Genomic DNA, 66,329 nt, shown 5'->3' with positions numbered 1-66,329 from the left:
CCCCTCTCTGTGCTTGTCTTCAGTAGTGTAGCAGTTAGTCAGCTAGCTGTTGGAGAAATATTTTGATTTCTGAAAGGACAGAAATTTTTTTTTACAGTCAGTCTTTTTTTAAATTAGGATTTATTTTTCTTTGAGTCCTTGCTGTAATTTATTGTGGCATTTCTTAATTTTTCACAAACCTAAGATGATGATAAGAGAATTTTTATGATTTCACTACGTTCCGGTTTTTATTAACCGACGGTGAGAATTGAAAGAAATATCTGTAAAATGTTTTTAATGTGATCTATTTTTTTTCTTCTTCTGTTGAGCGCCATTCGTTTCACGTGTAAGCTACTGCTTCCACAACTCGCCATATCCGTGTAGATTGAGTTTGTACAGATTTCATGGTAGATGTAGATTTACCTTCAATACAAGTTTGCAGTGAGCCATTGAAACATAATTAAATTGATAAATGTATGGTCTTAGTACTCCCCTTATCTGTTCTATCTCACATAATGGGGATATTGTTTTAAGTGCATATGACATATCCATCAATATCAACTGAGATCATTTCGATTTGCTTGTAAAAACAAATGTATTTCTTGAGTCATGACTACTTCCTACATTGTAACATTTAATGAAAGCTTTATAATTGACTTCCTGTTCAGACATGATAGGATTTAAACATGTTCACTGGCCATAGGATTGATTTTACTCTCTGCATTTGAACTAAGGGATTGAGAATAGCACGGTTAGGTCCCGCAATAATAACTGGGAGCTTTTGTTCTGATGAGCGTCTTCTGTAATTGAAGGGCTTTAAAGGCCCTCTTCTTGTCTACTGCAGGCGCTTTCACATTCTCCACTGGCATTGCTTTGACAGCGAGGTACCGCTAACGGTCCAGAATGTGTTTTTTTTGGGAGGTTTATCGAGACGTAGTGTGAGGTTGAGCAGTTGGTGACGGCGTAAGTAGAATGAGCTTCGGTCAAGTAGGGAGTTGTGATGTTGAGAAGGCAAGTGAACGTGTCGACGCTGGGATTAGTGATTGTGCAGCCTTATGGAGCAGTGTGAAAACATGGCCGCCTCCTGCTGCCACATCCTGTTATTAGCAATGTGCTTTTACAGATTTGGAAATTTGAGTGATTTTATTTTTAAGTTGGCCAAACACTACAAGTGAACCAGACTTGCCTGCAATTGTGGAGAAGAAAAAAAAAAGAACCTAAAACTTAGCAGCACAAACCACCAGTGAAAGGAAACGGATTATTCTCACGTTATGCAATAATTATGCCCGTTTTGAGTGTTTTTTTTTTTGTTGTTTTGGCGTCGAAAGGAAAAGTGCCTGTTGTCGTGTCATTCATTCCTGAGTTCGTGGGAGGAAGTGTTTTTCATTTTCTGTAGGTTTTTAATGGCATCTGGTTAACAATAGTCGTTTCCATATCAAATCAATAATGTATGATGGGGGTTGTAGTTCTCACAAATGTATTGTATATTTTTCTACTTGTTTGGATTTTTGGCCCTCGAGCAGGAGACTCTGGTGTCTTGCAGGGTAAGAAGGCGATGACGTGTGCGTTTGAGTCATTTCAGAGGAAAAGGCAGTTTTATCAAGGTCCTTCATCAAAGTGCAGAGAAGCAACCGGAATCTAGGTTTTTCTTTTATTTAGTGGCTTTTCGTCGTACTAATTTAATGTGATGATCGTAAGAGAGGAGAATGAACTGGTTTTGGAGTCTCCGATCGATGCTTCGGTTCCCAACACGTATGTGAGAGGCTGACCCAAACGCACTGTGGGGTTTCTCACTAATGAGTTCGCGGTACTAACTGAATAAGAAATGCTCTAACCGTAGTTACTCAAGTTTGAATAAGCCATATTAGCTGAACGCTCTCTAGGTTGTGTTCTGGTTTGTTGACCTTTTAAGATGGTGAATATCATGGTCATAGATTAATAAAACAAAGGAGCTCGTGCTATTTTCCACTTTTTGCTCAACTTCCATGCAGCCATTGTGTTTGCATAGCTACTCCTGCTGTCTGCGAGGAGCAGAGCTGGGACGTGTCGTGCTGTCATGGATCACGAGCAGGCCTTGTCTAGAGCCCGCCCTGCTCTTCCATAAGTGTGTTCTGCTCAAAGCTAATTTGCGATACGAGGCTGAACACAGACGTCAATTACTGTCGCGGCTCCTTCTCTTTTTCAAGTTCTGGACTTGCATGGGCTATTGGTAAATCCATGACTGTGTGTGTGTCCGTCCGTCCTTCCTAACTAATCATTTTGTTGATGGGGTTGCACCATTCAAACTTAAGGAGCATCTTAAACAGTGAACCCTTAGCAGTGAGATGACTGGTTGGTAGAAGCCATCGGATCAGTTCTTAGTGTAAACAGTTACCATAGCGTCCTGCGCTGTAACACAACTTCTACATATATCAGTAGATATGTTAAATGTATCTGCCTTTTGTAAATGTAAGTGTGACTCTGATGATTATATATATATATATATATATATATATATATATATATATATATATATGGAAGTTTGTGTGTCTCAGAATTAGTAATATCCTTATATTTTAGAATAAGAAGTCTACACACATTTATTTGGTCATTCAGTCGAACATTATTCGCACGTTTTGTAATCGATGTATTTTTTTGTTAATTTTGTAGAATTTATTTCACATTATAAAAACAGTTTACATTATTATCAAACAGCATTTTATCGATCACATAACCTTTTCCCACTCTTACATTTGAACGGGTAATGTATTAGCACGCATTAGCGCTTTCAAAAATGTAATCAATTAGCAGGCACACGTTAAAGATAGCTTTGACAGTTAACGGTTAACATTTCATATATTAGCGGGCTAATTGGTTCTTTGTAAGAATTAGTTTAAGTGGTGCAACCCATTTTCATTTGGTGATGTGTAAACCTCCACTTTGTTTGACCGAGTGCCACCGACTCGTGCGCCGTTTTTCAGTCACCAGAGTTCTAAAAGGAAATGTTTGGCTGATAAAGTGCAGCAACCGCAGAGCCTGATTAGTACACAACTACATTCAGTCTGCAGTCAGCTGTTGCAGTAAGTGCGCAGTAGTATTTTGACAAACAAAACTTAAAAACCAGCGTCACATCTGTGAGAAGGCAACAACAGCAGGGTGAACATCAGTGGTATTATTGAGCCCATTTGTCATATTTGCTAAAAATAATCAATTTGAAAATGAATCTTTTGTTGGCTAAAGTGCTCTTAATTTCCTCAACCTAACATCGGGGGCTTCAATTGGGACTCTTTAGTTCCGCTTTCTTCTTCTTAGGTTGTTGTTGCTTTTTTAAAATTATAATTAGCGCATCTCTCCAAACCTTATAATTCTGATCCGAGTCGGCTTTGATGAACTACCTCACGCTGAATTTCTGCCCGTTCTTGCATTTACTTAGTCGCCTGCAGAATTGGCTCTCGAAGACGTGTGAATAACAGATTCCATTATTTATTTATTTGAAAGTGTACTATTTGTCGGTTTCAACAGACTTCTAGTTTTGTACATTATGTATACTTCACCTAGAAGTAAGAGAATTGTTATATGTATTTTTTGGGGGGGGGGGGGTGTTTTCTTTTCTTTTGAAACTAAATGTGCAATACCTTCAGCAAACTGTGCTCGTAGTGTGTGATGGGCCTAGCCTTTGTTAGCTGTCTCCTGAAGGTAAAGAAAATGTTTGGTACTGTCAATCCATGTTTTCCTTTTTTTTATTTTTATGAATAAGATCAATTTTAGTTCTGTGACTTGGTTATAGTCATGATGTTGCGTAATCAGTCTCGCCCACCAAACGGATCCGTCGGCCGGAGCTTTGACTCTTGAGACCAGAACGTTCTTTTGAGTCACGACGCGGCCGGCAGGTGTTCGTTTTGGGACGTGGCGAGGACAATAATGTTAATAAACACAAAAAAAGACGAGTGAATACCTACAATAAATCATATGTATGGTGCTGGTCTGTTATGTTTGCTAGTGAATCCAGCCATGCAAGTAGTTTTAAGAATTCCTGGATCTGCGCGTCCCAAAATACCGCAACCAACGAAGAAGTGCACCTCTAGAATACATGCACTGGGATCTGATGATGCCACCTCTTAAAAGAAACAAAAAAAAAAATCATGTACTGCAAATAAAATAAAAAATACACTTTGATCTCTGGTGGTATGTGGTTTCTTTTCGCTCTTTCCTGTAGGGACAATAGGCAGACATGCATACAGCATAACCCAGTACGGCTGAGTGGCATTTTGATGGCACCGGTAACAACAGGAGATTATTAAAAAGCTCCATGAAATTGGATTATTGGGTTATTTAATGGGATTTAAATCTTGTAGGAAATTGGAATAAAATGTGTATATACTGTAAAATGTAAATATACTCCTGTTGGTGTAACCTTTGCTAAAAAAAAAAAAAACCAACCACAGTGCCCAGCTTTTTCGACGGGCATTATGTTTACGTCCAAATCAACTCGAGGACAAACTGATTACATTTTGTTGGTCACTGTGAATTCATGTCCGTCCCATTGTCAAGAATCCATATGCTAATTATGACAATTTCACACAAATGTCTAATAGGCTAAAAATAATGGAAGTGATGACATTTAGCAAATTGACTGATTGGCGGCGCGATACAACCACAAGGCAGCTATTGTAGATTAAGAAAATTGTATATTTGTGACCCAGTTTAAATGATTTTTGTCTTCAGTTTGAACAAACCACAGACCGAATAAGGGAGGTTGGTGGATGCAAATGCCTGGTAAATACGTATTTACACATGAAACAATTGACCATTGCACAGTGTATTTTGAGATATCATGGGCTGTACTGTAGTGCCCAGTATTTGGGCAAGGTAGTGCTGCATATGATGGACCCCTTGTAAAAGAAAAGGTCAGTTCATTTCAAATTCAGTCTCCAAATGTAGAATCAACAGAATTTCTCAGAAGTGTGAGATTCTGTCATCTGCATCTTTAAGCAATTAGATAATCGCTCATGTCATAGATTACCGATATCTATTAAAACAACTACCTCTTTTTGTCTCTTTGTCACCTTTATTTATGTCCATTCATTACAATAATGGGAATCCATAATAAATAAGCACCATAGATAATCAGTAGAGCAGTAGGGAACATTGAGCCTTAAAAAATGTCCCGTTGGAATCAAAGATTTCGACCATCATATTGTGAACTGGAGGATAACTACATTGTAAACCTGTGCAATCAAATATGGTAATGTGTTAACATTGCCTTTGTCTCTTTATAAAATATAAAAAAAAAAGAAAAAATACAGTCACATTGTCTAACCAAAAGCACACTTTCACTTGTAATTATACCGTTTGTCCGGCCCTTTAAGAAATGCGCATCACTTGAACCACTTGTGGACATTCTTCTGATTGGTGAACACACATTTTCAACAAATGTAACCACATGCAATCCTCACAAAAGAGATATCTGCAACTCTTCATTTTGCAAACATGTAATTAAGTCGTGTAATATTAAGACGAGGAAGTAAGACCGTTGGAGTCAGGGATGTGGGTTGAAGAGCTGAAAGCCATCGGTGATTAAAATGTCTTTCCCCGCTCTGGTAGTCGTTTACGTTTTTTTTCATTTTTTCTTTCCGTAGCTGGTTTCATCAACAACATTACATTCACAACAAGAACATTCTTAATTCAGAACTTCCATTCAATTCACAATTCACTTTCACGAGAATTGGCACCTTCTAGGGACAGTCTGTTGCCATATAAACCAAAAATAAAGTGTGTGTTTGTGGGGGGGGGGGGGGACAATGCAGCTACTGTGTGCACTATGGGTGATTATATTCACTACATCTCTGGACAAGCAAGCAACACATACATTTTTCCTTTTTTTTGAAAACACTTCCCTGAAGGCACAACCAGGAAACTCCATTGTTTCTTTGAGGGCAGTGCTCAGCTTCATGTGCCAAAATCAACATGGCGTCGGGGCCGGGCCATTCCGATCGTTAGTGAGCGAACAGCTGAGGCGGTCCAGCTTTGGTATTTACTGTGTACTGTAAATGGCCTTCACCTACTGAGCCACGTGTCCTGTGTCCCAGGCAACATGCACAAATGCTTGAATAATCGTTGTCCCTGTTGTAGTATCTGTACATTAATAAAAAGGTACATTGACATCTGTGTGGATCGGACCGAACCGAAGACCGAGGCTTTGCCATCGAATGGACGTGGAGACCATGCAGATGGTGACGAGGTGTAGAGGCACTGGAAGGGCCTGAGGAGACAGGAGGTACAGAGGCAGCTGTCGCAGAGGTTCCGCCTATCAAAGGAATGGTTTGGAAACTCTAGCTTTTCTAAACCTGCTTTTGTGTTACGATATACACATTTGATTCTACAGTAAAACATCCAGGAAAAAAGAAAACTTCTGCAGCACGCATACAGGAGGGATATATGCAAGTGGAGGAACTTCTGCCTAAGCTACCACTGTACAGTGTACCGGTCAGTTCACTCAGATTACAAAGAAAGGGGTTTTATATACACGGGTTTTGAGATAGCTGAGAAAAACCTAAAAACAACAAATGCAGGGGATTTAAATGCCGTTACTGGTGCTCGCAGTGTTACAAACTACAGTTCATTCCATTTCAGCAACATTGTCCTTCCAGAAAAAGTAAACCTGTTGGTCTGGGTACTTCACAAAACTCCTTTGCAACTTCAACACCTGGCCAACAAACAAAGCAATTTGCATGAGCTAGCAGCCCCTACAGGCTAGTGAGAAAATGTTGTTTTTCTGAATTTGGCTGAACTGACCTTCCGGTTACAGGAATAGCATGACATTTTGGGAAATACACTCATTTGCTCTCTTAGCTTGGATGAGACGTTTGATAGTGCTCTGATGTCTGTAGGATACATATGGATAGGTGACCAGATGTCCCGGTTTCAAGCAGGGTGTCCCGCGTCCCGACAAATATCTGTACTACACTGGTTTTCAACAGTCACTACCAAATTAAAATAAATAAATCCAAAAGTAAAACAAAAAATCTGCTAAATATAAAGCTATGTACTTAAACAGACAAGATACAACATGTTAATTAGTTAGCTTTACAAATATTAGTCAGCAGAATTTTATTTTTATTTTGCTAGGCTACTTGGCTGCTGGCTGTAGCTTCATACAGATCCTACAGACATGAGAGTGGTATCAAACTTTTCACCTAACTCTCGTCAAGAAATCATGTCTATTTCCCAAAATGTAGCACTGGTCCTCAAAAGGTCAATTTCAGTCCGCTGTCTGCATTAACACCTTCTCTCGTGAGTCATACAGTGGGACATACACTCATGTAGTGTCCTTGTGCAGAAGTCAGTGCTCTCCGGTCTAGAGAATTTTCCGAATTTACCGGTCGCATACAGGAACCTGAAGCCTTCACAAGACAAACCCTGGACACACCAAGGAGCGTAACCACAAGAGCCGTCGTCTTCTCTTCACGGTCCATTTCAAGCATGCGTGAGAAACTCAAAAAAAACCACCCGGGTGCTCAATGAAGATGATTCTGACAAGGACCACGCAGTTCATTGCAATTTGATATTTGAGCCCTCATCTTCGTCATCTACGAGTTCCCTTTGAGTTTGTCCTGAATGTACACAAATTTGGCGGGGTTCCTTTTGTTTTCTTGTTTTTAATTTTTCTTTGAGAGGAACGCCCTGATACAACGAGGAGGAAGTGAGCCCTTGAAAGACACCACCCCCCTCCTCCCTAAAATACAAACCCTGACAGTTTTAGCCACAAACGGATGGCGCATCAAATATCACTAGTCCTCGCGCCCAGGGCCAGATCTCCCAGTGTGGAGAAGAAATCCTCCATCTCCTTCTCCAGGAGCCGGTTGCGGTTTTCCGCATCCTCCCGCGCCCGCTCCGAGTTCCGTAGTTTGATCTCCAGCATGCGTTGCTTCTTCCTTTCCTGCTCCATCTCTTGTTCCAAGTGCTCCATCTGCGCACACAGAGCAGCGCTGGACTCCTCCAGCCTGAGGAGACGCAGCGTGGCATAGACAGAGAGCAGAGGTCATTGACGGTCACCTTTACTGTTGGGCTACACGACAAAATGTGTTAAATTTAAAGCGGCACCACGTATGTTTGTTTTTTTGTCACATAGAAATGACATCTTAAATAATAATCACCTCTATTTGCAGCTAACCATTGAGGTAGTTTTGATTATGATTGATTGAAATTGTTTTAGGAAAGCTTACAGGATTGAAAAAATGAAAAAAAGGAACCCCCAGACTTACTTTTGGATCCTGGTCTCGTATGTAGTCTTCTGCTTCCTCAACTCGTCCTTCAGTCCCTCCACCAGGCTGCTCAGTGTTACTGTCCCGTCTCCGTCCTCCGACGTGACAATGGACGGCACCCCGGCCGCCGCTGCCACCGCCGCGTTTCCATTCTCGCTGCAGGCCGCGCTGCTGCTGCACAGCTCCATGGCCTCGCAGCTGTCCTGCTCAGAGCTCGGGTCTGTCGTGGCCCCTCCGTCCCGTCCCCTGTCAACCTCCCTCTGGCTCTCCATCCACTCCCCTTTCCCCCCGCTTTCGCCCCCTGCTCCGCAGTTCTGGTTGGCCGAGGGCTCGCTCCCCGAGTCGGGGACGGAGATCTCGCAGGAGGAAGTGGACCACGGTGTGCTGGCGACGCTTGGGACGCTCCCCATGCTCGAGGAGGAGGTGACGTTGTCGTAGGTGGACAGTCTCTGTGAGGAGCCCGTGGAGTCGCGGTCACGGGCGGACCGCTCGCCTGACGACGTGCGGCGGTGTCCCCTCAAAGAGGACAGGCCGTTCATGAGCCAGTTACCTCCACCTCCTCCCCCACCAGAAGATACACTAGCAACATCTGCCACAGAGCTGCCGCCGCCGCCGCCGCTGCTGCTGCTGCTTGGCTTGCCCGAGGAGCTTTTGAAAGAGTATTTCCAGGAGGGTATGGTCTTGGCTTGTTTGCTCGGGCTGACCACAGTCTCTCCTTTCCCCGATGGAGACCCCAGCTTTGGTCCAGGGTTCAGGTTCGGGGTCTGGGTGGGAGTGAGGGCTGCACACAGTTTGGCATCCAGAGATGAGGCACTGCTGTGCAGCTCTTGGTCGGGGTTGGACACCGGGCAGCTCTGGAGGTCTTCCTCCGAGATCCAGGCTCCCAGGCTGCGATGCTGGAGCTGATGCCCCTGGACAGGGAGCTCTGATTGGGGAACGGCGGATCCCTCCTGGTCCCTCCCTGAGTACAAACGGTTGTGTTCCCTAATAAGGATTGTCATCAGGTGCTGGACCAGGGAGGTGCCTATGGATCACAGTCAGACAGGATATAGTACAGCGTTATTATTTCTGTTTTCATCCCGCACATACAGCTAGCTAAAGATATATTTGCTAATACTACAAGGTGTAGTGTGATGTCAAAGCAGCATTGTGGTGTGGAGTACACTTTCAGGGTTAGTTTGCAGAGACTTTAACCATTATTTCAGTCAGTGAACGTCGCCCATTACCTTCCATGATGGTGACCGGGTCCTCCATCTTGGGTCGGAGGATATTTGGTCCAAATACTGTGGCGAGGTTCTGGACGCTCATTTTGTTCTCAATGCAGTGGGACTGGACCTCATCGAGGAATCTGAGCAGATAGATATAAGTCAAAAGTTCTTAGAAACTCGATGACACCACGAGATAAAATACTTACTTGCATATGTACGTGAGGAGATTGTAGTTGGGGAGAGGTAGAGTGTTGACCTGCTTCTCCAGCTCCTGGACCCCCTGATGAGAGATAAAACAGCTGTTAGACACACACACACACACACACACACACACACACTCACACACTCACACACACACACACACACACACACACACACACACACACACACACACACACACACACACACACACACACACACACACACACACACACACACACACACACACACACACACACACACACACACATTGTCTATCGCACATACCTCCTCCTCATCTTTGGCCAAAAGCTGTGCACAGCTCAGGAAGTCTTCATATTTGGAGAAGGGAATGACTGGTTCAGGCAGCTCTCGCAGGTACAACTTCAGCAAGGATGCCACCGTGTGGACGTCTGTATTACTGCAGGCGAGTACAGAGAGAAATTTGTCAACGTGCATGTTCTATGATTATCTTCTCAAAAAAAAAGCCGGTGTGCTCTTGTAACGCTCCGCTCTGTCTACCTGTCGAACAGAGGCTTGTCGCCGCAGTCGAAGGCCTCCTGCAGCTCTTTCACCAGGTTGGCCTGTCCCGGCATCCGAAAGAGGCCCTCCTCATCCAAACCCCTCTCCCTGATGAAGTCCACGCACTGCTCCACCAGCAAGGGGGCCAGCCGGGGGCCAAACTTCTTCTCATACTGCACGGTGTCCTCCAAACGCTGACCGAATATCCCTATGGACAGATGGAGGACACACCACATTGGCACTTCAGCTCCATCAGATTCATGCATCCACTGATGGCACTGGGTTATATCGGGCTGGTATGAAGTCTGGAGCGACTGGTTATTTTAAAGAAGCAGGCCCATTGTAGCTATATGTATACAATGTGATGTAATAGGAACACGTGAGCCAATGTGTCCACGTGAAATGATATTGTTGAGACATGGAAGCTAAATGCAACTTGAAGAACCCAATAATAGCAAGGAGTGCAACCAAATTTTAACTTGAATATTGAATGTAACGGTGTGTTAGAAAGCTGGAACAATTGGCCCTACTGTACTGCACGCTGTTGCCCGTTTTACATTACACTAACATGAACACTAGATTTAATGCTTTAGACTGTAGATATGGAGACCTTTGCATGATGCATGTCTTGGTGTAAATACTCTCTAACCGTCAGTATGTGAGGAGAGTGCACCATGAAAACCTGTGACTGAATCAGCATACTTTTATTCCTCATGTTAAGTATGTTGCCCCCCCAAAAAAAAAAAAAATTAAAAATAAATAAATAAACCTCTATTTAGTAATCTCTCAACTATACAAACGTAAACAAAAGTAATAATAAAAATAGCATTACAAGTACTGGAAAATGACCGCTTAGCTAAATGGTGGCACGCTTAATAGCTAAACGTGTTTGATTGGCTAATGAAATAATTGTTACCTGTTGATTGGCTGCAGCGGTCGCAGCTGTCGGTCAGCTCGCTGTAATCGTAGTGATTCACCGAACAGGAGCTGCACGGCAGCAGAGCGCGTTTCTCGTACATCCCAAACCCACACTTGACCAAGTTCAGCCATTCCGGTTCAGGCATTTCACCCCACCGGCGGATTAATCCCGCATTTACAAACTCCTGCGCGGCGGTAACGAGCAACGGTTTAGAAAAGCGGCAGCAGGCTGACGGGTGGTCGGGTCAGCGCGCCGGTGTCCGCGGTGCTGCGGTTTAACGACGGGCCTGCGAGTTGGCGACACATCTATTCTGGACCGAGAACCGAGAGACGGACACACCTACCGTCTAAATATGAGAGGGAGGCTGTAGATATTACCGGTGTGAGGAGGGCCTACACCAGCGAGCAGGGGTGTAGCTATAGGATTTAGACACCCCCCCTCTACGACAGCTGGATTTTGTGTGTTTTTTTTAAAGCAAATTTAAAATAAGTAGCATGTAATAATACTATAAGTATTTACAAAATGTAAGCTGCAACAACCAAATTGAAGAAGATAACAGACACACATCCCTGAAAAAAGATTTTCATTTAAAGTTGACATGCAGCTATACAGCTCCAGTTTGTACTGCTCATGTATACCAATACAGCTACTAGAACTAGCACCCATTACAGATATTTAATATATCTATATATGTATATGTAATATTTAAATATATATATTTAAAATTTTATATTTTAATATATATATATATATATATAAACAGTTTTGCAGCGTTAGAAAAAGGTTAAAAAAAGTTTTATTGTGCAGCGGAGGCCAAATACCAAATTGTTTGTAACTGCTAATTTCAAGTAAAACTACCTAATATTTACAGATATACAGTTTTTTTCTGTGTTCTGTAATTGTCAGACAGTACTTTGGTCTAGCAAAACTTGAAATTGGCATAATTCAATACATTTATTGGTCAAAACTAATGATGAAATACAAATCCTCATTGATTGAAGCTCTAGTAGTTGGCACCGTGTTCCCTCTCTGCCAACAGAGCTCAAACCTTAAAAATGAAGTGTCAAATGAGACCAGTGATGTTAAACACTACTGTATATGACTGGTGTGTTATTCCACATTTATCCCCCTATTAATATACCTCTAACGTAACACCATGCTGTTCAGCTGCTCCTTAAGTCCCCGTTCACACCCAGACAGACAGGCCTGCTTATATTTCTGGCCTCCCGTCAAGTACATCAGTTAGACAGCCAGACAGAGCACAGACAGGGTGAGAATTAACCACAGGCTCCCTGTTACATGGGGGGGGGGGGGGGGACACACCAGAACCTGCTGTCTTTGCAGCCTCGTGTTGCGCGATCGCTGGAGCCTACACGGGTAGAAGGGAAATGAAAACTCCCTGTCTTAGGATGGCACTTCTTCCAATGATTATTGGCTATATAAAACATTTGAATAAGTAATATTCTGATCTTTCTGTAGCTGGAATTTGGTATGTGTTGTTAATTTAGGCTTCCCGCAACCCACATGTTGCATCAGAACAGCCTTGAGTTTTAATTGTTGCCCATTCCCATGAGATCAAGCGGCCTCAAGGATGAAGATCTTTCGCCGTGCTGATTGTGTTTCTCGCGTTTCAGTTCAAAGGGTTCGGCTTTACCTCCTCCGAAAGGCGCCCAGATGACCCGCCGTATGGCCTTGACCCAGTCATCCATGTCCGTCTGGGAATTTGCCATCAGCAGGAAGGACTCATGGCTGATCGGTGCCCGGTCCTTCTCTCCTGTTCCACCTGGAGGAAGGACACAACCCAGTATGTTGAATAGTGTAGTTTTTACATCATGTTTCAACCGCTTGAACCATTTCCCAAATTCCCTAGTTCCTAATTTTTCTTTATTACAGATGCTTTAATGTCAATCACATATACTGGTTACCTTTCTTTCAGTAACCTTATTGGATGTCGGTGTATTTGCGGCACATCAGGTATTATTTACAGGAAAAGAATCATAAAATACTCTCAGTACGGCATTGTAAAACTCTGGTGTGTATGTTTTAACATACCGTACTAACTAGTCCCTCAGGTTTCAGCTTTTAAACAAAACAAAACCAAAAAATGGGGTTGACTTCAAATCTTAACCCAATGTGCTGTAACGGTTTCCCACCACTAGATGGCACAACTGTCCTGTTATGCACTCTGCACTCTGTGTTTCTCCTCTCACCCTCTCTTCCTATGATTGCACCATTTCATTTCAGGCATTCAGCCGGTGATCCGGAGCAGATTTTCGTGAGTGCAGAAGTTGAACGAGCTAAATTATTTTGACCTCATAAACATCAGTGAGGCGGCGCCTCAACACACGAAACAAAAACGGTGTGAAACATGACCGGCTGCTACATACAAACTACATTAACACCAGAGGCCGCACGTATATATCTTATCTTGACCCCACCGCCTTCGTCTCCAGCCACACTTTGAAATAACCCGGAGAATGTGTCATCTGTTTCCCGTTTGTCCGAGCCATTAGTGTTGCATGGTGTTGTTGTCACAGTCATTAAGCTGTGAGGAGGGAATCCAAATACAAACAGCGGTGCCGTAAAGCTAAGTGCCATTGTCACCCAGCTTCGCAAACTCACACTGTCCTGATGAACAACAGGATGAACCGTCTTCAGATGGAAATAGTCAACTGAGGATTTGGCATTATTTTACATTTTGCCTTGATTAATGTGTGTGTGTGTGTGTGTGTGTGTGTGTGTGTGTGTGTGTGTGAGTGTACACTGTGCATAATATCCTCTAAATTAATTTGCCCTGAAGAAAAGAGGCCAATCAAAAGGGTGATTGAAGATACAGAGAGGACGCTCAGACATTAAGGAGCCTTTGCATATCAAATACTTCCACTTCAATGAATCAGGCGCTGATAAGACACACACACACACACACACACATGCAGAGCCACTTGAAATCAATCCCAACATAGCCGACAGACACCAATAAGTATTGGAACATCCAAGTCTGTGTGGATGAGGAGTACAAAGAATCCATTTGGAGCCAATTGAGATAACACTGACTGCAGGCACACCTCAAACAGTCTCAGGCACACCTCTCACAGTCTCAGGATCCAATTAGATTTCCACGGTGCGATCATCAGACAGACGGTGACATTTGTGCCACAGAGAAGGTAGACTGTCTGCAGCATGTGTGCCTTTTTGAGTGTCTGACATTTAAGAACTGAAGACATCATAGCTTCCGTTGGTAAATGTCAGCCTGCGTCGCGGACGCTGTTGAATGGGAGATGAGGACAAGGAGAGACGAACAGGAAATAGAACAGGTAACTCTTATTGTGCTGAAATCCTTTCTGGTGTCATGGTGCGAGCTGGTTCAACTGTCAAGATGGAGAGAGAGAGAGAGAGAGAGAGAGAGAGAGAGAGAGAGAGAGAGAGTCAGGTGATGTAATGCACCTTTGAATACGTTAGATTGTCAATCGTCTCACGAGATCAGACATTTTGCTCTTACGCACTGTGCAGTGAGCTGAGAAGCATTTCTTTTTATACTACCTTTTGAACTAGTGAGCTTTAGTAGAACTGTTGTTTTTTTATTTACCTCTGGAGGAGCCAGGCTGGCTGCAAAGTCACATGCTAGAGACGTGTTTTATCCCCTTCACAGTTTAGCATTTAGCTGCTTTATCAAATCAACCAAACAGTAACCACTGCTCTTCAGCCTTTGGTGTGGTTTATGTCCCTCAGGTCACACCCCCCATTGTGACTGATGATTGGGCGCTGTGAATCGCTTGGGGATTAACTATATATGACCTCCGTGCTGCTTATTATTGGTATTATGTATGAGAGAGAGAGAAACAATAAGAAATGGTATGAAATCACAAAAAACCAAAGAGAGACGCTTTTCATATCTGACCTCTTGTTTTACTGCTGTGGACACAACAAGCTCCCAGCTCAACATACTGTATCTACTGCAACGTGTGACACAAAGTACAGCAATCATGCAGCTACAGTAACTGCTAATAAAAGTAATTATAAGCCGCTTGGGTACATCATATCAGGATATGAAAGTGAGTAATACTTCACTTTGCATTTTGCATAAGTAGGTGGGCTACCGCAAAACTTTGCACATAAAGATTTTTTTGTGCAATAATCTCGACTAATGATTTTTCTTGCAAAAAAAACGAAGCATTAACTATAGGAGCCATTACCTTTTACTGCCACGCACAACAACAAACACAAGCCATAGAAGAAGAGGTTGTATATCAGGTGCTTGCATCAATCTCAGAGCTACTTACGCGCTGCAGCTTCAGCCTCTACAGCGCTTGTAAAAAAAAAAACCTCCAGCATCTGTTTCCTGTTACCTTGGAGACGTTGTTTCTTCAGTCTGTCCGGCTTGCAGCACACCGGCCCCATGTCTGAGTGAGCGGAGCAGGCTGGAGCTGCAGCTGGAGCTGGAGCTGGAGCTGGAGCTGGAGCTGGAGCTGGAGCTGGAGCTGGAGCTGGAGCTGGAGCTGGCCTACAGCTGCAGCATGGAGCGGCTTCTCCGTCACCACTATGCCCGTTTGGAAGCAATTCAGTACGCAGGTAGCACTGACGGCCAGAACCTGCCAGTGAGGCATGCTCGATGCCAGCTGGAAACCAACGAGTCCCACTTCTTGCCCTTCACTCATTTATTCTGTCCATTCATTCACTCTTTTCTTCCTGTTTTCTCTCATTCAGCAGTGTGGGCAGCAGGTCCGTTCCCTCAGCCCCCCTGGGGAGAAGCAAATCCCCGAGGAGGAATGTAACAAGGATCTTCTCTCTCTGTGTCCTTCTCTCTCTCTCTCTATTTCTCCCCCCCCCCCCCCCCGAGTGTGTGTGTGTGGCAGGGAGATGGGCTGTCCTCCAATCTTTGCCAAACAAACTTGTATGCACACACACGCACACACACACAGAGGGGAAACAGACAATGCTAATCAATCTCTGTGCGATACAGGCAGTGCAGACTTTGCTTTCTTAACACTTGTTGCAGACACACACATGTCTGTAGACATGGAATATTGTGTGAAAAAAAATCTGTTTTTTCCACTTTCTATCACTGATTGTCATAACCCGAAAGTGAGCAAGTGCTCCGTCTCTTTCTTCAAAATGCCACGAGAGCGATATAGAGTACAAGCATGGCGTTGATGCGTGCTTCCATAAAAGTTTCATTTCAACAGTTTTCTACGAAAATACAAGATGTACAAAATACTCTCCAGGCTCCATAGCTTCATCTAAACTAATGAACAGGCATACTTTCTAAATATGAACCAAACTGAGGCAGGATCAGCCAGAGGTCGTGTTAGGTTCTTGTTGAATAATCTACAGTGACAATATACTGTAGATCTAGTTTATTCTTAGCAAATATTGTGGCCACCATACCTGAACAGACAAAGAACATACGGCATGTTCCATCTTTAAAAAATGTATCAATCCAAAGTTCAAGAGAAAAAAAAAACCATGACAGTCCTGCATCCTCAAGTTGGAGGATGGAGGTGGAGGCTCTACACAGAACAGCAATCTCACACAATATGACCTTTAATACATTTTGAGAAATATTAAGCATTTCTTTAGTTAGTTATCTGCATTCCTCTTCACACTGTAAATGCCAAGAATACTATTGTGTCCGAGATGTGGAATTATTTGGTTTGGCACTGCAAAAGAAATCTTGAGACATGTGGTCTAATCAACCAGGAGAAACTAGTTTATTCACGTATAGTTACAGAAACATGAGCATAAAGTATGTAAGAGTCTTTGCCCCCCCCCCAAGAATAACTATTCACCATCTTAATTGTTAATTCCTCCTCTGCTCAGAACATCACCACCTGAGAACCTGTCTGCTCTGAGCACATCCAGACATCTTTCCCTAACCGTAGCTACTGTGTGACCTACGTTTTTTCTGTGTCAGCCCTTTTACAGACAGAGGATAAGGAAAGCACCTGGCCCCCGACAGTGTGTCACCCTCCTGTCTGAAAGTCTGTGCTGACCGGCACACTGATCTTCAATAGATCACTGAAGCTGTGTGAAGTCCCCTCCTGCTTCAAACACTCCACTATCATACCGGTCCCCAAGAAACCCTCCATCAAAGCATCAGATGACCACATGCCTGTTGCCCTCATATAGGTGGTGATGAAATCCTTCGTGCGACTGATGTTGGACCACCTGCTGGCCGCCCTTCAGTTAGCCTACCAGGCAAACAGGTCAGTGGATGATGCAGTAGATGATAGTATAGTATGTCAAAAAAAAGGTCGTAAAAAGTCATAGTATAATATACCCAAGAGTCATAGTATAGTATGTTGATAAAAGTCATGGTATAGTATGTAAAACAAAAATCATAAAAGCAATTGTATAGTATGTATACCATTCTTGCCTATATATTTAAAAAACATTAAAGATCCCACTTCTCAGTATGTTTCTATTTTATTCACTTAATGCTGTGTGTGGTTGTATATTCTGTTTTTGATGTACACATTTACACACATATCTTGTATATTTCATTGCATTTTCTTGTTTTTGTTATTTACTTGTATTAACACTACATATTCTGATTCATATTGTAGCATTATGTGTACGATTTGTATTTCACATTTATTTACATGTCACATATGTATTTAGTTATTTTTTCATATTTCTTTATGCTTATGTATAAGAGCAACTGTAATGTACCAATTTCCTCTGGTGATCAATAAAGTGTTTCTGATTATGTTGTCAAAAAGTTAATAAAATGTATAGAATAGCAAGAAGTAATGTAAAGTAAAGTACGCGGAAAATAGTCCTAAAAAAGCCATATTACAGTTTGTCATTGTATAGTATGTAGAGAAAGTCACAAAGTATTGAATGGTATGTCGAAAAAACTATAAGAGTCAAAGTATAGTCTGTCGAAAAAATCCATAAAAAAGTCATAGTATGGCGAATAAAGTCATAGTACATCAAAAACAAAGTCATAGTATAGTGTGTTGAATAAAGTGATGAATACTGTTGAATATGTCATAGTATGTCACAAAAAGTAATCATATAGCATGTCGGAAAAAGTCATAACTAAGTCACAGTATAGTATGTAGAAAAATGTCATAGTATAGTTTGTCGGAAACATTCATAAAAAAGTCATGAATAAGTCATAGTATAGTAATATACTTACTTACTCTGGTAATATGGTATGTAAAAAAAGAAAAAGAAAGTCATAGTATAGTATTTCGAAAAAAATCATAGGATAGTATGTTGAAAAAAGTAATAGTATATGTCAAAAAAGTCATAATAAAGTCAAGTATAGCATATCGAAAAAAGTCTTAGTATGTCATTAAAGTCATAGTATAGTATGTCGATAAAGTCATAAAAAGTCATATTGTCGTATGACAAAAAAGCAACTCATCCTGAATTTATTTCAGCCTTCCCTTAAAATGAATACACTTAAACCCTTTGGATTTGCTTCTAGCCTGCGTGCTTGTCTAAACATAAATGAGTCCTTATTCAAAATTACAGACCTCGAGGGAGAAGTATCCAAAAGTCCTGAAACAGCCGTTTTATCTTTAAACAATGCAGAATACATGCCGACACGCCTTAAACCTTTCTAGTAGAGCAATTTGTTTCTCAGACCTTCTTGCAAGAAATGACAATTTCACCTAAAATGATGCTCGACAGCATTATTAACAAAAATAACCAAAATGTCTTGCCCAAGAACAGCCGGGGATCAAATTACAAAACCCGAGAAATCCCGTCTTCATTAAACCATGAAGAGTTCAGGACTCAAGGACTCATCAAGAACGACAATTAAGAGTCACTCTTCTCTTCTTCTTCCTCCTCATTGATGGCTGAGAGATCTCTGTCCTTGCCAACAGTAAAGACTCACTCTGGCCTTTCCTTTCCCTCTGGAGAGAATAGAAGCACATGAGAGCGGAAGGTGTAAAAGAGCACCGGTGCTTGTTGAGCTTGTTGCTGATTAGTGTTGGCTGAGAGTTTCCAATAAGCTGCTGCCGCTCTGTTTGAAGCTGTGCTGTTCAGTAAAAAATTGGCTGCGGATGTGAGGAAAAAGCTGCAAGACATGACTGGACACCATAATGACTGTTTAAAAAAATAGGGAGGAAGCACCATCCTCCGTGAAGCGGTGCTTTTAACACAATGTGAAGCCCAAAGTCTTATTCATTTCGTACAACAAGGGTGGGTAAAGCCTCCATCACTGTAAGCCGATTACATCGTGGAGAAAGAGCAGAGGAACTCATGTGCTTCTCCCCGAGGAGCCTGCAAATCTAATATGGTGTGAACAGAAAGATGGAGTCAGCATCATGTTGTCATGCATGGAGAGAGAGCCGCCATTTAAAACCCTAAAGTCTTCATCAGGTTACAATGAAATGCATTAAATAAGTCTTTAACCCTTCGACCTGCCTCCTTATCTTCATATACCTGTCTCTGTGCATCTTTTCCCCCACCAGACTACTTTCCTCTCCGGCTGATTGCATTTTGTATCTGCCCCTCCCTTCCCCTCCCTTCCCTTCCCTTCCCTCCCACCTCGTCTCTCAGCGTCTGCCGGCCCCTTCCGTAGAAACTCACTGGGGGTTCTCACCGCTCTGCTATGTTGACTGGCCATAAACAGAACACACAGAGACTCACCACTCGGTCGGCCATTCTAAACACAGGCGGGAGACCTCCGAGCAAACACTCCCGTAATGACAGAGTGATATACAGAGAGCCAACCGAGCTCAGCTGCTGTCTTGCAGTTTCAATTGCAGGACTTGATTTTGAGATTAAACGTTTAGTTCTTTGGTTGTTGAACAGAGGTGTCATAGTACAAAAAGCCCCTTAAAGGCTTCCACCCAGCTCTCTGCTATATCCCTTAACAACACTTCAAAACACATCTACGCACATACTATCACACTTCAAGACACAACAAAGTGCTGTATTGATTGAGTAGAAAGTACGAGGTCAATCTAATCAGACTGTTCAGCCGCAGGCAAAGCCTCAGTGTGTTAGCTGTGAGTGCACCACGGGAAGCTGGACGGCTCACCAGCAGTCCTGAGATCTGCAGGCACGGAGCAGCTCGGGATGATGGAGCGGCTGCTTTATTTCCTCTTTATTTTATGGCACTACTCGCAGGAATTTTCTTTCACAGCTAGAAATGTGATACTTGTACTTGACCTGTCACCAGCTCTAAGGTCACGCAGCGTAAGATTGACCAGCACACACTCTAATCCTTGGCTAACAGTGCTCTCTGCTGTCTGAATGCAGAATAGCAACTGTCTGTTTAAAACAGATTTCTTTAATAATATAGCACAGACAAAAGAACACACAATATATCGTTTAGTTTCTCAATGTTTGCTTCAGTTTTATCTTAGCTTTGATGTGTTTTTGGACTCTTTCAATAAGTAAATATCTGTATAGTGTTGTTGTGGTGTGTCTCACTTAAAAGGCACATTATTTCCCCACATTCTATACCAGCTATAGGGTTCCTCCACATAGATGCACTCCTACTGTCTCTGGACCAAACGTGATGTCACCCATGCCGTGTCCATTATCAGGCACACACCCAGGAACATTTCTCAACTTCTACTTTAGGAATGGGATTGGCCTGAAACCACGTGACCGCAGATATGTAAGTGTATGTATATGACTGGCTTTCTTTCTTTTACTTACTAAAGTAAAACTAACTGAACTAATGAACCTAAACTGCTGCTAACTTAAAATTCTGTCTTTTTCGTGTGAAGTGCCGTATGATGACCGTTGACGATGTTGGATTTGACTTACATTTGACCTATTTATGACCAACACTGCCATATTGATATTTCAAAACAAAGTTATCAAGTTTACAACTTGCCGAGAGTGTTCATATTACACCAACTAGAGTAGCATAAACGTGATTTATAGTGAACGATTTATAGATGTGGAGTAACTGGGACCAGCTGGTGGAGGAGGAGGCATGGGAGCAGCTGGGGGATCTCACCTGGTACAATCTCAAAAAGGTGTCTTCCTGGTTCGTCCAGATTAGCTGTGAGTTCGTTGACCTGGCATCCCTGCAGAGGTATACAGCCCTGAAACAGAGAAAGGGAGAGAGAGAGAGAGAGAGAGAGATTAAGAAGATTTCTTAGTATCCAGTGAGTTTGTACGTTCATTCTATCTGAAACAAATTTTATGAGTGAATCTGTGACTGATAGGTCGAAGCTCCAGATCTCACATATAGACACGTTCGTAGGACTGTCCCATACCTTCTGCTCTCTTCTTCTTCATTTCTCTCCTCCCCCCTTCCTTACGTCCGTCCTTCCTATCCCTCCACTCTTAACCCCTCTCACATTTTAAGCAGCTACTCCTGTGATTGAACAGGGACCCACACAGATTATCAGAATACATTATCCAGATCAATACCCATTTAGCCCTGAGAACTGAGGCCAAGTGAGCTGTGAAGGGATGCCAGCGTCTGTGGGTCTGCCCCGTTAAATCTGCAGGCTGGCATCCTCCATCAAACAGGGAGGGGAGTCTTCCAAAGCGCCTCAACCGGAGGGCCGGGCTGTCGCCAACATTAGTCGCCATGGCAACAAATGGAAGGGGTGGGAGTTGTAGATGGATGGAGCACAGGGGCAGGGCAGGAACCAGGGTAGGGGGGGGGGGGGAGCTCCCAAGGGTGCTATGTGCTCGGAATAACAGGAGGAGCTGGCCGGGGATGAAAGAATAAGGAGGCAACACGTCAGCCGAGAACACAAATCACACAGTGAAGCAGTGCAAGCTGAAGACGTGAGATGGATGGCATACTTTGTCCTTTTATACGTCTCAGCCTGGTGACAGAGGGACTTTGAGGGAGAGCTCACGTTTTGTTGCAATCAATATGAACCTGCGCCTGCATGACTGAGCCTTTAACAAGCCCCCCAAACAGATGTGGACACGCCCGCTTTAACCTGGTTTGCGCATAAGTGCCAATCAGCATCCTGGACCAGAAACCCCGGAAGACTCGTTCTCACTTTTGGCAACGTCCCCACACGTATGACGGCGCTGCTATTGATTGGTACCATGTGCCGTCAGTAGAGACTCATAAACAACTCAGGCTCCCCTTGTTCAACACATGCCGTGAAGCTTTCTTTCAGGCTTTCAACCGCTGTCTCCTCACAAACCTGAGCCGACGCTGGCTCCCAGTCAAAGCAGTAGCAGTAAACTACTGACAAAACCCGACCACACCAGACTCAGATCCCAAGAGACAGCTTACTGCAATGATAATACTTTTAAATGAATCAAGTTTTCCAAAAAATACACAGTTCAGTACATCAGCAATGAATTCTGATGGAAATGACCTAAAATCTGAAGTCTAAATCTAAGGGACAGAGTTGGAAATGTGCTTTGATCCGTTAATAAACTCTCCTCTGGTATACAGGAAGTGATGTGCTTTGTGTGTCTGGCCCTACCCGCCCTGTTTGATTGACAGGTGGCCTTTACATCAATCATCACACTAACATGCATTCAGCAGTAACGATGGAAGCAAAACAACACGTCTCACCACTCTGAAACATACAGCTTCTTCATCTTTAATGAAGAGACTCATTTTGTATTCAGAGTACTAACGATCCACCACCAGCCATGTGTTCGTCTATTGTCCAAAATAGAAATCTATTGTCCGATAAGTGAAGTCCATTTGTTCTGCAGTGGATTTATCCCCACATGATGAAAAGGAAAAGAAACCCTCTATAGATCCTGCGTCAGTATTGCTCCACCTTCAACCAATTATCACATCTTTTCATCTCGGTAGGGGGGTCTTGTTCTGTTGCAGCGATTTGCCGACATAACCCCCTCCCTCCTCACCATTAAACCCCCCCCCACCACTCCACTCGGTCTCGCATTGTCTATCGATTAGAAGATGAGAGGGAGAAAAAAGGCCAGAGTGACACTTCCTCACACATCCTGCTCTCTGATGGGGGTGGATCTGTGTGTGTGTATGCACATATGTGCATTCTTCTGAGTGTATATGTGTGTGTGTGTGTGTGCATTCAACCATGTGTGTGATTTGAATCCACTGAGAGTTGCAAATCAATATAGGCTGGATATTGGCAAGCTCTGATTAAAGACAGTCTGTCACAGCCTTCACTCAGTTGTTCCCCACAGAAAGGAGACTGCGAGGAGGAGAACACGTCATTCTGTGTACGTAGAGTGTATGCGCGCGTGTGTGTGTCTGTGTGTGTGTGTGTGTGTGATGGACTAAAAGACAGTGACGGCTGCTGCCTACATTAAATGAACAGCAGTCATGCAGCGCGAAGACTGAAGAAATCAATAAAAGTGTCGGGATTTCAGCCAGAAATGTAAAGAGATGATTATTAAGCTCTAAAGGCTGTGTGTGTGTGTGTGTGTGTGTGCGTGTGTGTGTGTGTGTGCCCCCGCTGTCTTTTGTTGTTGGATTACTATCATCGCCTCATGTTTACGACTATGTAAGCCTGTCAGCTACGGTGACTGTCCATCCCAACATGGTTTTTCATGAATGTGAGGTCAGTCTAGGCCAGCTCCCTTTATGCTTGTGAACTTCATTCAGAATGGGAAAATGTGAGTCAGCACCTGGCCACAAGAGACATGCCTCATCACAGAGGAGCAATGGGATCGATTAGAGGTTTTGCTCTGGAAATATCTTTATGACTGTGTACTAATGGAGGAGGAAACCAGGCGTCACACGCTGCGGGGCTGTTTGTTCTAATGCACTATAGACGGTATTTTCAAGTTAATAACACGGCAACACTGTGTATCTTTCGATGGTAAAAACGTGTATTTGTACAGCAAAAATAAATGAGCAATTCGTATCTACATAGGGAGCATGCCAGCGTTAATGTTAGTAACACCTGTGCTTTTCCTACTGTGACAGGCTGTGACTTCAAAACTTTTGACTTAGGAGTGTTCAGTGAGAACGTGGCATTTAAAGCATGCAGATAGTGTTATGGAGTAAAATAACAAAAACGTAGCAATCTAGTTGAACCTGTTATTCTGGAGACAGTGCTCATGAAACACAATCTAAATATTGAGTCATATGTATAAAACCAAAGATAGTATAAAAACTGCTGCATACTTTGAGAGTAGTGTGAATACAAATGTTATATTCTCTGCTGGAACATTTCTTAAAGGAGCACTCCACCGATTTAGCACCGTTCTTTTTGTTGGACTCGAGAAAAAAAAAAGATAAAGTCTCTTTTATTCCATGTATTTTTCGTCCTAGTCAAAGCCTACATTACCATCAGTGCGGTTAAACTGCTGACAGTTCAGTCAGAGGGTGTATTGTATAGCTTCCAGCCGCTAGCCTCAAGCAGAGCAGCAGCAACAGGCTCCAGAGGTCTGTAAGATCACTTCTTTCTAACGCCACACCCACAGATCCATTTTCAAATTTATAATCTTCAGACCCGACTGCTGACTCAAGTGACATCACTGTGACATCACCGTGACACTGCCCAAGACCTGTAAACAAACTTGGATGTGTAAAACCGGTGGGATTCCCCTTTCATTATACATTTAGACTGCTCCTCTATCTTGCTGCCTTGCATTGAACAGTCTGACTCGTCATTTTATTACTTGTGTAAATGTAATCACACAAGCCAAAGAACAGTGACTGAGCCTGGTTTGACTTTGTCTGACGGCAGTGTTACCTGTGGTTTGGTTTCATCCTCGTCTTTGTAGAAGAAGAGCTGATCCGAGCGCAGCACAAACCAGCGTAGCTGCCAGTTCTTCATGATGCTGCGCTGCTTCTTCAGCCAGCCAGCTTTCAGTGCTCCTTCCTGGAGGCTGGGGGAGGCCGGCCGGCACGGGCCCCGGGACACCTCGCCCATCACCATGCTCTTGGACCTGGCTGCAAACACACACACACACACACACACACACACACACACACACACACACACACACACAAACACACACATAAAGCATTGATTTACTCTGTGTATACACACGCAGGGTTAAAGGTGATTGATTTGGTGGTTCTGCTAGATTTCTTCCATTTTGTTGGCTCGTGTCTTTTCATTTTACTCCCTAATAGAAGCTTGTGTTATCCCTCATTGTGTATGCTGTGTGCACACACACACACACACATGCTCTGCCAGGCACTTCAGTCATGAACACACACAACCTTCTGCCCCAGGCTGGGACATCTCTAGATGAAGGGGGGAGTGGGACTGCAGAGAGGCAGCAGGCACAAATAATAACAGAAAGCAGATCAAAAAAAAAGAGATTGCGCTGGGGGAACACACACACACACACACACACACACACACACACACACACACAGACATAGCCTCAGGTGACAGTGATCCCCTCCCTCTATTCCAGAGGTCCTTGGGAGAGACTCATTGTGTGTTGCCACAACCCGATAGAATAGCGGGGGGACGTTTGAGCTGGGTATAATAGGACCACATGGGACCGACTGACTGGCTGAGTGACTGGCTGGCTGCCTGAATCATTCTCAACAAATGTGTGTAACCTGAGCTCAGTCAAGGACAGCTTTCAAAGGGAGGGGATGGCAGCTACAGAGCCGTGTTTCAGTGTGGCATCAGCTCTGTCCCTGCGGGGCTACTGTCCTTGTATGACATCGGCTGTGGAAAAAGATTTAAGAGTGCGGCGTGTATCATTTTTGACAACATTTGATCATGATATTTTATCAGTCAAAGATCACACATCCTGTAAAATATCCAGCTTTCTAAAAAGTTAAAAGAGCCTAAGGCTGATGACTTAGTAGTCCTGTCTCTAGTGCTGGCTTACAGCAACCGCTCAGAGTCTGTATGATGTGCAGTATGACATTAAATTCAACACTAAAAAGAGTGTTATCACTATTGCTTCACCAAAGGAGCTAAATTTCTTCTTCATTTTTATAGCAGACCAAGTGCTAAATGTGGTGAACAAAGTATGATACTTGGATGACGTCTGTCAGCTATGATCTATGTGATCAAGCCAATGCGCTGGCACGGACATTTCATACGTGTTCAGATGATGTTAAAGCAGCCCTCTATGGAGCCCACTCCACTCTATACAGCCCACTTGTGGTGCAATTGAGAGTAAAGGAAAAAGGAAAAAAGATTCAGGTGGCGTTTAATGATGCATTCAGAGTCTCGCTCGAGCTCCCAAGATGGAAAAGGTTCAAGTCACATGTTTGTGCCGAGTAATGTTCCCGCCTTTTATGCTGCGTTGAGGAATTTTATACACAACATTTATGTGTTAATTGATTCAAAAAATGTAATTGTAATGGCCTTAACTAAACAAACATGCAGTGACAAGGTTTTCCTTGTTTTTGAAACATTGCAACAAATCTCTATGTCTTTTATTAATCACTGTCGATTTGTGAACTGCAACGATTGTTACCTTTGTGCTGTTGTCCACATATTGTATTGCATGTCTTATGTTTTATTTGTTATGCACCTACAGTTTGCGTCTGAAATAAAGTTGAGAAACTAAAGAATAATGTGTGTATGATGCATCAATGTAAAGCACTTGTCCTTTTAAAAAACAATGTGTCATCACTTGAGGATAATTTATGTTACTTACGAAACTGGCTGAAGATATTTAAGTTTCCTATAAATGAGAAAAGGCCACAGAGCTGAGACGAGAGCTATATTCTGGTGAGGCAAACAAGGAGATGCTATTTGATGGTAATGTATAATTTATAGAAATCAATTGTGCAGACATCCTCCCTGCTGCTGTGCATTATACACACACACACCCACACACAGATAATCAATGTTCTGATGGACCACAGGGAAGAAGGGGATGTATGAATGGGGCGGGGGAAGAAAAATCAATGTTTATTTTTTATTGTTTCATCTCTTTCTCCAGCCTACAGATAGCCTGAAGCAAAGGGCTCAAGTCATCTTTATTTCATTTCACAGCCTTTCCTGGTAGTTTGTAAAAGCCTGTTGATCCTCACAGACGTGTTGAATGAAGGACGATTGGGTGATTATTTGTAAAGAAAAGGAGTAGACTTTCTGATTTTAGGTTACCAAAGAGACAAGTTTTTGGTGTAACGATTTTCATATGAGAAACATTTGTTTTATGCTTTTGATATGTAAAAATAAAAATCATCATACACATTGAAGTACGCTAAGTGGAAACTGTCACCTGGCATTTCATAAAACAAAGGACGATGGGAAAAATAAAACTCAAAATGTGTTTTTCTGCAGGTTTTCAATTTCTACTAACGTCAGATATCAAATAAACGTACAACTACAGCGGCAGCTTTAATTAAACAGATGTTAGCCAATTTGTTAGCCAATGGCTAATATTGGGGTCCAATATTTGCTCTCCTTTTAGCTCTGTTTTGGTCTCCATCAACCCCTGAGGAAAACTTCTGTCTCTTTCGCTGCTAAATGCTCCATTATGTTAACCAAACGCTATGTTGGTTCATCACTCAGATCTATACCTTCCACCTAACATACAGTCATTTTACAAAGTGAGGATATAAAAACATTGATTAGTGCAGCTTTAAAGTGTCTCCTGAAATCTTCACAGGTCCAGTAGTCTCTCATATGCTCACTGAGAAACCTAAAGAATGATACTTTTTTAAAATCAGATTTACCAGTCATAATGTGACTTTATGTAATATCTGGTCATTTGCTTTCATGATGATCAATGTGGTTCTATAAGAACATGGCTTGTTTAATTCAATTTAAATATAATGTGCAAGGTGACTTATCCAGTGTTTCATCCAGTTTCCTCCTTTCCTTCCTTCCTGTATCCATAACTTTTAATTTTAATAGACATTCGTTCCTTTTATTTTGCTCCCCTCTTTTGCTCTCTTTCTCCGTTCAGCCTGTCTCCTCTTGGCTTTCCTCATTTATCCATCTTGTGTTAATTCCAGTGTTTTCCAGCTCTGTTGTTTTCACTGCTTTTTCTCCCTCCATTTGTCTTACTTTGACTCGCTCTAATTCTTCTAACCCTCCTTACGTTCAGCACCGCTGGTCCTGTTGAATCAAAGCTCTGTTATTACTGAGAGCACAAAGGGCACATGCGCACACAAAACAGGATCCTTGTTCTCATCTCTGGCACCACATCTGAGCACTTTCTGTAGAATAAATTAGTTCTTGCATTAGAGGCACATTTCCATTAGCTGTTTTTAAAATACAATTATTTCCATTCATTTTGCAAATGGTGGTGATAATTCATGCATTGTAAAGTCGTCTTAATTGCTTTTCGCAAATAGGGGTAATGTGTTACAGGGGTTTTATTTCTGCCTGTAAGCCTTAAGCACTGAACGTTTGAATTAAAAACAGCATCAGAGCTCTACGTGTTACATCTTCAAACAACAACAAGCTAATGTTGTGGTTGTTTGTCTCTTACAAACGCAGCTCTCTTACCTGCAACCAAGCTAAACTGACCATATATGAACTAATCAAGAGTATTACAAGCGTACATACCGTATATGGACACTGTAAGATGCTGTATCATGCCTTTGCTAATGCCTGGTTTCAAAGAACGGTCACGATACAATTTTGGGGTTTTCCAATGGCTTCCGAACTTTTGCATCTTTGGTTATCTCTTTGATGAATTTAGAATTTAAAGATCGTACGTGTGCGATGACCATCAAGATCTTACTCCCGCTGCCACCCTCTCCCTTTCTCCCCGGAGTGAGGACACCAACCAGGCCCAGATTATTTGCTAGTGTCTCACAGCAGTGTGAACTGAACCTTCAAACCCTCTTTCTATTATACTGCCAGCTAAAAGTGGCACTCACCTTCCCCATCCCCACTTTGACCCCTCTTTCTTTCCTCATCACATCACGTCATGTCTTAAAATCCATCCTCACTCTGCCAGTGTTAGCGTAAAAGAGCACCACTGTTTAACGATTCAGCTGTCCCCAATCACAGACTGAATGGAACATACACTGGCCGATGAGTCATGCTTGAGTCACAACAACTGATTTTTGAGTGTGTGTGTGTGTGTGTGTGTGTGTGTGTGTGTGTGTGTCTACCCACAGCGCCAATTTGGACCTTTTTGCTCGGAGTGATTCAGACGTTCCTTAGCTTGGGTGGAGCTGCTCTGTGGTCTCTTCTACTATCAACTACAAGGCTGAAAAGAGGCTGTTTCACTGTAAAAGCCCGCTTCATGCATAATCACTCCGACTCACCAAAACAGAGAGCGCATTTGTGGCTCATTTATTTACAGTATGGGTCTGAGTCCAATAATAGGTGCTCAACATCATGCCTGAGTCTGTGTGCAGATGTACAGTATTCCCACATTTCTTTCTCATGACGTACCCCAATGACGATTAATGTCAATTGGTCATGGAAGAATACTGACGGGCATGGAGCTGATGTATTCAACAACACCAGATGGATTGGCGACTCATTCAGTCATGATATCAACATGATATAATGAACGTGTGTCTTGGTGGGTGGTGCTGCTGAGTAGACACTTTGACTTCACCTACAATTTACAGCAAAAAGCTTGAAATTGAACACAAGAACCCGGACAGATTGAAGGCCTGGTCACCTCAGCATTTAAAAATGGCATTTTCTGAAATGGAATTAACATAATTAGTGGATTCGCTCACCAAATAAGTCTGAGTGATTGTTTTTTGTCATTATTTTAGTTTACTTTGGTTAATTTCGGCATGCACTGCTGACTATTAGAAAGTCATTCTGGCAGTGCTTATGTGTGCGGGAACAGAGAGCCGCAGAGCCCAAAATGGAAGAAGCTATCGTAGCTTATTAGCTTTGTTGATTTAATCTCAGTTGCCGCCTACTCCACAAACGGAGCATGTTTTTTAAACAGTTAAGAGACAGGAGTCTGTGTTCCGAATATGTCCTTTGAATGACTTAATTGACGTTTCATGACTTTTTAATGACATACTACAAAGACTTTTATTTACACTTTAGTTGTGACTGACTAGCTTTGGCATGTTTCCAGCTTGCGAGCGTGTTAGCGGTTAGCTTGCCAACTACATTTGTGCACCAACTAGCCCAGTAGCCACTACATCATCATCACCTTGGGCGAATACAGCCTAAACAGTTAGCATGGCTAGATTCTAAGTTCGCATTAAGCAAAGCTTCTCGGAATCAACACTACCTGAGGTTCTGTAGAGTCTTTCAATTTGCCCAAATACAATATGTTTATGCTTGATCTGTCACAGGAAGTGACCAATCAAATGAGAAATGCAAATGTTGTAATTAAGACAGTCTCCTAAAGCTCTCTGTCCATACATGCAAGTTATGATACCATGTGAACAAATGGTAGTCTGCAGACCAATGTTTAAAACAAACAGTGAAGCACATGAAGGGAATTTATGCTACCATTTCTCTCTCTCTATCACACACACACACACACACACACACACGCACACGCACACACACACACTAGCCCCAGTTGATGTCACTTAATGCAGTTTGGAGTTGTACATTTATCATCAGCAGGAAATGGATGTATGGCTCTCATGCACATCGCAGAGGAGCCCATCCATTAGCAAGGCGAGGCAGGTGCTCCACAATAGCTACAATGCTACACTGATGGCTAAATCACATACACACACAACAATGACCGCAGGCATGTTGGAGGAATTCAATTTCATTAATCTGGTTGTTGTGTGGTGATTTATGGCTCTTTGAAAATGGCAAAGAGAGTTACAGGTGCATCAGTGCATGGCTTCCAGTCAGCCTATCACTGTTGATTAATGTGCTAACCATTGTGTGTGTGTGCGCGTGTGTGTGTGTGGGTGTGTGTGGCAGCCCTCCTTGACTAGCTGGAGGTATGGCCAATAATATATATAGTATGTGAAGACTGCAGTGGAGCAGAACTGATCCGCAGCCGTGCGTGTGCGCATATCTGTGCATTTCTGTGCATGTTATCATCTCCGCATGCTCATTACCCGAGTGTGTCAGTGTGTGAATGTTTCATCCATGCGGCACGCTCTTCTTACTCACAGTATCTAGTCGTGAGGGTGCTCATTCGTATGCCATGGAAAGGCAGGATGTCAGGGTGTTGCTATATGTGCAGGACTTTGATCATAAAAACCATGGAAACGCAGATCAAAAAAGGCACAGCAAGAGTACGAAGCAACTGATATGTGGGCAATTAAAGCTGCTATTTATGGTGTCGGCCAAAGAAAAGTACAACCAAAACCATATTACAGCTTTTGATATGTTGTCTGTCGTATAGCAGTTACTGAAGCACAGATGTCAGATCTTTCCTTGGAGCAGATATTGATGATGAATTCATTCCTAGTTAGAGAACTGCTTCTACTGGCATCCTAGATTAGAGGCCAATTGGGTTTTTACTTACACAAGCATTTCCAATTATGAGTTGCTCTGAAAGGATGGCATAATCTCATAATAATTGAATTACCCCTCAGGGGCAAATCCATATAATCAGTTGGGAAATGATGTTTATGCAATAGTTCCACATTTTGGGATACACACTTATTTGCTTTCTTGGTTAGATGAGAACATTGATACCACCCTCCTTTAGAGACTAAACAAACAAGATACAAAGTGGTGATTAGGGAGCTTAAGAGGTGCCACCAGCTTCCAGTCTTTATGCTAAGCTAAGCTAACTGTCTCCTGGCTCAGGCATCGTGTGTAGAGCACAGACACGACAGTGTCAATCTTCTCATCCGACTCTCGCCAAAATGTCGAACTCAGTGAAAAAAGAGGCAAGAGAGAGCCAGTTAGCTTATCACTGGCCTTCCAAAGTCAAAGACGAGCTTATAAAAACTATATGTAAACTAGTTAGCTTTTCCACTGACCTTCTAGGATCATGAATGTCGCAGCCATGCTTGATCAATAAAACAAAAACAAATTCAATGACATTTATATTATTGATTCATCGTTCATTTTGAGTGTCCTCTGAGTGTCAGACGGGCGTTGAGTCATCTAAAATGTCGCTCACTGGTTAGCGTTGTGTCCCTTTCTTGACCTGCTGTAACCTCAGCCGAGCATCTACTACACTACCACATCTGCCACATACCCGTTTATGCATGGGCTTCATGCAACAAATGCGATGCCGTCAGCAGTGAAGCGGCAGTTTGCAGAAGGCATGCTTGGGAATGCTTCTCGCGCAGATTCAGAGAGACGCTTTAATCGCTTCAATTTTCACCGTTTTGACAGAAATGCATGTGAGGCCGAGCTGTATTTCCAAAACCTTAAATGTATCAAGACAATTACGTTTCGGATTGTTGGCATGTTTCGCATATATGGTCTTCTGTAAATGCATACCAAACACTTAACTCACCGAATGAACCAAAACAAATGTACCAAATGCAACTGATGTTTGTTATAGTTATTTTACGCCGTGTCACGTGACAATCAATTAAGAGCTAATTTAAAAGATGTACACAGTGGATCACACTTACTCATCGAGCCAGATGAGTCTGTTCTTAATACATGCAAATACTGATTTAATCCACTTTGCTGCCAATTTCATGCCGCTCCAGCGAGGAGGATTTACACATCGCCCTCCCATTCTTGGGAACTATTCATTTCATCCTAATCAGATCCAGCTTTATAATTGCAGTCATGGATATTAGTGCCGAGGAAGGACACACACACACACACACACATACACACACACACACACTCATACACATGGACTTATTAGTACATCCATCCAATGCAGATACACACAAACACACACACACACTGTGCATATACGAGTGTGAGCGCACACACACACAGCAGCAGCTGACGGCAGCCTGATAGTGCTGAGCGTTACAGTGATGAAACTAGAGATGCTGCACGCTCCTCTTAATAGAAGTCACACTGGCAGGCATCGGCCAGCTGTAGTATAATGCTAATGTACACTGGTGCTTTCCTGCGTGGGCAGACCTGCAGCTTCATTCAGAAATATGTGAAGAATAGATGGGGGGGGGGAGTGTTTCTGCACACATGTTCTTGAGTAAATTCAGAATTCTAAAAGAAAGAAAAAAGCACTTTTATTAAATCACAATGTAATTGTAAAAGTGCAGGTAAAGCATCACGAACACATCCTCTGATCAGATGAGCCAGATGCAGTCTCACTACAGAGTTACGGACGAATAAGCAGCAAATGCAGGTGCTGTGGATGTGAAAGGCAAACAAACAAGAATCCTACCTCTCCTGGTCTGTCTGATCTTTGGGCTCAGCATGGCTGTCATCGCTCGTCCACGCGCTCTCCTCTCGGCATGTTCGTGTACATCCAAGCACCCCACCCCTGTCTCTCCCTCTGCCTCTCTGTGCCTTTGCCTTTCGGTCCTCCTGTTCTCCCTCTGACCTTCTCCAGTGCGTCCGGCAGCTAGGGGGTTGGGTGAGCAAGGGGAGGGGAGGAGAATGGAAAGAGAAGCCGGTGGTGAAGGAGAGGCAGGAGGAGGGGGAGCTATACCCCTTTTTATTTTTCCTGCGCACACGCCCAGTGGCCTCCACCCCTCCCTGTTACATTATTCATAGTGGTACATCCGCTTGGGGTTGCTGATGGAGGAGGAGGAGGAGGTTTTTTTGGGGGGGCGGGACTCCCAACGGGCAGAGCATGGACCTCACCGGCTAACAGATGCCTGTTTTTTAAGTGTTGTTATTTTCAGATTTTTTTCAGAAAGATCTGCATGTTTGTAAAGGGGAGAGAAAGAGAAGGGGAGGGGGGGTGTTCATCTGGCAGGTGTCTCCTCCTTCTGCACCTAATTAAGCTGTAGAGGCCTTCAGCTCGTCTCCACCTCCTTCCCTTAATAACTCATTTTCCCCCATCCTTCCTCTGATTTCCCTCATTTTCTTCTTGCTCTACCGACTCTCTTTTTCTATCTCCCTTTTCCCTTCTCCACCCACCTCTCTTGCCACAATTCCTTTTCTAATTCCATATACGTCAGTCTCTACTCTCTTTTCTTTCACTCTTAATTACTTCCCTTCGCCATTTCTGTCCCTGCCACTCTCGGCTGTCCAAGGAAGATGCTGCCTTCAGTTCAAAGTCTGATGTGGCAAATTCCCCGCTCGTACATTAGCTCGTAATTACATCCTCCAGGCATTCTGTGGCACTACTCAGAAAAACCAAGGGAGAAAAAAAATACTGGTTCTTTTCTCTAACGGACAATGTCATGTCGCCTTGAGCTACAGTGGCCTATAATTGACACAAGAAAGTGTGTAGGAGTGTGGCAGTATGGCAGCAAGGGAAATTGTAGCTAAGATCCAAGGCTCCAAGGCCCTAGCTGTCACCATTTTTGTTGCGTAGTGTAGGCCATCTCATTGAATCGATTGGTTTTAATGTTTCATCTGTTGTACCGTTTTATCAGTGTTTACATTTAGTTTGTGTTACTTTTGTTGGGCCTTGCGTTTGCTTTACTTTGTCTGTCAAAAGACTTTGTAAACTCTGTTTCTAAAGGTGCTGTATGAATAAAGTTACTATCATGGTAGGCCTAATCCTTAAAGATAGAAACATGGATGATAGCCAACTGAAAGCAAAGTTAGCATTACATCCACAACCTTTGTTGTGTTAGCATTAGCTTACTTTTTTTATGAAACTTTGCATGTTGGGATGTATTGGTTGTCCCAACTGTTTTGTTGCCACTTGTATCTTTCATTAGGTCTGCACATTTTAACATATCAAAATGCCATAGAAGCAATTGATAAAGAAACAAACCACAGCCAGTGTACTGCAGCTAGTTGAGGCTAGCTAGCCTTACGGCTAATTTACTAAATTATATTTTCTCCAGGCGGGGAAGTACACAAGAAGCTTTTATTCAGTTTTTTTTTAGAAGTTTCGTGCAAGAAATTCTGCTTTCAAGGGTTGTTTCTGTATCTGATGTTGAAATGCCCTGCTCTCAATCAGACCTGTCAGTGCTGTTTGCAGCTGTGCGACAGCAGCCGGGCTTCCCTCCTCCTCCAGTGTGCAAGAGATAATAGCCTTAAGTCCTGCACTGCAATTGAATCAGACTTGGCCTCACGGCAACCACAGCTGCTCTTATTACAGAGCAAAGAGGGAGAGAGACACAGAGGGGTGGGAGGAGTGTGTATGTGTGTGTGTTTTTGTGAGCGTGTGCGTGTCCTCACAACATACTTGCAGATGTACACACAAGCTAACAAGCTGTTAAAATGAATCAGCAAATGCAAAGATAGACATACCGCGTGCACACAAACACACACACAAAATAGAGCCAAAATGAGGCTGACTGAAACAGAGATGGGGTCACAAGAGGGCACACGCACACAGTGGACACAGATACACACACACACACACACACAAGAAAACCAAGAAGCCCTGCCAGTGTTTTGTTCAAGACCGAGGTTTGGTGAAAGCAATGTGGCCACACCATGATGGGTGTGGCTCTGGGTGTTGTTTCCCTCTAAATTTATCACCCAAATCATCCTCACAATGTTCTGTGGTCACAAAACGTGAAGTTGCACAAAAGAAGAAGAGACGGGAAGGTGAGAAGAGGACAAAACATGGACATTTGAAGCCACACTCAGAGACGAGTAGCAGAGTTGCAAACCACCCAGTGCTCAACCATAGATTTCCTGTTTTGGTTTGGCCACTGGGCTGCTCTCTATGTACACATCATTGGCACCACCCCTCTTGTATACAAGCATCCACGCCTATTTCAGAGTGCCACAGTTGCAGATTGCAGGCGCGGCAGTGTCAGGGACCATATGAGCAAAAACTAAAGTATTTTGTAAAAAATACTTTGCAATTATATCAATCGCATCTTTGAAATAGGATTTAAATGACTAATTCAATTAAAATTTCAGTGTGAATATAGAAATTATAAAAGGAAACCAGCTAATTCTAGCAACAGAGGACAAGTAAGCAGCTTTGGAGACTCAAGGTACCATCACATGTATCCATCCAGCCACTCATCCTGTATTTTGGCTAAATTGCTTAGCCCCTGTAAGAACGGGGTTAACTACCGCTCATCGAATGTTCACTCCACGTGAAGAAGAATTTGGTTATACTGTTAGTATATCCATCATCCAGGAGCAAAAGTGAGTGCAGTCAATGAGCCGGGGACTGTAAAGGCCAGCTGTGGACGACATGCTCGACTTGGTCCTCAGAACCTTGAAGCCCCGCCTCCGCTGCTGCACAGAGCACTGTTTGCATGTTTATTCAAACTGTATTGATATTAAACTTGTTGCGTGTGCAAATTCACAACAACTGCACCTCCCAATGCTCTTTAACACCATTGGAATTAACTGTATGAGAGACTGTAACCCATTTCCTCCTCGGTAACCTACCCATCTACCTTGTAGTCAGTCACACCCAAGCTGTCAGGTACTGACCGACAGATAACGCTAGCAAGTTAGCAAATAATAGTCAGAATCCTTCCATTATATTTTGGAAAACATCACATCAGTGTCTTCCTTGAACTGGATCTTTGGACATTCAGGGCTGAGGAGCTTGTGTCAGTCTGTGAAATCACATTAGCCCCGCAGCCAAAGTGAGAGCTTTTAATAGGATCACTTCAAATGATATGTGATATCTTTAGCCTTAATTGTCAGATGTGACATCTGTATCATTATCATTAATACAATAATTAGACAAATACATAGCAATCCCCACGAAATACAATTCCTCTTTTTTAAGGTAATAATAATAATGAAAAGTTAAGTTTCAAAGCTATTATCACGAAATGTAAGATACGTTTAATTAGTTGTATAAAATACATTTTTAGATTCTACCATTTGTCTGTGGGAAAAGTAGAGGAAGTCAAAAATGTTTTTGCTGATCTGACAGATAGAAACATGTTAGCGTCAATATACAGTATAGACCTATTTAGGAACCAATACTAAAATATAAAACAAATTAAAGCCATTCGGGAGAGCAAGAGCTCATCGTGTTGCTGTGACGTCAGTGACATAATTGATTTAAAGAAATGCGCACAAGTCAGTGCGTTTTTCCCGTACACACAGAAAAATAAAGGTGCCATCTGGAACCGAAAATGGTTCTTCGGAGTGATGCCATAGAAGAACCATTTTTGGTTCCACAAAGAACCTTTCCGAACAGGGTTCTTTAAAGAACCATTTCCTTAAACGGTTCTTTAAAGAACCCACAAAGGTGCCTCAAAGAACCTTCAAAAAATGGTTCTTTGAAGCACCATTTCTGGTTCTTTGAAGAACCTAAAGACAAAAGGTTCTTTAAAGAACCATTTTCAAAAAGGTTCTTTATGGACCCAAATGGTTCCATAAAGAACCCTTTTCAAATGGTTCTTTAGCTAAAAATGGTTCTTCCAAGGAATAAATGGTTCTTTAAAGAACGTGATTTTTTTTTTACATTTAAACAGCATAACAATGGAATCAGGGTTCCCACTCTTTTTTAGAGATCATATTCCAGGATCCTTTCTGTGATGTGATCTATAAAATCATCTTTTACATGCACGGAAATGATGGCAAATTGATTTGTGGATAAAAGAAATACCTGTAGATGTACTGCACTTCACTTTATTGTCAGAAATCAACTCTATACAATGTAATCCATGTGCTACATGCAGTGTCCTATCTAAGAAATGTTCAGAGCATTTGCCACTCTCTGCACAGCTACAGGTACCCGTGTGTCCAGCTTCAGGATAAATGCCTCCAAAAACGATAGAGGGCCAACACAACACCCATGGCCAATGAACCGTCTGCGTCTTCATTGTCCACCATCATTTTTTGTCCATCCACTGCTACAAAAACATCTGTGCCGTCACTCAGGGGCTTGCCATCGCTGCTGCTCAGGACAATTGTGGGTGTTGGGCTTCGTGGTTCCTGAAACAAAACATTTGAAACTTAAAGCTGTATTCTGTAATGTTTAAAGTCAAAGCTTTCTGATATGCTTAGTTGCACATAAAATGCTAGTTTGTTGAGATTAGATGTCATATTTTTGAAATTGCACTTTATCTTAATTTTCTGAAAATATATTTCCCTTTTTTAAATAAACAAATTCAAGTTGCCCCCCACAAACACAAATGACTAACCTTATCTATTGCAAAGAGCTGTGATGCATTTTCTTTGAAGACCGATGGTAGGAGGAGTATGGCTGCATTCACCAACAGGCCTGCAAATGACAAATCATGTTTCAATAAATGTCACAATTCTGATTCTGCAAAGTTTTGAGACTATCATACCAATTTCCTCAGGAGTGTTGATTTGGATAACAGTATCTAGGTAAACGTCAAGTCAACTTTTTAGAGCACTTCTACACAAAACACAGTATATGGGATATTCTAAAAGGCTTAAAGGGAAAATGGATCAATGAGGCAAGAAAAAGTATTTAACGTTGATTAATAGTTTTAAAGTTATTTATTGGTTTGAAATTATTTGGCTACTTGTAAAACCATCTTGTTGTACATGTCGTTTCTCAACTCCAGTCTCACATCTTAAGTTGCTCATCAGACTGTAAACAAATAAACAGCGCACTGAAAAGGAAGTCTGGATATCAGCCGGCTACACTAGAACCCCAGAAATATAGCCCCTTTCCCCCAGGGGCATATGCGTCATCAAACAAATAGCTAATTGTTCCCAAATCGCCCTCTGTCTTAAGTTCTGGTTCAGCGCCTGTCCATTTCAGGGTCTGAGGTCCACCCACCACAGTCTCACAAAATCCTGCGGGAAACATTGCACCACGTGTTATATATTAGATAAAACACTCACCAAGATTGGAATAGAGAAGCAGGTGAATTCTTTTAAGACCTCTGCAGGAGAGTGTTGTTGAATATAGTGTCTTCTGTACTCTCTGGAGGCATTGGTGAATGATGACCAAGTTAGGCCTCATCTTTTGGCACTCCTGCTTCATTGTTGCAATATGGTGGCTGGTACTTCTTTTGTCGTCCCCAGCATCCATTGCATCTGTTTGCTAAGTAATAAACAATGACACAATTAGGACTGAGCTGGAGCTTGAAGTATGAAGCATAAAATTCAGTTTAGCATTACTCTTTTAGTCAGTGAGAAAATACTTACATATCCAGATCCATAACTTTCCTTCAGAAAAGGGAAGTTGAGCAGGACAGACTTAAAGAGCTGCTCATACTGAATATGAGACGGATACCTGTAAGTTTTCAAAAGGAACAAATCACAAGGCGTTATACAAGATTAACATTCCAGATCAGCGCAATAAACAGAGATACCTAACTCAAATGATCAGAAAGAGCAGTTAAAGGTCTGCAAATGTGTAGTTTGTCATCATGATGCATAGTTTTCACTATGGCATACAGACCTAAAACTTGATTAACAAGGAAACTTGTTTTACAGGCAGATAACATGTCATTACTGTACATTACGGCTGTAAAAATTGGCAACAATTATGTTTGAATATTCATTCTTGAAAAACACATAAGTTCAAACTATTCAAATGTCTTTTGTTGTTCATTATGTCCATGACACTGTGTCCTAAATGGCTGCGAGTGGTACTGCGCTGTGCACCGTTTAGAGCTGAACTTTTGTCGGACACCGTTTCTATTTATATATATATATATATATATATATATATATATGTTTGTATATATATATACGTATCACTCATAAAGTGCTAACTACCCCACACCCAGATCATGGCAAGATAGATTTTTTCTAATTTATCCCATCCCCCACGATTCAACAACTCAAACATGAATTAAGAACCCTTTAATATCCCAAATAACCATTTAATACCCCAAAGAACCATATGAAAAAGGATGGTTCTTCGTGGAACCACACTGCCTTTTAAAGAACCATTTAAGAACCTTTTTTTTTCTGTATATATACCAGAATGAAGCGTGGAGCTATACCTTTCTTTAACAGCACCCGAGCACCCGAGCTAGCTATACTTGTTGACCGTTAGCAAGTCAACTAGCTTAGAAACCACGTTCCCAACTGCAATAGTACTCAACATGCCACTCAACATGGTGAACATGGAACTTGTGTAGCATGCCATGTTGAAAATGCAACCGTTGATGTCTCTCTCATTCATAATTGTGCTTATCTTTCCCCTGTTACTACTGAGGTCAAATCCTGTCACTGAGGATGAACCATGCTTGGAATGCTAACAAGTCCTCAGAATCCACAATGTGGAGAACACCTTTTAAATAATGAATACAGAGGACGATTAAAATTTAATATTGGCAGGGATGGGCTGTGCTAAAACAGACCAGGGTGGCTACTGAAGGTGTCACTGTTGATTTAGCATTACTTATGGATCGCCATGGACTGGCTGCGATGGGCCTCATCAGTCACTGTATTGACATCAGCTCCACCTCTCTAAATACAATTAAAATCAGATTTTATTTCTATAGATGGTTTATTAATGTGACCCGGTGATACTCACAAGACCCAGAATAAACTGGAGCCAGAGACTACTATACCGAAAATATAGATTTTATTGACAATGCATGGAATAAAAGACTCGTCTCCACAGTGAGTTGTAATACAAGGCTTAAATGCAGGCGATGGAGAAATTATACATTATATGAATCAAATCAATATACAAAGCAAAGAAAATAAACAATGGGGGGCTAGAGTGAACTATCAGGGAGGTCAGTGTGTAGAGTTATGCGAAAAAGAGAAAATTGTCACAAAATATGAAGGCAAATTATGATTAAACCACCACTGCACATGAACCAAATAAATCTAAATTGACCTACTCACAGCAAGCTCAGGTGATTTAAACCACACTATAAATAATCTACCTTGTTAGACTGGAACACAGTCCCCTCCCCCAGTTCAAGACATGCAGGTGACTGCATAAAGAACCATGTTAATATTGTTTTAAGTGGACTAAAAACCTATTTAAAAGCATCTCTGCTCTGCTTAAGCATCCCTTGTTTCTTGGCTGATGTGTCTCAGCAATCGCTCCAAGTTTTAGACCCTCACCAGCGCCTGTACAGATTATCAGTTATATATATAAATAGCCGCCTTCTTCCGTCATTACGAGAATCGACCAGAAAGGAACGTCTCATAGAATCAGCAGCAGAATAAAACATCACCAAAACAAACAGAAATCTATGAACAATCTAAACACCACAGCGGCTGCAGCCACAAACAAACATACTAAAGCAAAAAGAGAGCTGCAAAGTTGTTACACTCTGTGTTGTGCACACCCACACGACATAGAACAGGTGATGTTCTCCTCTGGAGTATAGAACCATTACAGTTTGTCGTTGTACCCACCCGTCTGAAAGGCTTGGTGTCCATGTTTAACTTCTCTGTTGGTTCATTCCCAATGCAAAAGTCCACTCTACCCCTCTGTTCCTCTGCGCTCCTCAACGTTTTGAGCTAAATGCAAAGCTGCAGTCACAACTGCGACAGAGATTATTGTCACAGACAGCAGTATTCTTTTGAAAAATACTACAAAAAGTACACAAAAAAAATGTTTGTTTGGTACAGAAACGAGAATAAATGTAATTTGTTATTTCAACGCCATATCCAAGTCTTCATAATCATTCCCCTTATATTCTGTTAAATATTTAATTGGCAACTGATCCCACTAGCAGTCACAAAATGCTTTTTTTTTACATGCTTACATGCTTAGTTACATTGCAATCTTATAGCCTCTGGCACATACTTTGGCTCATAGGCAATGTGCTTATCAGTGTGTTTCCCACATTTTGCTCATTAAAACCCTCTCTGTCTCATAAGTAAGAGTCCAGTGACTGAGGCTCTCATCTCACATCCTTAATTAGAAGAAAGAAAATGAAATCGGTGCTTATTAAGAGAGAAGTGTGAGTAACTGAAGAGACGTACAGCAGACAGGTGTTTTCCCATGAGGTCTGTCTGTCTTTAAGTCTGTGTCTCTGCCTCTGTCTCTCTCTCTTGCCCCCTCTCTGCTCCCATTACCCTCCCTCACTCTGTCACTGACAATTAGCAGAGGGCCGTGACTTCATCCGCTAATGGTTATGAGAGGCGCTGACAGGACAGCAGACTGCGGCGTATGCAATATGGATGGAAGACTTCTGCCTGCCTGACTGTGTTTCTGTCTCTTTGTCTGACTTGATTTACTCAGTCCTTTTGTCAGATTAGCGTTATTGCACGTAAGCAATTTTCAGAAGACAAGCAGGCACAATAAAATTCGTGAGGAAGCTAATAGTGTAAATCCATACAGAGGCAATGTCCTGACGTCACGTCTATGCTAGCTGCTGTTCCTCTAGCTTCCACCCATTAGCTCGGAACTTATTGCCATCTCTCATTGGTTGTAGTTTTAAAAAAGCTTACTGTCTTTCTGAGGAAGTGAAATGTATTCTCAGGGTTTTCTATCCATATTCTATGATGATTACAGTTTCAGCATCTGCTATTTGAAATGGACCCAGTAGCGATTTCAAGTCAAATGTACCTGTTTGAATAAACTACAACTCCCAATGTACTTGAACAGAGAATGAAGTTGCTCTCCAAGCTTCTCTGTGCTGGCATTACTTGCATTGTTAGCACCATTAGCTGCTAGCCCCCTGGCTCAGCTGTCTACATGTTGATCATTTTCAAGAAAAATGAGCAAGGTTATGTTCTAAGGCAATTCACACATATACACAATTGGATTTTACTGGATATTTTTAAAGATGCTAAATTTGCAATTCAGAGCATATCTATTGCCTCCACTCGGCTCTCAACATGGCCAATGCCGAGCCCGCCGCCTGCAGGTGTGGACGCAAACAACGGCAACAGTTCTGACATGTGAAGACCATAGAGGAACTTCATGGACCAGAGAGAGCTCTTCTTCCTCCCACTCAACTCAAGGTAGAGTTGATCAGGCTCATGTCCAGCAGTGTGAGATATTTGGTAAAGTCTCAGTGTGTAGCCGTGCTTCTTCATTTAATCTGATGTGTTTTAATGGAGGTCTGGTGATGCGTGTTATTTTAACACAACATGTGTTCTTTGAGGTTTCCTCCAGACCCTGTTGGACTTCACATCCAGATCTACCAGGAGCTGCTGGTTAGATTTGTTTGTTTTTGAGCTCCTTGTTTCATTTAATATAATGTAACAAACACCAATTGCCCTCTATCTACGCCAATAAAGCAGCCAGAGCCATGCAATCCAAATTAATTGAATTCTATTTGCGGCCACATTGCTTTGCCTCCACAGCAGTTCTGTTTCATTCATTCATCCTGCCTGTTTGTGTTTGGGTGATCGGCCTACAGAGAGCGAGTGGGAGGATGGAGAGATTGATGGAATGGCTGAGGGGGAAAAAAAGCAGGGAGAAACAAAGACATGCACGTCTATATGTGTGTGAATTGATTTTCAATAGCACTGACAGTGTCCATGTGTCCGGGAGCATTGCACAAAGAGCACTAGACTGTTCAGCTGTAACGGACCTCCAGCTTGAGCCACAGAAAAATACCCCAAGCGTGAATAAACAGGTACCAATACCACCATGGCTTTTGCTTCTGGTTGTTGAAGAGAGCTGGATACAACAGATGAAATTGTTATTATCCATACGTAAGAGCTTTGATGTAGCAGCATTAAATAGTTGAGCTGTCAGTCCATTATAAGGGACATGGGTCCTTATATATAGGGGATCATATACATAAGGATATAATAGGCTTTTCTCTCACATTTGACCATAATATGAGTCAGTCTCACTATGGGGCTGGATCAATAGGCTGCTTGCTTCTTAATGACTGCATCTGCTGAGATCTTAATCCAGTCTACTCAGCACTCTTCAGCTCAGCGATGTGTTAAAAACTGGATGACACGACCCCCTCTGAGGTTATTCAATGTTTTCACACTGTATCGACTGTTTGTGTGGACGTAGTGAAGACAAACGGGGTGAGAAAGAGAATTGATCTTAATCTGGTAATGAGATCGAGAGGAATGAACAGAGGACAGAGGTTATGGCCTTCGTCGTCTTCAAGCGATGCTTTCTAAGACAACAGCTCACAATTTGCATTTCAGCTGGGAGAGCCAGGCCTCATTGGGTTACAGTAGAGGACTGCTGTGTGAGTGTATGTGTAACTGAGCAGAGAGGACAGTCATGCTCAGCATAAACCGTTCGACCTGTTTCATAAAAGGCTGTTGAAAGTATTGGCAGACCACCGATGGGCAGCGGAGCAGCTAATATAAGCAGCTTATACATTTTGTGTGAAACTTTCTGATGGAAGTCTGCTCCGAAGTTATTAAGAAAAATAAAAACAAATGGCATAATGAACGGAACCTCGTATCTCCATCTTAGCAGGAGCAACAGCCTCATTTTCAGTTTTCATTTTATATTAATTCAAGTGTTTCAAAAGCCCATATATGTACAATTACTTTCGATTCAAACATGAAATAAAAAATAGAATTTGGATTTGTGGTTATTTGAAGGATAGTGATATTATTCATATTACTCATTTTATCATCTATGCCCATATAAATATTACTCTTTAAACTTTGCCGGGGAAGCCGGGGAAGCGGGTGAATCGGTTGTCGGAGAGGCTGATGTGGCAGAGCTCCTTCAACGCACCGAAGGAGGAGGGAAGAGCATCCATTGCACTGCTGTGACTAAGTTAACACTTAACGTTTACTACCGTGAGGAGTGCACATGATGAGCAGATATCAGCGCAGCCTTTTTCTTTCCTCCTTTTTTTAAAGACGTTTCAAATAAACACATAAGCATCCACGATGGTGCCTACAGACTACTTTTGCTGAAATTAAAGATGCGTCACATCAGTTTCTTGCATTTAGAATCAATGACAGAAACGTCAAAGACAGAACGGTGCTGTGTGACGAAGGTGTCGGTATTTGTTGCTTCTGGTAGAGTCTCTGCTGCCCTCTAGGCCAAAGAGATAGTCAACACATGCAGTGTACACATTAACAGCACATGATATTTCTGCACATTTATTGAAATTTCCGACATGTGTGTTATTTAAAGAGAAACCAATCCCAACATCTCCTTGTCATCTTGTCATTCTGGCTCCTATTCCTCCAATTCCTTCCTCTCAGCTTGGCACTTATTCAGGCAGACCCCACACAGGACGCTCTCCTTGACCATATAAAACCTCTCTGTCATCATGAGGGACTCGTGACCGGCTGACTCCTTGGCGAGGATGGGGTTCCTGGCCATGTTGACCTTCTGTAGCTTGTCCAGACTGGAGAGGCAGCCGGGGAAGCGGGTGAATCGGTTGTCGGAGAGGCTGATGTGGCAGAGCTCCTTCAACGCACCGAAGGAGGAGGGAAGAGCATCCAGCTGGTTGATGCACAGGTTGAGCATGTGGAGGTTCTTCAGCAGGCCGAGCTCGCTGGGGAGGCTCGTCAGACGGTTGTTGCACAGGTTCAAAACCAGCAGGTTCCGGAGACGGCCGATAGCCCCGGGGAGCTGCTCCAGCTGCAATGAGCAGAGAAACGCAGTCTGTAATACACAGAATGGTGCAATACACCGATGGTGCAATACTTTCAATTTTTTCTAGATTTGATGAGCAACTGTCCCCAGGGCACCAGACCCTCAGGGGGCCGGAAGGCTCAACATGTTGTGTATGTGTTCATTTCATAATATTAAATTTGTTTGCTAATTGTTTACTTGTAATAAAACATATCTTGCAGGGGCTATGAGATCTAGTTTTAAAGCCTTAATTATATCAGTTTATCTTGTGCTTGAATGGCACATATTTATGTCCACGAACTAATCACTGCCTCATACATACACACGGAGCATAATTCATACAGTGGCACACAAACACTAAGACCCAAGATGGCTAACTTTTATTCCTAAATGTGGGTAAACCTTCAAAACCTTTGGAGCATACACTTCCCACAATGCAACTCAATACTGCCCCTGCATGGTAAACACTGACACTCTGGGCAGTGCAGGCTTTTAGTTACACATTTTTAGACTCCAAGCCCAAGTCAAAATAACCCTGATGACATCATTGAGGTTATTTTGTTGGTCCACCAAGACATGAAATAGTTGTTTGGTGTCATATATCACTTAGTTAACAAAGTGGCCTTTTGAAGCTTATTTTCCTCAATTACCTGTCATACTCACATAGTTGCTGTGCAGATCCAGAGCACAGATGCTGATGAAACTGTCAATAAAGTCGGGGACCATTCTGATCCTGTTCCTGCTCAGGTCCAGTTCATCCATTACACACAGCTTCTGGATGCACTTCGGAACCACGGCGAGCTCCTTGAATCTGAGATTCAAACGACGTTTGCCCTCCAGCGTCAACTCCACGCAGTTCTGAGCCGCTTTCAAGGTGATTGTCTTCCCTTCGGCCGTTTTTTTTTTCTTCCCCATGGCAATTCTGCTGTAGGGAGATACAGCACAGTGACTGGGTCTGCAATTAACACTATTCACTAAATGTTTCGCAATAAACGCCGGCTGTTTTAAACATATTCTTGCACATTTTGTGATGATAAACAAACTCTTTGATTCCCTACCAGCACTAAGAGTCTGCTTCCTTAGATCCAACACACTGAATCGCAGAAAAAAGTCAAAAGAGACTCCCGACACGTTCTGCAACTTGACCTCTTGATCTCTTTGTCCAGCTTGAGAATTATAAAAGATTTTGTAATACAAACACAAGTCAGATTGCTGTTAGACAAGGAAAGAGCTGACATGTTGTGCAGTGGCTGTCCGTCAGACAGACTCACTTGGCCGGAGGAGGGATTTGTTTGCTTCTGTTCCCAGGCAACTGCTGTTAGCTCTCAGCAGACTTAATGGCTGTGACCAGCTAACTACAGCAGGACACTTTTGTACTTCCAGTGTCTGTATTCGACACCAGAACGTACATTTCAAATGATTACAGTAACTGTTTCTAGAATTCTTGTGTTTTAAAGACAAACATATGAAGGTGTCGACGTTGGTCACTGATTGTTTAAAAGTGAAGGCCTTATGGTTTCCAGGTCTCTGAAAAAAAGCAGTGAGACTAAATAAAATACAAAATTGAAATACATTTTTTTAATTACTTAAAAGTAATAGTATAATCAAAGCATAATTTAAAAAAGTACATGTCCTAATGAAAACTATTATTAAAGTAAATATAGCTATAGCAGCTACTGTATATAGTATACTGACCTGCTAAACTCTGTGTTTGTAAATAGTTTTCACCAAGCTTTGATATGATTGCAGTCGCATGGCTGTAATGACACTCACACCCACACACTCTAGTATGCACACACACACACACACACACACACTCTAGTATGCACACACACAGACGTCTGCCGGCAGTGAGTTTAATGTATCACATACTGTAGTCGCACCTCAGACATTACTCAGCTGTCTAAATCTAGCCTGAGGCATTTCATATGATGCACTCTCACTGAATGTAAAGGCCACACAGTACCTCCCAACTACCAATAAGTGGTGCTGTCTTTTTACAAGTCACAGTGTCTTTTCACTCTACCTTGAAATAAAAACAGCTTCCAGTCGAACACTGCAAAGGGAGGCATCCCTGCATTGCAGATTCATTATTGTTGTTTAGGAAAATTTGGGATGGGATGTATTGCGATGTAAACATTGCTGGAAGTCATGTAACCAGTCCGTTAAGGACTTATTCAGATTACACTGCTCATGTGAACTAGAGTGTTTCCAGGCTTACCAGGAAGTTGTATCAGGTGCATTGATGTCAAGATAAACAGACACAGACAGGTACATTGACAAAGCTAAGAGAGGCTCTTTAAATGCATGATGTCTATTTAGACATAGAAAATGTGACAGAATAAAGAAAAATGTGCTCAGTTAGATGCATGTGAATATTTCAGCAATAAGACCACCAACTTTGTAGCTATTTTGAACATCCAAAATACTTTCAACAGCCAATCAGAGAACAGAAAATGAGAGGCTGGATGACTCATTAACTCGTATGTTGTGGTTCAAAGATGTACAGCAGGCTTCGTTTCATGGGAGCCATTGACTGACGTAAATACTGAACTAATTTACACCAGTTTACAGATTTAGCATGTTAAAGGCCTTTACTTTTCAGATTGTCTAGCCTGCTGCAGCCCACTTTGTTTTTGTTGAGCTACAGAATAGCATCAATAAAACTCTGCATGACTCTACGGTTTGCTTGAATGTCAAATTCTCAAAGTAAAAGCAGTGCCTGATTAACTGGGAATCCTAACCATCTTTCGCACAATCAGAGTTTTATTCAAACCTGGTTATTATATGCAATTTAGCATGAACCAAACTAAAATCAAGTCACTTATTATACCACATCAAGAAGGTTAATATTTTTCACATGTAAACACATACTTGAATTATGGCAATAAATATAATCATCCCACAGAAAAGAGAAAATCTGCTTGGGTTAGAGGTTGGATTCCAATGTGTCTGTCAAAGCCTAAGGAGCAGCCATGTAGACTGTGGGAAATGTAGCCACAAAATGCCATATGTTTTGATATGTTAAGCTAAAGGCAAAACCCATTTGCTTAATCCCTTTTTGACCAGACCTGCCCTTTTGTCGGTGTGGATTTTTTTGTGTTTTATGTGTTCATTTTTTTTTGTCAGTCTTCGTGAAACAGCAGGCGACAGTATTATATGGTCTATACGCCTGACTCATTTCCCTCAACAGTATGAAATACAGGTCAGTAGACACAGGACACACTGTAGGAAATGGTGTTGACCTAATTGAGTAAGGCATTGCACGCAGCAGTTCAGATTACGTCTGATGATAAGAAATGTGAGCAGTGTGTGTCTGTGTGTCTATTTGTGTGTGTATATAAAAGTACTTTTGAACAGGGTGAGAGAGAGAGGCAAAGAAAAAAAGAAAAAGAAAGAAAAAAGGAAGGACATTATTTTGTTTCAAACTGTTTTGGTTTTAACCCTTATTCTTATTCCCTTATTCAAAACCTTCAACATGAAACTACTATTTCCTAAAAACATTACCAAGCATTTTAATCATTTGTACACAGTACTAGCAGAGAATACACAAACACGGGTTAGCTAGGGTTAGCTCCTGGAGCTAACAAACATACTGTAGATAAAAAGCTAAACAACAAATGCCACCGGGATAGTCTTAGCTATTTTCACTAATAAGCTAAACAAAACTCATACAAGGTTAGTTGGATTTAGCGAGTCTAGCTAACAAGCTAAACAACACGCATACAAGGTTAGTTGGAGTTAGCGAGTCTAGCTAACAAGCTAAACAACACTCATACAAGGTTAGCTATTGTAGCTACACAGCAAATGCTAGTTAGTGAGTGTTAGCAAGATGGACCGGGATGTGTGATGGCTAAATGCCATCAAATATGAACATAAGCAGAATACTTTGGTAGATAAAAACATTGGGAAATGATTACGTCTATCTTTGGTCGATACATTTTGACTCTTGGACCAAGACAATTAGAGCCAAGGATTATAAACCTTGTGATGGCCATGTATCACATAAAAATGAATGCATAGTCTAGATATGTTTCACTCCAGTCATAAACTATGTAACTCAGTGCAATGAAGCTCAAGATTTACACTCCTGAAAAAATGCTTCATGGGACCACATTGTAACCCGTCTCCAGTGTGTAGAGTTGAGTTTGGGTTTATTATAGTACCCAACAACTTGTGAATTTTTGATTGTGTGACAGTACAAAACTTTTCATTTCCAGTGGAATGCTCGGAACACAAATATTCGCGTCTGCCTTCGTGTGAATGGTTTCAACACGAAAAATCTGCAGCAAATATTCTGCATATTTGTTTTGTTTTTTCTGTTTTGTCCCTGGTGCAAAACACCATTGCATTATATTCTAGACCATTTCAATTTTCATGTAATATAATTGAGTTATATGGAAGTTAAGCAATAAACAGTGTCATGATTATCCCATATAACCTATCTCACATTATAAAGACAGAATGAAGTATGGATCGGTCTGTTAACAATTTACACGCTCGTGATTTGCAGTTCATCTTCCAAGGAACTTATTGTTGGTTGGGCTAAGGACTTGAGCAACTAGAAACAGTTTGCTCAAGACAAAGAGATGTAGACATGACAATAAAAACAGACCCAGTACTGACGTCATATACAACATCATCTTTGTACTTCATTTACTAGCTTGCCAGCAAGGATTTCCTGTCTTTCACTCACTAATTTCCTTCCTTCCTGTCTTCTTTCACAGCTGCTTGACAGCATGTTAAAGCACTTTCCTGGTGGTCACCGCCATAGTTTTGCACACAAACATATCAGAGTCATATAAGAGTCTTGTTGTTGCTAATTTATACAGCAATATTAATAATGAATGCCCCTAAGATTTCCTCTGTTACCAAAGGCTTTGGTAAAAACATGAAATATATATTTTTTTATTTTGTTAGTGTTGTAGTGAAAAACTAAACACGACACTTGATTTGAAAAAAAGTCAGAACCGGAGTCTTTAAACATCCACACACAGCAAAAACGTTCAAAGCATCACATGGTGGTGAATTGTCAGCGACCACTTCTCAGTTTTGCTCTCACTTTCACTTCCTTTTAAAACTACTTGGACAGGATAGTTTGCGTTGAGCAGAGAAGACTGAAGTTTGAAAAAGACTTCCCATGTCAACACATCAAACTACCGTATATGAATTGTGTGAATTGCGAAAGAAGATTATTTATTTCGTGCTAAGTCAACATTTACAGCATACATGAAGTTTTATATGGATCACATAAATGGTGCCAGAAGGAAGTGGCTTTATCCCGCTCAGTGTCAGACACATAGCTCCAGAATTTGTCACAAAAACATTGTGATTCTTCCTCTCCAGCATGCTCCTGCATACTTTGTCGTCGTTATGAGCTATTGTTTAGTCCTTCTAATCAGAAACAAGAGCAAAATCTGCTTTTTGTGCAGAGATGAGTGATAGCTTATTGGACGTGTTTAGGAAAGCTGGCACCGCGGGGGCAGAGGCATTCATGTGTTTGTCTAAGCTTTGAATGGAAGTGGCTTTCCTCCCCTCTAACTATGTGACCGTTGTGTTGTCTTTGCCTCGGGGCTGCGAGTTCAAAGAGCTCCTTTCCTTTCTGTAAATGTTTGTCCACGTTTCATTCAGGAAAGCTTAACGTGGACTTGACAGAATGTTCACTAGGCATTTGAGAAAGTGTTTTTGGGGGCGGGTGAGTCAATCAATCATGTGGTAGTTGTTTGAATATGACGAATGTAATGACTGAGCCAGGTTCAGTTTTTTTTGGCCCTGTGCATACGGAAGTATCTTTGACTGTTTTAGAGCCTTCATTATTAGACATAAAGGGACAAGTTGTTACTTATGACTGCTCCTAATCGATTTCACTAACTCACCATACGAAATTAATCTACGCACCGTTTGTGCATATAACTGAAAACACACTTCTATAAACTTGAATTTAAGGGATAATTTGCATCTACCGTACGCTCATATACAGTGGACGCTTTTTGAGAACTTGAGACGCATTGAGGTAAATAAGTACAATAAGTAAAATCAAATAAGAATCTGAGTCATAAAATAGAGCAGCAGATGAAATGTAGTGGTAAAATGTAATAAATATCAAATATAATATAGTACTGAGGTAGGACTTGCATTTTTGGGTTTATATATATAAAGTGTCTTTCTAGTCTTCCGACTTCTTAAAGCGCTTTACACTACATTTCAACATACACCCATTTATACACTGATGGCAGAGGCTTCCAAGATGCCAAACTGCTCATCATGATCTAATCTAAATGCGCATTCACTCACACACCAATGGCACAGCCTTCGGGAGCCATTTGGGTTTTAGTATCTTGCCCAAGGACACTACGAAATGTGAATTTGAGGAGCCTTGGATTGAATATTTACATACACTCCCAGTGAGAATAATATAGGTATGGCAGTAGTATAAAGAAAGATCTAATTCCCTCACCGGTAATCTAACTCAGGCCTCAGGGCTGAGTTGACACGATCTTACTTCCAACTCATCAAATACAACAGCTTGATCAGTGGCCCTACGCTTCAAACTATGACGCTCTACGTCAGGGTCGTTTCTAGGATACATAGAAAGGGGGGGCTTAGCCCCAAGGGGAGTGGCATGTTTGTGCAATTTTTTTTTGGTGCACATTTGGGGTCGCGGATGTCCATTGTTTCAGACAGTTCATAGATTGGTTCAATCAGAAAGAGTGTGATTTTGCTCTGTAGTTTTGCTTGCATTCAGTATATGATAACACAAGAGACAGAATTTCAGGGTCACAGTGAAATTTGACAACACAAATATGAACTTTTCTCAAATAAAGAGAGAGAACATTTTCCTGCTTGTAAAGGAAAGAGGGATAAACTAGCTTTCATATCCACGTCACACCCAAATCCTAATTCTTAAAGGGACCGCACACAATGGATGGAGAATGGACCTGACAGTGTCAACTTTTGAGTTGTTTACTTGTTTTATTATGAGCAGAAGGGAATATGGTTTTGATCAACATTTACATCTATTTTGTTGTCTGTGTAGTTTTTACATACAAGTTCACTCCGTGCATCATTTACTTTGAGCTAAACTCCTTGGCTATAAACCTGGCTGTCGTTGACGAGAGCCAGGTATGTTTGTTACGTAGTTAAGTAGGCTATGTTACGTAAGTGCCGTAGGTACGTTACGTAACTTAAGACAACATTGTCCTTTGGTGTCATATGGGACACAAACCTTTGTCCTAGCACCTAGGTGAAAGTCCTGTGTTTTTTGACCCATTCGTCCTCCCTGACCTCCTCCGTACGAAGTCTTTATTGCTCTTTACACTACGTAACCTGACTTCCTGCATTTCTCCTGCCATAACTAAGGCCATGTAGAGCGTCATAGTTTGACATGTTGGGCAACTGACCAAGATGCCATATTTGAGGAGTTGGGAGTGAAAACGGGTCGGGATAAATCACTGCATACCAACAGTATGAAAACAAAGCAAGTCCACGGTGAAACTGGATCCTGGCTTCATCTGCTTCACCATTTACAACTTTGCACACCATAACAATCTTGAAAGCTGTTGTAGTATGATGTCATCATTTTGGGGAACCCAAAGGGCTAAAAGGCAGCCTGCCCGTGAGCCTGAGACAAGCTGTTTTTCATTAGATCTGCTCAGCCTGCAGTCCCACACAACAGCAGAGTGAACCATAATTAGAGGTGACGGTTGCTCTCACTGCAGACTAGTAAATCTTGTAATGCCTCATCAGTCCCTTTGTGTCTGTCAAACAAATCCAAGTGTGATACAAATATGAAAAAGCTGTTGAAGAGTAAACAACATTGTTTACCACTATATTTAATAAAGGGCAACTTTTTTTTAAAGATATATTTACCTGCAAATGACCATATTTAGAGTTTTTTTTTTTGTTCATCATCCAGTAGCAGAATGTGCTTTAAACCTTGTGTTTTCCTGTTTTTTTCTTCCCTTGTCTTCCTCCTAGAACTTGGAAAACAACATTGATGACCGGACTTCTTCGGAGGCTCATTGGCACTGTATCAGTGGGTCTGGTTTGTGTGGACATGACCTTAGAGTAGCCCTGTATACTTACGGAGGGTGCAAAGGAGGAGTCGCTCCTTTTACTGACCGTCCAACAACACTGGACATTGGGACCAAGTTCTTACGGAACATCCAGTTCCGAGTCTTAATCTAATTTCTACTTCCTGTGACTTCAACTGGCTAAAGTCTTTCATTATGCTCCCTTCTGCCTCGAGGCCCCGTGTAGCTATGCATTACTGTCACCACACCGGATGTGTTGGGTTGTAGACTGTGTGTAGACGGTGTTTACTATGCATTGTATTTCTATGGACTGCGATGATGGCATGCAACGAGCCCAGACACACGAAAGCTCTAACAATAGGTTTTGTTCGACTGTTTTACTGGTGACATCAGCTGTTTCTTTTAAAGGGAGCGTCTGCAACGCCTGCTGTGTTGTGCCCAGACAGGAAACTAGCATCAGTGTGTCCCACACTTCCAAGCCTTTACAAATATGGATTTTCCTAAACCTGTTTCTCCCCTTTTTAATCCCTGCTCTCCTTGGACTTCCTTTGCTTTCTTTTCCAACAATTCTGCTAAAACATTGAGAATTATTTACCTTACTGATCATATTTTATTGCTATTGAAGCACTTCCTTCTAAACTAAGTCTTCTACTGACCTGTCCTTTTGTCAACTCCATGTGTTTTCTTTGCGGGTGAGACATTTTCACAAGACCTCTGGGGTTCCTCTTGTCCCACGCACACAGTGAGCTTCCTCTCTCTTTTCCTTTCGAAAATAATTTGGAGGTTGCAAGTAAACTAAACCCAACGTTTAAATTTCCCCCGCTCATTACAGCGCCTCCACCACCACAAGAGGAGCTGACACCCATCCAGGCTGCAAGCGGCTGCACCCTGCTCATGTCTCCTCTTTATGTCAATGTGGAGGTGAAAAATAAGAGGAGCAGGGGAATCTGAGCTTTGCAGTTAAAACATAGATATCGTTTTAACTGATGACTGACAAGGAATTCATATTGATAGCACCTGGAAACTTTCACGATCACAGTTTCTTTTTTAAAAATCTTGCTGTAGAGTTCAGGGCTGAAAGTGCAAATACGCTTTAATCCAATCCATTAGATCCGTCCGAATATTATCCCACCATACATCTTTGTATGTAAATGTACCTTTAAAAACAACCATAGTACATGAGACTGAGAGAAGAGCCAGGCTGCTGCTTTTTAAGTCCGCTGGAAATGAAGATAAAAAATCTTGATGTCAATTAAATACAATTCTAAAAAAAGCCAGATGACATGTGCCTGACAGTGAATATCATAACATTTCGACGAAGAAAAAGTCTTATTCTTGCCATGCTGAATCATTTCCACATACTAAACTGGCAGGTTTAAAACTCATGACCACTTGTGTGCACAATGCTGCCAATTCCATTATTTGACGCGTTACTAGAGGTAATAAATTCCTGAGGGAAGCTCTGATCTTCCTCTTCTGTTGCTGCTGTGGTGTCCCTGCTTGTTCACTGGTCGAGGTACCGTACGTTGTGCGAGTTCTAAACCAAAACCAACAGACAACACTTCTGATCTGGTGTGAATGGTATCTGGCTGTATGACATCTGCATGTGACGTGAGCCTTTAGATTGCCCCCTGTTTCAGCCAATCAAATACTAGCAAGCTAGGTCGTCTCCAAGAGGCAGATTCTGCGAGGGCACATCGGAATTATCTAATATATGCAAACCGACACCCTTGGGGAAAAGACTATCGCCATACCTGTTTAGACTGGTTTGGGTAACAACTCATGTCCTAGGCCTGCTTTTACATTTGTACTTTCTGTTTTTGTGCATTTTAATGTAAATTATTGGTCCTTATATGGTCACATTGTGCTTTTTATGTTTGTAATTCTACTCATTAAGCACTTTGTGACTAATGTCTGTGAAAAGCACTTTATAAATAAATTTTACTTACTTACTTACATACAAAGAGCGACCATCCAAAGAACAAAGCACCTCTCTGGCTGCAAACTGCTCACACACTTACACATTTATTTCACTTACTGATACACACTTTACAGATGAAATGTACAAAATGAACAAGAGAAGAAATGCTGGAATGTTGATGAATGTAGAGGTCAGTGGTGGGCAAAGAGAGGGAAAGGAGAGAGGGAGAGGCACAAGTCACACACATGGTTCTAGTTAGTGGACTCCCATTACGGACAATGTGGTCTGGAAGAAACTTTACATTTCACAGTCTAAGGGCATGTTTAAGACACTTCTGCCCGTCACTGAAAGGTCGCTTTCAGTCATTTCATACATGGATAATACACACTGTGCAACTACATAGATAAGAGACCAACAATGGACAATTGGAATGGTGAGAAATAGAGGTCGATAGTGGTTTGAATTGTAACATATAGGCAGGGGAACAAAGAATGTCAAAATACACAGCCACCAGCTTGCTGTAAAAATGGGTTGTAAATGTGTGGTCCTGTACTGTCTTTATCGGGAGTTTTCAAGTGTTATCTAGCTGGCAGCTGATTGAGGCTACAACACACTATTTGACTTTTTCTGCATTTTCTAACAATGGATAACTTCTGTCTTTTTGTGACTGGAAACTATTTTATCACACGAATCCAATAAATGTCATGTGTGAATCAGCTGTTAGCCATAGTTGCTACGTAGTATTACATAATTCTAAATATCACGTTATATACGTAGAAGAGTCAAATCATTTTACTCATGAACTAAATACTCTACCATCTGGTTTAGCTGGTTAACCTTAGCTAGCTTAAGGTTTGACAAAAAAGGGCCAAAACATGAACTTCAGCAGGCATTCAGTGGAAAGTAAGTCTTTGTATTTGTCATGGGCTCCATCTGCATGGATAACTCCACATTAGATAGTGGAAGTCTTGGGGGAAGGGAGGGATCCGGTGCCTTTGTGTCTGGGTTTCAAGTTCACCGTTTGAAAAACTCTCCTTTGCTTTTCCATGCCTGAATCCAGAGGATCATTAAATGGAAAAAAAGAGGCTTAAGCAATTTTACGCTCAGATTCACGGAAAGTGAGAAAGCAAGGAGACCGCTCGAAGGTATGTGGGATTACAGTCGATATGTACACTAAGATTTATGGCATTAATCTGAAATTGTCCAGACGCAGGTCTTAAGTTTGTCCCGGTTTGTAAATCAGGTGTCACAATTGTTTGTAGCCTTTTGGATTATATAAAAAAAATAATAAAGTATATGCCTTTGTGCAAAGCCTACAAGGACGTTTAGCCTACATCTAACTCCACCTTTGTATGTATATGTTCATGTGTTGCCAACAGCCTGTTAAGTTGATGTTGGCACCAGATGAAACGGCTCGCATGGTCTTAGTACTTCCTATGGAGGGGGCTGATTGCTACTTTAATATCAACTCTGTGGAGTTGTGGTCACTATAAACTACAGTCTGACACACAGAAACACTGTAGTTGTGATGCAGATAATTCTGGGAACTCACTAGATATAAATCACATCTGAAAATGCATTGGTTCACATCCATAACGACGGATTTCGTAAATTTGCTTTGTATCTCCTTCGTGAATCTGTTTTCGCTAGATGGGGTTTCCCACAATTGAGTTTAACTGGCGGACTTAAGATATGTTGAAGACTTAAGGATATCACAAGAATCAGTACGGGCTATCTAAAATAATATGTAGGCTATTTCAAGAGTTAATTTGTCATTTTGGGAATTAGCTTAGATGAGAGATCCATAACATCGGTACATTAAGCATGAAGCTAGAGCCGGGAGGCAATTAGCTTAGCTTGGGAAAATGAGATACACAGCTAGCATCATTTTTTCCAAAGTAAAAAAATACACCTCTAAAGCCCACTAATAAACAAATTGTATAATTTGCTTTATCCATACAGACATCGGAAAAAAAACACTTTATGGTTGAGGGAGTTTCTGTACATTCCTCTTTTTTTTTGCGGTAAACAACTGCAGGCGTTCATCAAGAAACAGTTACAGCACCTATTTCCCGGGTCATGTTAGCCAGCAAGCTAGCTAGAGACAGGGCAGCTGTATTCCCAAGCTTCCACTCTTTATGCTAAGCTAAGCTAATCACCTCCTGGTTCACTATGCTTAACGCACAGACATGAAAGTGGTAAAAACTGCCTTATCTAATCTTTGGCAAGAAAATGAATAATCATTCCTTAAAATATCTTGTTTATTAATTTCAAAACCTTGAGTTGCAGCATTATTCTTATCTGATGGTAGCATCATCTCGCTTTACCTCACTCACTAAACTTGACTCTCAATGACTGTGATAACTACACGCCACAGGAATATAATCTGCTGATATCGGATTGCAACCTGTTTCATGCGAATGGGAGGGCTTCGATTAGCCTGCAAATTCAAATCTCCAATCTCCAATCCGATTGTCACAATGGACAAATCTGGTCTAAATCAGCACAGGCTTCTATTGTGTTCCTAGTTTAAGCTACACATGATTCAAAAATGGGTGCAAAAGAAACATTCTACATGAAATACACCAGTAAAGAAAACATTTCCTTTTGCATCCCACTCTCATAAAAGGAAGTCATACCAAAGAACATACAAAATCATATGTACAATTGGGTCATAATCGTGAGACATTACACATGTTGCCCTTCACAAAGCATTTGAATACAAAATACTACAGACTATAAATAGACAATACTTTTTACATAAGGCACAGGTATTAGTGGTGTTTGTGTGTGTTCATCTCATAGCTGCTGCTCCCCAAACTGAATCTGGGCGTACACGGTGCCACTACACGACGCCTTGGTTTCCGGAATTGGCTTCACCAGATCCAGCTCTGCGTAGGTCAGATTCTCCTCCACTATCTTCGGCTGGAGATGGAGGAGGAAGACGGCAGAGGAAAATAATGATGGAGGAGGGAGGGGGAGGGGGGGGCAAAGGAAGGGAAGTGGTATCGTGGTTAGAAAATGAGCAGGGAGTTTGAGAGAGATTATTTTTATGAAGAACTCCATCATTAATCCTAAACTTGAGATTTGTCAGTATATGAATACAGACAATAAATCTTTTGAACTGGTAAACAGCAGTTAAACAGCAGTTAGCAGGCAAAGAATGGTAGAGTCCAACAATGTTGCCGTTTTCCTCTCGTCTCTCCATGGTTTCAGCTTTACAGCATTGGTTTGGTACAGAGCAGGTTTTGTGCAGACGTCACCTTATAGGATTCTTGGGCTGAGGTTGCCAAAATCCAATCAACTCTTGCCGCATTCTGTGCCATTAAAAAGCCAAGTTGCCACAAAGTCACTTCATTCCAGTGACAATTGAAACCAAACCTGGGTTATGTGGCACAGTTTATGACATTTTCTGGTACTTTTGATTACGTGTACTCCTGTCACATGCTGGTTGCGCTTCATTATATTTGGCACGGAAACACTCGCCTGTCACTATGAATGCCTTGCTTGGTATGGTTAGTTGTAGGCAAAAGCTACCAATGCATGTGTGCTGTTAGAAAAAATGTTCTCCAAAGTGATATGCGCCACACATATACATATGTGGGTTTAAAACAGGCAAAAGTGATTACTGGTAGATTCCTGATTATTTGGCTGCAATAAAGAACGAGGATCAAGTAAACGATGTATGAAAAGGTCATGCATAGAACTCACCAACACTACTTTCCTTGGTTGTTGTTTTAAAAGTTTGGGTTTCCGTGTTTTGTCTCCAATGGGTACTGCAGGGACAAAACAAAGGTCAGTGGTTGTGCAGAGATCTGTTTAGCAAATATAATGTGTATATATCTATGCCTCCAACAAGAGCCAGATCTCTCAATCCATAACCACAAACTCGACGTGCGCTCCCATTCACGTAGTGTTTAGTGCAGCTCTGAATAATGCACAAGAACCAGTCAACATTTGGCTTAAAGCTGCACTAGTCTGTTTTTTCATATTAATAATGGATCAAAGAACTATGTGTAATGTTAGAGGGGTCGCCTCTAGTGATGAACCCACAAAGAATTATCACCTGGACCTGTTGCCCGTCTCAGCCCTATTCACACTTTTCATCTTATTTCTTTGGTTTTAAAGCAATTTAAGGGAATAATTTGGCACTTTGGGGAATAAATGTATTAACTTTCTTCCTGCAGGTTAGATGTGAAGATTAATAGCATGCTTGTGTAGAAGGAACAGTGGTAGCTTAGTGCTGTCCAGCAGTAATAAAATCCCCCTACAGCCCCTCCAAATCTCACTAACTAATATGATTATATCTTGTTTGTTTCATCCGTACAAAGAAAAGTGTAAAAAAACAAAGTTTTTCCAAAGTGTTTGGAATGTTCCAGACTATTTCTCCAGTTCCTGGGGTTTCTGCTGGATGTGGAATCAGGCAATTGTTTGCTAGCACATTCCCCATAGTGACTTTACACTGTTATATTATGTCAAAGTTGTGTACTGGTTGTTCGAAAAAGTGTCCAAAAAAACATCAATTAATATTATTTAAAAAAGCACAAAACAAGGTCAGCACAGAACACTTTAAACTTCAGGGATTTGAGAGCTCTACCACATCGTGTCGACCATTACGATGGTACTTAACTCAAAATAACTTGCAAAAGGATGAATTACATTCCACATGCTGCCCCATAACTCAAGAGTTTATATGTGGAAGGGGCGGATGTTGACCTCGAATGCCAGCACATATTCATGTTTGAAAAGCAAAGCGGAACAAAATGAACCATGAAATTAAACCTCAGTGTGGACTGATGCTCATGCTCAGCTATTTCTGCTGGTGACTTCCAAGGAGTATTATTTAATCCTGCAAAAATATCTGATTCGAAAGGATGTACATTAAATGAGCTACTTTGAGCTACCGATGACAAAACTGTAGATATGAATGCACCCAGAGACTCATATTTACCCTTTGCTGGTATCTCTGGTGGTATCTCCTCTTGGTAGTCTCTGCTCCTTTTCTTCCTGTACCTCCTCTCCTTCTTAGGCAGAGCGGGAGACACATTGATCACACTGGTGACTGTCTCTCCTGAGCTGGAATGAGACCCGAATATCAGAGGTTCAGTGCAGTTAAGAAGACCCGAGTGTTCACTTGCTTTTATGGCAATGTGTGTCGCCCTGAAAATCTTACCTGTTCTGAGGGCTTTTGACCAAAAGGTAATTATCTGCAGAGATACAACACATTTAGAAACACGATAACAGGTATGGAGGTAAAGGTTACTGTGCTAAAGCAAACCTCTAAATGCAAAATTGAGTTAAGAAACAGGATCACGGTCAAAGGTCAGGGGAGAGTTATCTTGATGTTGCTGCTTACCTTTTAACCTCTGCTTCCTCTGTATGTACTGGCAGGTCACTGTCACCGTGAACATGCACATACACAGCAAACCCACTGAGCAGATCAGCACTGCACACAGATACACATCTGAAAAACACAAACATGTACACACACATCAGCCTCATGCCTACTGCTCCACTATACACAATATAATGATTGTTTTGCTGAGCTATTTAAAAGGCACTGTGCTATATCCTTTGGTTTGGGCTATTTTTTGCCTGCCAAGGACAGTGCGAGTCCACCACAAACACACACACACACACACACACACCTACATGCACACATGCGTTAAATATATGATGTCTTACCTTCAAACAAACTCCACAAGCTTTCTTTGGCCTTGGTGGCCGGTAGGACATGCACTACATGGAGAAAGAGAGAGAGTGCGAGAGAGAGGAGAAGCATGTTAGGTCCACTGTCATCACTGTGGCGTACCCGCCGCCTGATTGCACGCTGGCTAGAGTTTAAATAAAGCTAATTGTAGGAAGACAACGGGCCGAGACTGGACTCCTCCCTGCTCGATGGTGTCTCTGAATCACAGTCCAGAGGCTTCATCATTAACCTTTGCTGACTGTCGCCCTCACCTTCAGAACAGGCTGTTGTGGTGAAACATCTGTTTTTTCCTTTTGGTAACCTCAACATTACATTATAATATTGACAGGAACATTCAGATCCCAGTCCATTTCATAGAGGCATAAATCAGGCTTTCTAAAATTGAGAAAACACAGTTCCCTTGTTTGCAATGGCAGTAAGTCAAATTCAGCTAACAAGTAGAAAAGACAGGTGAAGACGGATTGCATTGGTTTAATATAACATATTTATTGATTGTCAGATAACTTTAAAAACAAAACAGAGTAGGTATTTCTCAGGGTGCAAAAGCACAAGCTGCCAGCTAAATGACCGACTGTCACACAACAGCTGTTGTATATTGCTATCTGGCCGTCTAATTGTGATCTTTCATATCGGCATTTCCTCAGAGGCCGACCAAAAATTTACTCTTGCAGTGTGTGCAGAATGCAGCATCAATGTGGGCGGGTATTTTACAAACATTTTAAATGACTATATTATTATTATTGTTATTGTGACAGGTATTGAAACAGGGACAACTTTGGACGTCTGGAAATGCAACAAAGATCCCAGGAATCGAACGGTGGACGTTGCGGCACAAAAGCAGACTTCTTTTTTATTTTATTTTGTTTTCCAGTCGGTGACCATTTATGTGGCCAGTTTAAATGACTTTCGCTGCCAAATTTTGTCAGATATAGCTAGCTAGCTTATTAACGCTAGCTCCTTGAGAACATCTGGTTGAGTTTGTAGCTAGCTCAAATACAGTTATAACTCTGCAAAATATCTTTATACTAAATATTTGTAATGGTTACATACGTCATGGACATAAAGGAAGAGGATTGTTTTTTGTATTTTGTGTTAATTCGTTCTATAAGTACAGTATTATTGGATAAATGGTAAGGTTAAATTGCTTGACAGACCTGCCATGCCTAATTATGGTTAAGCAAACTTTAAAGTACACACCATAACAAGAATCAAGATAAGCTCATTAAAATGGATTTGACTTAAATAGTGTTTTAGCGTCACCATATCATTTTGGGTCGTGGCTTACTGGACATTTCAGCAGAGTAGATTATGAGCACTAGTGGGGAATCAAAGGCATGCAATTGCAGCATTACGCTGTGTCATGAGAATCCCAGCTATGTGGCTGAGAAAATATGTTTCCCAAACTCAACCTGAAATCTCGCCTCACGCAGTCACTCGTTTCTCCGACCCATGTGACCACAGCAGTCTTAACGCCGCTGTACTCCTGCTGAGCTGAAGTGACACCCACCGGGCCATCTTGAAACACCCAAAACCACCAGAGGCTGACGACAGGCAGGCTCGCCATACCGGCTGGAGACTTTCCCACAGGCAAACTTGCTATGAGCATGCTTCAGATGATTCAAAACATATCTGCACTGTAGGAGCTATTACGTGGATCCTCCCTGCATGCATTGATCCTGCATTAGTACTTTAGACAATTCTTTATGTACAAAAGTAAGAGTAAGAGTATCAATACCTAAAGCTCTAAAAAACTAAAGCGCAACTCCACTACGTCTTTCAACCAACTAGTCAGAAACTTCCTCAGGATTATTGAAAAAAAAAAGCAGTATTTCATCAAATTAACATTGGCAATTCCTCCATCTGTAGATGAATGAAAGGAGGAGAAGCTATTTCCTGCTCATTATAGGGGAATTGACATGTAAGGAAGTAGATGCACACTAAAAGATAAAAACCAAACTGAACATTTTGGACTGAAGCTGTGCAGAACAGTTAAACAGCCTGCAGTTCAGTTTCTTCAGAATGCTGCATCATGCTAATACCTCTCCGGTCAAACTACTAATTTTCCTATAGGATAACATTGCAACTAAATGTCTCTAACAGCAATAACAGGGTACCCTTACACCAAACTGCTGACAGCACACCACCTTCTTTCACCAGCTCACAGAGCGCTATGTTAAACAATGCCAGTTCAGAAAGTAAAATGCACTAAGCAGCGGTGCCTTTTGGCCAAAGAGGTGAATTGTCCTCGGAGCTCTAATGTGATCCCTCTCTGCTGTGAACTGGCTCTCAGTTATCAGTTGTTGTTGTGGTGGTTGACATTTTCACCTTGTTTCAACACTTTCCTTAATCCTTTTCTCTCGACTGTCTCCATCTGTGAAACCACTAACCCTACACTGCCCTTGTGTGCCTCAATCAGAAAAGAACTGGTTGTGGATTATTAAGTACCTTTTGCTAAATATTTACTATGTAACATATGAGAGGGTTTGTCTTTTAAAAGGTTTATCTGTCGCATGTGCCACTGTCACTGACGGTTTGAGCAAACATGACAAAAAGTTATTTTTATTAAAGCTACCAACCGTAGCTTTAACTGCAAAAGCCATTTACTGTAAAGTTTTTTTTTCTGAACACAAATTGTATATTTTGTCGAAGACAGAAGTCAAACAGTTTCCCATATGTGTTAGCCCGATGAATGTTACCTCATCAGTGATCTACACAGCTTAGTGTGGCTGTTTTTGGCAAAGCTTATGTGAAAGGCATATTCTATATGACACCGCCAACATTGTAATGTTCCCTTTTTGTTCTATTACCATCATTATCCATGAAAATCTTAAAGCCACCAGTGTATGTAGGTAATAGTATCTGTAGCATCTACAGCAAATGCATTGGTGTAGGGCTGCACAGTTTCTGAGTGAAATCATGTACTAAACAGACTTTCTCCCCCTTGTTTGAAATGGCAGCTGATTTAATTCAAAGGCCCGCCCTTCTTCCACAGTAAATGAATCACAGCGTACATCTCGATAACATCTCTGACGTTTATGTGGCGTCTTTGAAACGGGTTCTGTGCAGCTCTGTTAGTGCGGCAGCTGTGCATGTTGGATTAATCAGAAATGGGATAAATCTGGTGTACTGTATGTGCCATTAAACTGGCTTTTATCCCCGACATAGAAAATGGCTTCTTTTTATTAAAGCAACTTTTGAATGGCTGAAGACTACATCAGACTACAGTGGAAGTATTCAAACACACTACCTTTTGTTCGTCCAAGCCACAGAGTTGCATTCATTTTCAGACTGTTTCAGATTTGAGGCTCTTTTTTTGTCCCCCAACAAACCCAATTCTGTAAACATCAATACACAGACTGGAGTGAATAAACCTCTGTGTCTTCACTATCGACTGAGTCAGTCACTGCTCGGATTGACTGTATTATAAATGACTGGAGACGAATGTAAGTACACAGCGACCTTGTGTGTTTTAACAAAGCTTTGAATAGTTCGCCCTTTAACTTCCTGCTGTCTCTTTGCATATTTTCTTCTAACAATTAGCATCATTCAGTACATCTTACTCACTGTGTCCCTACTATGGTGATTAACACAGGCCCTTTATTTGTTGCCTTCTTAAAAACAAACCTCTACAGCGATGTTTGTGACCCCAAGAACTGCAATATTTCAGATTTTGTCTTGTGAGGTTGCCAATACAATACCCAGAGTTCCATGTTCTTGCTATACTTAAACCCATGCCACATCCGTGTGCCGTGCACCTCTTGGAAGCACTCATGTTAACTTGCAGTCGCCCACACGTGTTATAGAAATACCCACGAGTTCGGTTTGTTTATGCCAAGAGGAGGCTGTGTCCACACTGTGCTCTACCGAAACCCTCCGACCTCTATGGATGTGTTTATTATAGCAGTAGTAAGTAGAGTAATGAGATTTTTGTGAGATTGTGGAAACACCTGCTCACCTAATGTTATCCGACCGCAGGAATTCCAACACTTTGACGTCTCAAAGGCACACATTTGTGCACATAAAGGCTCAGTCATCTGCTGTTTGTAATGTGAAGTGTGGAGCAGGAGCAACGGTCCCAGAGGGGCTTTAACCCCTCAGCTGTATAGCTGACGTTTATCATAGCTGTCAACTGTTGGTGTGGATACTGGTAAGGAATACCACCGCCTGCTGGGGTGCTGGGCAGAGCAGTGAAGTTCATTTTGTTTTCCATATTTAAATGGGCTGGTTTATAACAGCCTGCATGATAAACAGGTGGTATGAAGTTTGAAAGATGTGGGCATTTACCAGACAGGAAGGGCCTAGAAAAGGATGCTATTCAGTTGCATTATGGGAAATGTAGGATCCAGCATTTTTTCAAGTTAAACTCACACTATAGGAACTTAAAGTCAGGATATGTCAGGCGGTGGTGCTTCGATTTTGACCATTATTTTTGTAAATCGGTCTCTTACAATTCCCCCAACTTTATAGAGGTATAATAGTAAATTGGTCGAGTGCAGCTTTAACAGATTTTTAGCTGGATATTACAACCCCGTATCAACCAAAAACATGTCTACCTTCCGCTCCAAGAGGACACCGTTTACCACAGTTTATTCTTATATTTATGTCCATTTAGAATAAACTTTTTCAGAATAGAGTCACGCAGAAATAGTTTGTTTCTAAATTTGTTCTTTTGCTGTTGTAAATAAAAAAGTAGATCTAAAAACTAATGAGTAGAATGTTCAGATTGCTAGAGGCTGCAAAGCTGTGTTTTGAAACCACAATGGACTGCACTTCCTTGGATTGAAATAGCTCTCCACATCCTTGACCACGAGCGGTTAAGAGTGAAGACAGCTGCCCACTTGACTGCCACTGCAGACAAACATCAGAACTTCACCTTCACAACTATCTCTTGTTCCAATTCTGCTGAGTCTCTCTGGACTCTGTCTGTTCTACATTTGGGAGGGAAACTCCATGTCTAGGCCAATGTCAACAGCTCTCGTTAGGGACTGCGTGTCTGCCCGGGCCCAGACTTGGCCGTGGACACCCCCCGAAAGTCACAGCCTGTAGGAACGCTTCCATGGAAAATGTGGTGAGCAACGTCTAGTGTTGTTCAACACTGACAGTAGGGACTAATATGAACTGTCTTTAGATTGTTGCAAGAATTACACTTTGTCCTGCACTCATTCCTGAGATGAACCACTAAAACACACTGAACCAATTTCACATGAACGCCTCTCCAACTGCTTTCTGCTGATCTTTGATGTGACACAGCACTGACCAAACCTACAACCAAGCCATTAGGGTTTCTGCATGTTCTCTTATAAATGCTTGGTGTTGTCTCCGGGATAAATGTGACACATTTCCAGTCAGTTACAAATAGTTAGAAACAAATCTGGATTAGCATTAGCATCACCATTCACAAAAACCCAAACTTCATCTACAAAAGCAAACACAGAAGAGGACATCCCACTTACAAATATAGACATCTGCCCCCACTTCCGCACATTGTATTG

General features: G+C 41.8%; 3 protein-coding genes across 5 annotated transcripts in view; all 3 read right to left on the bottom strand.

Annotated features, from left to right (window-relative positions):
- Positions 1 to 5,743: 5,743 nt before the first annotated feature.
- On the bottom strand, positions 5,744 to 33,211 carry arhgap22b (Rho GTPase activating protein 22b). The gene is made up of 10 exons (XM_031843633.1): positions 33,078 to 33,211; positions 24,662 to 24,861; positions 21,004 to 21,091; positions 12,724 to 12,852; positions 10,151 to 10,358; positions 9,917 to 10,049; positions 9,637 to 9,710; positions 9,449 to 9,570; positions 8,223 to 9,246; positions 5,744 to 7,961 (listed from the first exon to the last, which is right to left on the bottom strand). Exons 1-10 carry the CDS (start codon positions 33,118 to 33,120, stop codon positions 7,739 to 7,741), a joined length of 2,244 nt encoding a protein of 747 aa, XP_031699493.1. The 5' UTR covers positions 33,121 to 33,211; the 3' UTR covers positions 5,744 to 7,738.
- An 11,121-nt stretch (positions 33,212 to 44,332) lies between these two features.
- On the bottom strand, positions 44,333 to 46,444 carry lrrc18b (leucine rich repeat containing 18b). Of its 2 annotated transcripts, XM_031844133.1 has the most exons (3): positions 46,232 to 46,444; positions 45,837 to 46,098; positions 44,333 to 45,179 (listed from the first exon to the last, which is right to left on the bottom strand). In XM_031844133.1, exons 2-3 carry the CDS (start codon positions 46,086 to 46,088, stop codon positions 44,772 to 44,774), a joined length of 660 nt encoding a protein of 219 aa, XP_031699993.1. In that variant the 5' UTR covers positions 46,089 to 46,098; positions 46,232 to 46,444; the 3' UTR covers positions 44,333 to 44,771. The 2 variants fall into 2 exon arrangements, with proteins under 2 accessions (XP_031699993.1, XP_031699995.1); XM_031844135.1 differs by lacking the exon at positions 46,232 to 46,444 and having other exon boundaries at positions 45,837 to 46,215.
- Positions 46,445 to 55,151: 8,707 nt separating this feature from the next.
- Positions 55,152 to 66,329, bottom strand: part of vstm4b (V-set and transmembrane domain containing 4b) — a 16,603-nt gene continuing 5,425 nt past the window's right edge. For both annotated transcript variants that reach the window (XM_031843946.1, XM_031843947.1), the window contains exons 3-8: positions 60,813 to 60,866; positions 60,484 to 60,591; positions 60,301 to 60,334; positions 60,079 to 60,203; positions 58,839 to 58,903; positions 55,152 to 58,052 (exon numbers count right to left, since the gene is read on the bottom strand). In XM_031843946.1, the coding sequence (XP_031699806.1) occupies positions 57,927 to 58,052; positions 58,839 to 58,903; positions 60,079 to 60,203; positions 60,301 to 60,334; positions 60,484 to 60,591; positions 60,813 to 60,866 (512 nt within the window). In that variant the 3' untranslated portion in view covers positions 55,152 to 57,926. The remainder of the gene's footprint in view (positions 58,053 to 58,838; positions 58,904 to 60,078; positions 60,204 to 60,300; positions 60,335 to 60,483; positions 60,592 to 60,812; positions 60,867 to 66,329) is intronic.

The sequence above is a fragment of the Anarrhichthys ocellatus genome, unplaced genomic scaffold, assembly GCF_004355925.1.
Source record: "Anarrhichthys ocellatus isolate YVR2014 unplaced genomic scaffold, GSC_Weel_1.0 scaffold4, whole genome shotgun sequence".
Taxonomy (NCBI): Eukaryota; Metazoa; Chordata; class Actinopteri; order Perciformes; family Anarhichadidae; genus Anarrhichthys; species Anarrhichthys ocellatus.
The sequence above is the reverse complement of the archived record's forward strand: the minus strand, read 5'-3'. Positions and strand labels throughout refer to the sequence as shown.

What these genes read in the sequence shown, in the direction of transcription:
- arhgap22b (XM_031843633.1), bottom strand. Translation starts at nt 33,120, where the DNA reads ATGACAGCCATGCTGAGCCCAAAGATCAGACAGACCAGGAGAG. An exon ending in CTGGGCGCCTTTCGGAGGAG is followed by an intron (nt 10,359 to 12,723) that starts GTAAAGCCGAAC and finishes ATCTGTCCATAG; the next exon opens with GGATATTCGGTCAGCGTTTG. An exon ending in CTCCTCACGTACATATGCAA is followed by an intron (nt 9,571 to 9,636) that starts GTAAGTATTTTA and finishes CTATCTGCTCAG; the next exon opens with ATTCCTCGATGAGGTCCAGT.
- lrrc18b (XM_031844133.1), bottom strand. Translation starts at nt 46,088, where the DNA reads ATGGGGAAGAAAAAAAAAACGGCCGAAGGGAAGACAATCACCTTGAAA. An exon ending in TGGATCTGCACAGCAACTAT is followed by an intron (nt 45,180 to 45,836) that starts GTGAGTATGACA and finishes TGCTCATTGCAG; the next exon opens with CTGGAGCAGCTCCCCGGGGC.